Source organism: Ostrea edulis, chromosome 1 (assembly GCF_947568905.1).
Source record: "Ostrea edulis chromosome 1, xbOstEdul1.1, whole genome shotgun sequence".
Taxonomy (NCBI): domain Eukaryota; kingdom Metazoa; phylum Mollusca; class Bivalvia; order Ostreida; family Ostreidae; genus Ostrea; species Ostrea edulis.
Window position 1 is genome coordinate 26,054,317 of NC_079164.1, and position 72,089 is coordinate 26,126,405.

At 35.4% G+C, this 72,089-nt stretch overlaps 3 protein-coding genes and 1 pseudogene across 3 annotated transcripts in view; 3 read left to right on the forward strand and 1 right to left on the reverse strand.

The window, feature by feature from the left end:
• Positions 1–3,818: 3,818 nt before the first annotated feature.
• LOC125663813 (uncharacterized) lies at positions 3,819–6,418 on the forward strand (annotated as a pseudogene).
• A 2,179-nt stretch (positions 6,419–8,597) lies between these two features.
• Positions 8,598–45,121, reverse strand: LOC125663808 (enhancer of mRNA-decapping protein 4-like). The gene is made up of 29 exons (XM_048896185.2): positions 44,865–45,121; positions 42,600–42,660; positions 42,397–42,489; positions 37,728–37,845; positions 37,278–37,383; positions 36,068–36,254; positions 34,833–34,998; positions 34,193–34,297; positions 33,112–33,221; positions 32,049–32,132; positions 31,315–31,410; positions 30,692–30,800; positions 29,147–29,318; positions 27,880–27,979; positions 27,667–27,761; positions 24,015–24,138; positions 22,797–23,340; positions 22,131–22,261; positions 21,686–21,856; positions 19,892–19,933; positions 19,719–19,788; positions 18,093–18,330; positions 16,901–17,056; positions 16,240–16,355; positions 15,766–15,931; positions 15,170–15,356; positions 14,076–14,292; positions 12,208–12,371; positions 8,598–9,665 (listed from the first exon to the last, which is right to left on the reverse strand). Exons 1-29 carry the CDS (start codon positions 44,956–44,958, stop codon positions 9,485–9,487), a joined length of 4,203 nt encoding a protein of 1,400 aa, XP_048752142.2. The 5' UTR covers positions 44,959–45,121; the 3' UTR covers positions 8,598–9,484.
• On the forward strand, positions 44,869–55,998 carry LOC125663816 (craniofacial development protein 1-like). The gene is made up of 9 exons (XM_048896197.2): positions 44,869–44,997; positions 45,611–45,754; positions 47,976–48,108; positions 48,694–48,928; positions 50,504–50,583; positions 50,678–50,791; positions 53,826–53,898; positions 54,429–54,514; positions 55,692–55,998. The coding sequence occupies exons 2-9, from the start codon at positions 45,697–45,699 to the stop codon at positions 55,783–55,785; spliced, it is 873 nt and encodes a 290-aa protein (XP_048752154.1). The 5' UTR covers positions 44,869–44,997; positions 45,611–45,696; the 3' UTR covers positions 55,786–55,998.
• An 8,563-nt stretch (positions 55,999–64,561) lies between these two features.
• LOC125663810 (uncharacterized) overlaps positions 64,562–72,089 on the forward strand; it is a 9,829-nt gene continuing 2,301 nt past the window's right edge. The window contains exons 1-8 of the mRNA XM_048896187.2: positions 64,562–64,703; positions 64,920–65,065; positions 65,262–65,280; positions 65,695–65,837; positions 66,184–66,279; positions 67,764–68,472; positions 68,794–69,018; positions 71,543–71,696. Coding sequence (XP_048752144.2) covers positions 65,012–65,065; positions 65,262–65,280; positions 65,695–65,837; positions 66,184–66,279; positions 67,764–68,472; positions 68,794–69,018; positions 71,543–71,696 — 1,400 coding nt within the window. The 5' untranslated portion in view covers positions 64,562–64,703; positions 64,920–65,011. The remainder of the gene's footprint in view (positions 64,704–64,919; positions 65,066–65,261; positions 65,281–65,694; positions 65,838–66,183; positions 66,280–67,763; positions 68,473–68,793; positions 69,019–71,542; positions 71,697–72,089) is intronic.

Genomic DNA, 72,089 nt, shown 5'->3' on the forward strand with positions numbered 1-72,089 from the left:
TTCAGGATGTCTGGAATAAAAAGCTATCAGTAGCTGACTTCGTCCAACATTATATCTGAAAATTGATTGCATATCAAGACACTTCATATAAAGCCCTGTAATATCGGCAAAGATAAATTAGTCAGATATCTAACATATCTATTTAAAAGTTGATGGCATATCAATATACCCAGTACCACTCCACTTCACATGGATAGTTGTAAACTAGTCAGATATCTAATACAAACACAGAGTTCTTTAAGATATTTATGAAAAACTTGAAATTTCAGGTTACCTAAAATCAAAAGGTATAAGTAGCTGACTTCCTTAAGCGTGATATCTGGAAACTTATGGCATGTCAAGATACCTAATATCACTCTTCTTCACTTTGGTAATTGTAAATTAGTCAGATATATAATACAAACAAGGAGCTCCTTAAAATATTGGTAGAAAACTTGAAATTTCATGTTACTTGCAATCAAAAGGTATAAGTAGCTGACTTCCTTAAGGGTGATATCTGAAAATTGATGGCATATCAAGATACCTAATACCACTCCACTTCACATAGATAATTGTAAATTAGTCAGATATCTAATACAAACAAGGGGATCTTTAAGATGTTTATGAAAAATTTGAAATTTCAGGTTACCTGTAATCAAAAGGTATAAGTAGCTGACTTCCTTAAGCAAGATATCTGAAAATTGATGGCATATCAAGATACCTAATACCATTCCACTTCACATGGATAGTTGTAAATAAGTCAGATATCTAATACACACACAGAGTTCTTTAAGATATTTATGAAAAACTTGAAATTTCAGGTTACCTAAAATCAAAAGGTATAAGTAGCGGACTTCCTTAAGGGTGATAACTGAAAATTGATGGCATATCAAGATACCTAATACCATTCCACTTCACATGGATAGTTGTAAATTAGTCAGATATCTAATACAAACAAGGAGTTCTTTAAGATATTTATGAAAAACTTGAAATTTCAGGTTACCTGCAATCAAAATGTATAAGTAGCGGACTTCCTTAAGGGTGATATCTGAAAATTGATGGCATATCAAGATACCTAGTACCACTCCACTTCACATGGATAGTTGTAAACTAGTCAGATATCTAATACAAACACAGAGTTCTTTAAGATATTTATGAAAAACTTAAAATTTCAGGATACTAGAAATCAAAAGGTATAAGTAGCTGACTTCCTTAAGCGTGATATCTGGAAACTTATGGCATGTCAAGATACCTAGTATCAGTCTTCTTCACTTTGATAATTGTAAATTAGTCAGATATCTAATACAAACAAGGAGCTCATTAAAATATTGGTAGAAAACTTGAAATTTCAGGTTAGCTGCAATCAAAAGGTATAAGTAGCGGACTTCCTTAAGCGTGATATCTGGAAATTTATGGCATGTCAAAATACCTAATATCACTCTTCTTCACTTTGATAGTTGTAAATTAGTCAGATATCTAATACAAACTCAGAGTTCCTTAAGATATTTGCGAAAAACTTGAAATTTCAGTTTACCTGCCATCAAAAGGTATATGTAGGTGACTTCCTTAAGCGTGATATCTGAAAATTGATGACATGTCACAATACCCAATATCACTACTCGCCATACGTATCGTAGTAAGTTAGTTAGATATATGATATAAACACGGAGTTCCTTATGGTATTCACACGGATCTTGAAATTTCATTTAACCGATAATCAAAATGTATAAGTAACTGATTTCCTAAAGAGCGATATCTGAAAATTCGTGGCATACCAAAACACCATCTATCACTTCTTGCCATATGTATAGTCGTAAATTCGTCAGATATCGAATACAAACATAAAGTTTCTTACGGTATTCACACTTATGTTGAAATTTCAGGGTAACTCGAATCAAATTGTAAAAGTAGCAGATATCTCAAAATGGATGTATATCAAATGATTGAACGTCTGAATTCAATCCGTATCACTTTTAAAGTAAACACTCAGTTGAAAAAGGTTATTCGTATTTTGCATTGCAACGTTATGTAACTGGGGACAATTGAGCATGAAATATCATACGACTCCTCGTCCTCTTTAGAAATAAATCTGATAGATAATAATTTTCAAACGCATTAACCTTTATCTGGTAGCGAGCTATCAGTAATTATAACTTTTATATTTTGTAGTAGCTGGCTACGAGTAGCTAACTTTTCTTACTTTTAGTAGCTGGCTACTAGTAACTGGCTACTAGTAGCTAACTTTTCCTGGTTCAAGTAGCTGGCTACTAGTAGCCAACTTTTCTCTTTTTAAGTATCCAGTTACTAGTAGCTGGTTACTAGTAGCCAACTTTACCGATCTGCCAGAATATTTAAAACATAAATGGAAACAAAGTATTGAGGTATATGTGGTTAGAAAACAGATAGCTTCACGACATTAACAATCTAAATGCGCAATAAATGACAAAATTAGAGTAAGCATCATTAAGTTTTATATTGTTCAATAACATTGTATTTTAATGAAATAAAGTTGGCTACTAGTAACCATCTACTAGTAACTGGCTACTTAAAAAGAGAAAAGTTGGCTACTAGTAGCCAGCTACTTGAACCAGGAAAAGTTAGCTACTAGTAGCCAGCTACTAAAAGTAAGAAAAGTTAGCTACATGTACTAGTAGCTAAATACTACTACAAAATATAAAAGTTACAATTACTGATAGCCAGCTACCAGATAAAGGTACAGTTGTACAATGAAATGTGAATACCTTAAAACTCTGTGTTTACATTTAACTAACTTACAACGATACGATAGCTGTCTTCTTTAAGGGTGATATATGAAAATTGAGGGCATATCAAGATACCCAATATCACTTCACTTCACGTGGATAGTTGTAAATTAATCAGATATCTATTACAAACGCAGATTTCGTTAAGATTTTTTCGAAAAACTTGAAATTTCATGTTACTTAAGTGTGATATCTGAAAATCGATAACATATTAAATTATCTTATATCACTCCTTGTCATATGTGGAATGGTAAGTTAGTCAGATATCTAATACGAACACAGAGACGTTGCGTTGGTGTAAATTTTGGTAACTTCAAAATAACGTTAAAACGCAACGTCAGAACATAGATATAATATAATTTATAGTTTGACAGTTGAGACTAACGCAGCATAGAATTAATATATTAAGATATTTTCCCTGAGACATTAGAAACGAATAAGGTTCGTCGCCCTTAAATTTATATTTGTTTTCTTGCAGATAACTGTGTAGTTTGTGATTCGCTGGTACGTCCACGACAAGAGGCATTAGTATGCGATACATGCAGTAGATGGCAGCACAGGACCTGCAAATCTGGTAAAGATTTATCATCTTACAATCCTAAAACTCACATTAGTCTACGTGTTCCCACCAAGTAAAATCTTATCTCCATCACTGACTACAACTATTACAATTTCAATATATGTTTATAAATAATTTTATTTTCAGGTCTGACGAGACAAGAGTACAGAGATCTAATTAGAAGCCGGGTGGATTTTCCATTTCAATGCACCACATGCAGAGAGGATGGAGAGGAGGAAAACATCAGTGGGGTACTTATGATATATATATTGTAAAATAAGTTCAGCTCCGTAAAAAAATTACCATTTGTAAAAGAGGATTGAAAAAAGGATTAATATCAGAAAATTATTTTAGTCCATGGATGTGTCGAGGGAGGTGCTGCAGTCCACAGCAGTAGAGAAGATGCCACCCCGGCTCGTTATTCCAGTACCACCGATTCTGGATCATTCTGAGGTTTTTATGAATTATTGATTGATATTTGATTTTTTAGTATATCAAACAATTTTATATTTTTTATTTCCTTGTATGTTTTGTTAATATAATGTTCAGTACTTCAAGCTACTGTTCATTAAATTCTGGATGTGTCAAGACACAACATTTGTTAACACTGTCTATAATTTAACTTTTTATCACAGGACCCTACAGGAGGCGGCTGACGACACTGTCCTCGATGAACGTGTGGTCCAGTTTGAGGTCCTGGAGAAAGGAAGCAAGCGGGGTGGTAGACTACTGGTGGCATCAGATGGCTTCACCTACAGCGTTAAGGTAATAATGTTTGCTTTTTATAAACCACAGCATTGATAATATGCATGTATAACTTGATACACAAGTATGACTTTGTATAACTTGTACCACGTGTGCAACAAACTAGACCTGCCACATCCAAATATTTCAGCAAGGTAATAATGTGCTTTCATTTTTTTTTTTTTTACTTCAGAGAAACAACAAAGAGACGACGATGTGGAGATGTAGCATTAGATCTCAAAAGATGCTGTGTCCCGCCACTGTCCTTCAGCGAGGCAACGACTTCAATCGTGGACCAGTACAGCACTGCCACCCTGGGGACTTAAAGCTGCCATTCTTGAAGAAAGTCTCTGCCCTGGTATAGCTGCTGTATATTTAGTTCATTACAAGATTTCCTATACGATCATCTTTAATGCACATTATCCTATTGTGATAAAAATTACTTTAAATTTCAGGCGGCGGAGACCGCAGAAAGCCAGGTGTTTCGGCAGGTCAGAGAAATAGTTGAGTCAACAGTGGCAGATACCATTGATGAACCAGAGAGATTTCTAGCTCCACGTACAGCCAACATCAAGCGATATGTCAACCGACACCGGGCAGGCTTTCGTCCCCAGGAACCCGTTGACCTCAACTTTGAGGTAAGGTTTATTTTATATACTCTAAAATTGTATTTAGAATTACTCCAAAATATGAATACATGAATATAGATATATTATATATAAATGTGGATGGTTTTCATTTTTTTCTACAGATCAACATGGATTTTCTGCAGTGTCAGGACTTCCTTGTAGCAGATCTTCACCAAGATGGGGCTCGGCACTTTATTTTCGGAAGCGACCACCAGCTTGAGATCCTCCGCCATGCCAGACGATGGTTCATCGACGGAACCTTCAAGGTAATGCAATATCATATTGATACTTGCACACTTTGTATATTTTTGTTCGAAACAATATTTACATGTACCTCTGTTTCTGGTCGCATAAAAAACTATCAATTCTTTTTATCAGCATTTACATATTAATATTGATAAACCTATTTTTACAGATTGTTCCATCATTCTTGAAACCCACAGGACAACTCCTGTCCATCCATGCGTTTGTGAACAAGGACGGGAAGAGTATGCAGTTCCCCCTCCTCTTTGTCCTGATGTCAAGGCGGCGGAAGGAAGATTATATCCAAGTAAGATGTATTCTATCTAGTTAAAATATCTATATTCATGTTGAAAAAACTAAATTTTCATAATAACTGGTTTTTACATCATTTTATTTTTATGATGTTCATTTCAAGTTTTCGATATGATTTTATTATTTCAGGTGTTCATGGCTCTCCTGGAGAATGTGCGACAACCTGCGGTGGAGATGATCACTGCAGATTTTGAAGCAGGTATGAAATTTGTGTAGCAAAGAAAAAATTACGACTATATGACATTTGCATACATTAAAATAAATAACCTACCGATTTGATTATTTGTAATAAAATATTATTTCAGGAATCTGGCAGGCTGTCAGGGACGTCTTCCCGAACGTGACCTTAAAGGGTGTGTGTGTTTCATTGGACGAAGGCCATATGGACCCGCATCCAGAACCTCGGGCTCGTGACCACCTTCAGAGAGAGGGAAGCATCCCACACATTCATGAAACAGCTGATGGCTTTGCCTTTCTTGCCTTGGAATCATATTGTGGACGTGTTCCGGGTGCTGAGGGAGAAGTGCCCACCCCACCTTCAGGAACTGGTGCAGTACATCAACCGGCAATGGATGGAAAACGCCACCTTCCCTATCCGTTCGTGGAGCATATTTGAGTTCACGATAAGGACGAACAACGATGTTGAAGGTACGTGTGTATTAAATCAAATTGCTATGATAAATTACATACACGTATCATATTGATTGATTGTATCTTGCTCGAATGTGGGACGAAAGGCCGGGATTCTTGAATCCCGGCAACGACATACCTTAGTCGAAAATATGAATGAAGGTTTTTTAACCTCTCTTATATATTTTCTAATTCCTTTTTCAGGTTGGCATCGTCGCATGAATGGAAAGGCTAACGGGTTAGCCCTCCCGTTGTACCAGCTTGTGCCCCTGCTGATGCGCGAAGCCAACGTTGTGAAAACGAGGATCGCGGCAGGAGACCTGGAACGCAATGCAAGGCGATCTTCTGTGAAGATGCAGCAAAAAGTGCAACAGGCCACCACTCGCTACATGGATGAAGAGATCACCGCCTCCCACTTCTTGAAGGTCTGCGGATCCATCTACGGGGAGGGATTTGACATATAGTGTAAACGTGACTCATCCATCCATGCATGATCTCTCATGAACGTAAATGTGAAATGTTAATAAAATGCTGTAATGGTAATAAAATTATTTAGTTACGAAGTGGCTTGTATTATTATTATCATCATCATCAATATTATATATATATAAATAAGAAAGCAGGAAAATATGCAGTTCCAAATTATATTCATATACATGTATATACAAATCTGGATTTTGACATCCTTCCTCAAGTGAATACGAACAGCATAATTTCCTGCTTTTTTATTTTAAATTATTTTGACTCTTTCTATTTGGATTATATAATAATTTGAGGATCACGATGAGGGAAGTCACATCATAACATGTGTTTTGTAAATTAAAAAGACTAAAAGAGCATTTATATTCTTTAAGGTAATCCAATTTAGGTGATATGCATGTTTTTTCATCGTGGATTACAAAGGTTTTGAAACACATTTGATTCACCAACATAAAAATCTTCATAGTCAAATACGGCCCAGTTATCTTTTTATCTAATAAAAAAAAATAGACCCAGTAATTGGTAAAAAAGTCTTTAGGATAGAAACTTCACAATAATCAATTAAAACAAAAAATCGACTTTAGGGTCGAAATGTCTCAGTTATGGAAAAAAAATATCTTATTGGGTCGAAACGTCTAAGGTCGAAATGTCTTTGAAGTCGAAACGTCTTAGTTATATATAAAAAAAAAATAAGTGGGACGCTTCGACCCAAAATTGGGTCGAAACGTCCTAGGTGTAAACGTCTTCCGAGTCGAAACGTCCCGTTACCGTTAGCCCCCCCCCCCCCCCCCCCCCACCCCCCCCTTTCGATCCAGTTTGCCTCCCCAATGTCAAATACTTGCCGACGCCCGTGTGTTCCTATTGGATATTGTATTGAACATACATATGTAGATGTGACGAACAATGTTGTATGGATTGGACGGTAAAAATTGATAATACTTGTCAAAACAGTTCTTGTAATGATTAGTTCTAGAGAGTATTTAGATCATAAATGATTTGGCAATGTTTCATAATGCACGTACATTTCAAAGTTTAGGACAATATACTTTAACAGGGAAGTCAGACTAAAGAAAAAAAAAAATAAAATACTTGCAACAAATGGGAGGAAATATCTGTTCGGGATGGGCGATATTGAAGAGGAAGTTCTTAAATTAAGTACAAAAGAGTATACATATAGTATCTATTTATAAGACTTCCTGGAATATGTTTGATATGGTGGACAAAAATATCTTAATTGGTAACTTGTAGGCTGAACTCAAAACTCTTCCACTTGTTTTTTTTTTTTAAATACCAAACAAAGAGAGCATGTTGATGGATTAACACCATACTTGAACTTTTTTCAACCCCCTGGTGTCCCAAATAAACATGAACGGGTTTTACACGAAGATGCTTGCATTGCTTATGAAATTGACTAACTGAAGTTGAGAACAAAATTTCTATGCATTTACATGTACACATTCACTGTTATTAAATGAAAATATATAAAAAAAAAAAAAAAAAGTAATTTTCTCTCAGAAAACATCACCATAATATTAAGTTTAACATAATTATTGCATCATGATCACTTCAGACATAGTTACATACTGCCACTATTGTGGAAAAGTTTTGCAATAGATTTGTCATTCCTTGTCCAATTATTTGACAGAAATCATCTACTTTTGGCCAATCCCTTACATGAGGGTGCAAAATGGCATTCCGCTAAGAAGGAGAACACAAATACACCATTAAATGCAACTGTTACCGGGTTCCAGCGACTTCAGCATTAAAGAACAAGGTAAAACAGTACCTATACTGTATTTACCTGAAAAGGACCATGGGAGTCGAAATCATATTGTATGTTGGTTGTTTGTATAAAACGTCCCACTGAGAATTTCACTCCTATGGAGAGCACAGGTGCTTGGGTTCAACGTTTTAACTAGAATTCTAAGTAATAGGAAAAACATTCTTAGAAAATGCGGCATTATAACAAAAATGGCGATGAATTGAGTGGCGAAAATTCGAGAATTAATTGTAGTACACCTTTCTTAAAAGCTGGAAATTCCAACAGAAATGAAAAGAAAAATGTAAAAAGAAATCAATTTCATTTTCAAAAATATATGAGAGTATGAACTGCAATGCTTCATGCCAGCATACATGTACATTTCATGAAGCATGTTATCAAGCATTAACACACTTCATTAAGTATGCTGGCATGAAACACAGCAGTTCATGTCCTCATGAAATTGATTTCTTTAAAAAAAAAAACAATCATACAGATCAATCATTTTACAAATTTATTTCAATTTATCACAGTTAAAGACCAATACATGTAAACATTATTTGATGTTTACGAAACAACTGCTATCATTCGACTCGGCTTCCGTGTACTAACATTTATACTCCCACTAACAGCTACACTTCAGCTTTAACTGACATTCACATTTCTCAAAATCAAACTTACTTTTATCAAAAGCACAACATGAAAAAGCTTCCTTGGAAATTACAAAACATGGAGAAAAAAAATAAACAAAAGGATATGCTGTCAGTCACTTCCATTATAAACTGAGTGTATAGATAATAAGGCGCAAATGTTCTACCGATAACAAAACATCAAATCTGCATACTTCATGATGCAACATCCCCAAAGTTTTATCAAAACAATTTGATGAACAAATTGCAAAAGACATATGTGGTTGACTTGAATTTCTCTCTGCTATGAAACCTACAGAGCTATGAATCAAAGGAGAAAATGTACATTAACTATTACTGTTCCCAGGAAACTACAAAAACTAGATGATCTACATGTGCAACTTTTTCCTTAGGAAAAAAAGTATTTAACTACACTAACTTCAAATTAATTTGATAATTTTTAATTACATGTACTTCGATCTGCTTGGTGGATAGATTAATTTGATAATTTTTAATTACATGTACTTCAATCTGCTTGGTGAATGACAGAACACCAAAAAGTAAATATATTTAGCTATCTAACTTCGAAACATCATAATGGTGGAGAAAAAATATGATGTTTAACACGCATATTGAACCCCCAAGGGTAATACAGAGACCTCAATTAAAATGGCTTCATGATCAGATGAATCTTCCTTGTACAAAACATGCTTTGTGTGATGCAACAGTTATGGCAGTTAAATCTTCAGAATTCCTGTTCACTTCAGTAACGATTCTGATGCCATTTGTAACATGCGTAACGAACGAGTAGTTTTGTCATTTGGGTTGGCAGTAATGTAGGTCTTGAGTTTATGAATAAGTCCTATTAAAACTCCCCTCATGTGACCTTGAGTCACTGGGTTTGATGTGTCCAAATTCATCACGGCCTCTTCTAAATATCTGTTAAAATAAGGAACTCAATGATAAATCTCCAAGAAAAAATAGCACTCGGTGTTTGCTGTGTGCAGCACTCAAAAAGTTACAGCAAAACGCAATAGCAAAAATTTCAAGATTGTCACGAACATTTTATGTAATGTTGAAGAATTGTTATTGTGCAACACAGATGGTCCTATCAAATTTCAATACTATATGTATCTGTTAAAAGTTTTAGCATAGATAGGATAGTTTTAGATTGTAGAACAAGACAAATAGCCATGGTTTCAGGTGTCCCAGTCTATGAATTGTTATAGAATTATAGAGCAACACTGAGACATGCAGTCTTAATTCAGACATTGTCAAGCAAATTTACTAAAAATCAATTCACAACAACAAGAGGCCCATGGGCCACATCGCTCACCTTAGTCATCTTGGCCCATGTTTAAAGATTTTCCCTACATAGTCGCATGTAAAATTTTGATCCCCTATTGAGGCCCCAACCTACCCCCAGGGGCCAAGATTTTGACAAACTTGAATCTGCACTATGTCAGGAAGCTGCCATGTGAATTCGAACTTGTCTGGTACTGTGATTCTTAGAAGATTTTTTAAAAAGATTTTCCCTATATATTTGCATGTAAAATTTTGATCCCCTATTGTGGCCCCACCCTACTACCCCTGGGGACCATGATATTTACAAACCTGAATCTGCACTATGTAAGGCAGCTTCTACATCAATTTGAAATTTTCCGGCCCAGTGGTTTTTAAGACAATTTTTTAAAGATTTTCCCTATATATTCACATGTAAAATTTTGATCCCCTATTTGGCCCCCACCTTACCCATGGGAGTCGTGATTTTAACTTGAATCTGCACTATGTCAAAAAGATTTCATGTGAATATGAACTTGTCTGGCCCTGTGGTTCTTGAGAAGAAGATTTTTAAAGATTTTTTTCTGATATTTGCATGTAAAACTTTGATTCCCTAATGTGGACCCAATCTAGCCCCAAGGGCCATGATTTTTACAAACTTATATCTGCACTATGTCAGGAAGCTGCAATGTGAATTTGAACTTGTTAGGCACAGTGGTTCTTGAGATTTTCATATGGCCCAACCCTGTTTTTGCATTTTTGTGATTATCTCCCATTCAAAGGGAGTATAGCCATTCATTAGAACAAACTTGAATCCCCTTTATCCAACAATCATTTGTACCAAGTTTGATTGAAATTGGTCTGCTGGTTTTGGAGAAGATTTTAAAAATTTTGTCAGTGTATTTTCGCTATTATCCCCCATAGACAAGGGTGTTGCACCTCATTTGAACATACTGGAATTCCCTACATCCAAGGAAGATTTGTGCCAGGGTTGTTTGAAACTGGACAAGTGGTTCTGGAGAAGAAGATGAAAATGTGAAAAGTTTACGACACCAACAACGAAAGACAAAGCAAAGTTTTGATCAGAAAAGCTCATCTGAGCCTTGAGCTAAAAAACCTTCCGGGTTCATAGTGTATCACGATTTAACCTCACATTTATCTTTGGGTTTCTATGAGTTTTCCATTAATTATATAACTTAAATAAAAGGGCAGAAAACGTCTATTTTTTTATATACATGTACAGTGTACATTGATGTGTAGTTCTAACTGATAATTATAAATGTAAACTATCTGCCAATTATCAAGTAACAAATTAAGTTCCGAGACTGTACTTTTCTTAGTATGCACTACCACTCACAGCTGTTGTATCAGTGTTAACTACCGGTACTTACTTGTGTTTAAGTTCTGTGTTGTTTCCTATATCGGCTGACAGCTGTTGTATCAGTGTTAACTACCAGTATTTACTTGTGTTTAAGTTCTGTGTTGTTTCCTATATCAGCTGACAGCTGTTGTATCAGTGTTAACTACTAGTATTTACTTGTGTTTAAGTTCTGTGTTGTTTCCTATATCAGCTGACAGCTGTTGTATCACAGTGTTATCTACCAGTACTTACTTGTGTTTAAGTTCTGTGTTGTTTCCTATATCGGCTGACAGCTGTTGTATCAGTGTTAACTACCAGTACTTACTTGTGTTTAAGTTCTGTGTTGTTTCCTATATCGGCTGACAGCTGTTGTATCAGTGTTAACTACCAGTACTTACTTGTGTTTAAGTTCTGTGTTGTTTCCTATATCAGCTGACAGCTGTTGTATCAGTGTTAACTACCAGTACTTACTTGTGTTTAAGTTCTGTGTTGTTTCCTATATCAGCTGACAGCTGTTGTATCAGTGTTATCTACCGGTACTTACTTGTGTTTAAGTTCTGTGTTGTTTCCTATATCAGCTGACAGCTGTTGTATCAGTGTTATCTACCGGTACTTACTTGTGTTTAAGTTCTGTGTTGTTTCCTATATCAGCTGACAGCTGTTGTATCACAGTGTTGCCTACCAGTACTAACTTGTGTTTAAGTTCTGTGTTGTTTCCTATATCGGCTGACAGCTGTTGTATCACAGTGTTGCCTACCAGTACTTACTTGTGTTTAAGTTCTGTGTTGTTTCCTATATCAGCTGACAGCTGTTGTATCAGTGTTAACTACCAGTACTTACTTGTGTTTAAGTTCTGTGTTGTTTCCTATATCAGCTGACAGCTGTTGTATCAGGGACAGAAGGACGGGTTGTTGGAGAGGGCATGGACTCTGGTTAAACACTTGAGAAGGATTCACCGTCTCACACACAAATACAACAAGGTCAAGATTTGATGCTGATAATGCCTACAAAGTAGTAATGGACAACCAAATTAAACAAGAGGTACTGTGAGCAATGCTCACTAAGAATACCCCCCACTTACCCCAATTTCCCAAAGGGTGTTGGTAATAGGTAAAACTTCAGTATTATGATTCAAAAGGTATCTAGGAACACAGCATCTCCATGCGATGAAAAAAGCCATTAAAGAATTTAAATGGCTACTTCGATGTCCAGTGCACGTGACCTTTGACCTTTTGACCCCAAAATCAATAGGGAACATCTTGATCCCATGGGTAGTCCATATGTATGATATGGTGACTGTAGGTGGAAAGGATAACGCTTTAGAGCCCGGAAACCATATTGCTACTTCGATGTCCAGTGCGCTTAACCTTTGACCTTTTGACCCCAAAATCAATAGGGAACATCTTGATCCCATGGGTAGTCCATATGTATGATATGGTGACTGTAGGTGGAAAGGATAACGCTTTAGAGCCCGGAAACCATATTGCTACTTCGATGTCCAGTGCGCTTGACCTTTGACCTTTTGACCCCAAAATTGATAGGGAACATCTTGATCCCATGGGTAGTCCATATGTATGATATGGTGACTGTAGGTGGAAAGGATAACGCTTTAGAGCCCGGAAACCATATTGCTACTTTGATGTCCAGTGCGCTTGACCTTTGACCTTTTGACCCCAAAATCAATAGGGAACATCTTCATCTCATGGGTAGTCCATATGTATGATATGGTGACTGTAGGTGGAAAGGATAACGCTTTAGAGCCCGGAAACCATATTGCTACTTCGATGTCCAGTGCACTTGACCTTTGACCTTTTGACTCCAAAATCAATAGGGAACATCTTCATCCCATGGGTAGTCCATATATATGATATGGTGACGGTAGGTGGAAAGGATAAAGCTTTTGAGCCCGGAAACCATTGCGTTTACAGACGGACGGACGGACAGACAGACGGACAACCCAATTCCAGTATACCCCCCCACAACTTGTTGCGGGGAGGTATAATAATTTATCATCAAAATTATAATTAAATGGTAAATTCAATATATGTTTACAAGACAATTGAGAATTTGCACAGGTATTTTTTTTACCATTGTTCTGCCAATCACAACTCTGGGTCTATGTATGATTAATTTATAAAAAGAGTGTGGTTATTTCAGCTCCTTTTTTCCATTTTAATTATAAAGGTAAGATAAAACAATATAACAAAACATTCAATTCTTATGAATAAATCTTAAACTGTATTGTATAACAATCTCATCCTGTTTTAAATTCACCCCAAAAACATTTCCTCTCGCTTCAGAGTAATGAGTAAATTCAACATTAGCCTAGTTTTAAACTTGACAGATCAGGACTAGGACAAAAATAAACCGAGGGCAAAAATTTCCTGGTATACAATATGTCCTGGTTACATAGAAGATGCTCCTAGTAGATGCAATGGAACCCTGTTTCTACGTTTACAGTTCATCAAATTGGAATTTCAAAGCACAAAACCATTAAACCTAAATAGAAAAGAGATAGTTTTCATGCAGTCCTAAGATGCAGCACTTCAATATTATGTTGTAAAAACTCTAGCAAAACCATGTAATAAACCCCTGTATATTCACTACTGATCAAGATAATCCTTAACCTACAATGTACAATTAGGAGCTGACACCTGAAAATCAAACCATCAGTTGTGACCATCTGCAAAGTAAGAAAATTATATTACCTGCTGGAATGCTGTATTGAGTTGCCCTTGTCTCAAAAGACTCAGTATTTGAGTTTGTAGCTGATGGGGATCAGGTGTGACTTGTACAGGAGTTACGGCCCCTGATCTCATGGCGAGCAGCACGCTGTCACTGATGCTAGCTCCCTGTTCCCTCACTGCTATACTAACTTCCTCTTTCACTGCCTGCCTGACATATCTCACTATAGATTCCTCTAGGCTACTCAGGTAAATAGAACAAAATTCTAAAATATTAGGTTCAAAATTGAAATACAAGCTTTTAAAATCAATCATTTTGTAGCAAATTAAAACAATTCATATTTTTAAAGGATACTTGATACAAACAAAAAATTTATGCATGAGTTGTTATGTATCTTTTGGTTTTGTTTGACTGTAATAAGTACAGTGTCTCTCGATATATTGCCCCCCCCCCCCCCCCCCCCCCTCTGCTTATTGCCTGAAAATCCTAAAGAACAGAATTCTCCCTATGTCAACACCCCCATTATAATGACAACCCTACCTAATGCCATATGCCACTGATTTTCACAAACAAATGGTCAAATTTTACAGGATTTAAGGTATCAGGTTAATTACAAAAACTTGCTGAATTAAACTCAAAATGATCTAAACGTTTATACAGAATGGAACCCAAATCAATTTATGGAATTGCATTTTATTTTACTACACAGTGATCTATTACTAATGGTGACTTCATTACATTTCCACCCCCACTTTATTGCCCAAATTAGTCTTGAAAAAAAGTTGGCAATATATCGAGGAAGTACTGCATATATAAATTCCTAAAAAAATAAGGGACTTGAAAATTTTCTATAATGTTCAAAAGTTGAAATATATTATCCCTCCCTGTCTACATGTACATGTAACTCTAGATAAATTGGACTTCTTGAGATATCATAAAAATAAATTACATTTCATGAGGCAAATTGAATTCATTTTACTTTTAAATACATATAGTTTTCATCATTTTTGAAAAGTTTGTTTGTAGCAAGTGTTGTTAAATAAGATGACCCAAATTTTCATTATCAATTTTATATTTCTCAAAAATAATTGAAGCAAACAGATGAAGGCACATTTACTTGGACAGTGCAGACTGGATCTCAGCATTGACTCTACTCTGTATCGTGGAGAGCACCTGCTGCTGTATCGAGTCAGCTGATGACTGGAAACTCTCTGTCAGTTTACGAAGCTGTGCAATAATAGGATCACGAGCCTCCGTGTGTTTCTCGCGCAACTCATTCAAATGAGCATCCAAATGCTTCGTAGCTGGGCAACATAAAAAAAATTAATTCCGTTATTTTTACTAGTATAATTACAAGTGTCTACAGTTTAACAATTTTTTTCAGCTTTGTTGACAACGGGCATTCAAAATTTTAAATTGTAACATATCCACCGATGAACTACTGTAAAATCCTTAATTCTTAAGGTCAAATTTTGTTATTGTTTACGAAGTATGGACATACCTAAAATTTTATATTCTCCATAAACAAGAAAATCAAAATAAAGAATGACAATTTCCCAACCAAAAAATCAAATCCGTTGCAACATGCGATTATTTCTCAATCCACTAAAATTGAACCCCATTAAATGAAATTATGCTATTGTCAACTTCTCCTAATTCCTTAGTTTTTCTTCTTTTTTTGTTTTTGTTTCCCCATGGCATTTCTGGACTTACTTTCCCTAGTTCCCTTGACGAAGACTTCATTGACTTGCTGAAAGATGTTTTGCATGGCTCTGTCAAAACTAGGCACCACTATGTTCTGGAAGGCTTCCCTGTATGCCAGCTGTATGGGAGTCTGCAACACACTCCCCGCAGCCACACCCAATGCTTCTATTGTTTGCTTAAAATAAAAATATATATTTTCAATAATTAAGAAATATTGCAATACACTCCTGCTTTTTTCACCAAGTACTTTAGCTATCTCAAACATTCTCATGATTCTTTGATATCATATGGTTCTTGTCACTCAATATTGAAGTAAAACTAAATCCTCAATAATAATAGTTTAACATCAGTTACATTGAACTTTGGATATAATGAACAATTCAGGTGGGTCCCTTGAATATCAAAGTATCTGGAGTAGATTGTATACTTGATAACTATATGACGTGAATTTCATCAGAATGTAATCACAAGTACTGTACGTACTCGTGACCGGACCATCTTCCCTATACTGTCCTTCATTATGGAGTCAGCAGCGGTCAGCTTTTGGGCAATTTCTTGGTGCATCTGTTCCTTCAGAGGCTCAAGAATTCTTGTCACATCTACAAAATACGGCATATTAATCGTCCGAAGAAAAATTAAAGAAGCATGTTGTACCACATTTTCTGCACATCCAAAAGTCAAGGTCCTATATTTTCTATTGATTGTTGATTTATTGTATACAAGAGAAATTTTCAAAAGCAATTAATTTTGCAAAACACAAAACTTTTGCAATCTAAAATATTATGCAAGTTTGTAATATCAAGAAATTCTAAGTCCCATAACTCCACAACAACAAAGCTGATAAATGATAAAATTGAAAGGGGTCTACCTCCACCTAATTTAAGTACTATGTATAGAATTGATAAAATCTTTCGTAAGAAACTTAAGTTATGTGCCAAAGGAAGCGCTGATGGATGAACACAAAGACAGACTGATTACTAATGAGTATCCGTCACGAGAAAGGAAAGGGGGGAGGGGCTAATTATGACTTTCCAAAGTTAAAATTTAAATGCAAAACCACTAAACAATGAGGTATGTTTTAATGGCACTTATAAAGCACCATGTGTGGCTATTTCTCGGTTTCATGAAGCGTCTAGGTACCTACTGGGAAGAACGGTGTTGCACATTTCCTGTCGGACTTGTTTCTCCATGTTGCTGGTCACTGCATTGTTCATGGTTTGAATCAGTATTTGCTGTAGTCTGTCCTGTCGCTGCTTGTCTCTCTGCTCTGTCTGCTGCAATAGTTCTCTCATTCTCTGGTCTCAGTCTCATTAAGGAAACTAGTTCCATTCTGATCAAACACATTTTAAATCTGAAACCATCACTTTTCTTCTCCTACTACTTTACATGTATTTAGTGGGATCCATATTTTGGAGCTTTCCTCAGTCATTAAGTACCATAACATTTTAAAAACCAAAATATAAAAATACTACTATAGAGTAACATTGTACATATTGACATTGTGTAAAATAGCCTGCAACATCCATTTGCAATAAATTTCAAATATACTAGAATATTAAGTATACATGTACATTAAACCTATTCAGCAAAATGCCACAGGTGATCATACTTATAATTCCATCACAGCACATCATCTTCATTTCAATCTCTTTTTGAGGAGAAATAACACACAAGGGGAATTTGATATGAATGAAAAGTGGAGCATGTGTACAATGATATTTAGAAATTGAAAACTTTCAAATTTACTTTATTTAGTAAAAAAAAAAAAAATGCAGCTTTGTAGAAAGTAATCCGAAAAAAAAATTCAAAATCCCTGCTGGACTACAGATCAGCAGTCGATAAATTAAACCACTGAACTACCCAGCTAGGCAATCAAGTTTAAAATGAATATACAAATATTGCTGATATTCATATTTTCATTCATGTTTTAAGGAGGTACTCTACATTGTCATAATGGCTGACTTCCTTTTAAAACATGGAGGAAAATATAGATATCAGCAATATTGGTCTATTCATTTAAAAAATCATCGCCTAGCTGAGTAGCTCAGTAAGTTAACACGTCGACTGCTGAACTGTAGATCCCAGGTTCGAGTCCAGCAGGGGTTTTAAATTTTTTTCAGATTGCTTTCTACTAAAACTGCATTTTTTGATTAAATGAAGTGAATTTGAAAGTTTTCAATTTCATATCCTCAATGTACTTATCTTCCACTTTTCATCCATATCAAATTTCTCTGGTATAGCATACCTCCTTAAAAGGAAGTCAGCCATAATGACAATGTAATACACCTTCTTAATCACTGATCATTATCAAGTTCATTAAACAACATTAAGGATACTCTCTCTCTGGGCATGCTGGGTAAACATCCTCTCCACTCGTGATGTCACAATACCCTCAAGCTTGCCGAGGTGTTCCTCAATGTTTTGTGATGGCTGTGCCACGAGCTCGTTCTCCACCTGCTGCCGGTGGATCTCTGTCTGACGAGCCTGCTGTTCTGCTAATTGGTACTGTAGGGACTCTATCTTAGAGTTCTGGGCCTCTAGTACTGCCAGTATACTGTGAATGTTCTCACTCAGCTGTTAGGACACCAGAACGTTTATACTCAGTGCCATTACACCATCATCATCAAGATTTACATGTATAATGTATGTGTACGTGAACTTACATGTATTTCAAAGGGATTCAAATTTTAGCAGGGAATCAAGAGTGCTAATTTATATGCACTAAAATATGAAATTCTTTATTTATCCAATCTCTTGCATACAACAAGTACTAAATCAGGATTACGCCCAATAGTGCATCAGCTCCGACACGCCAAATTTTAAATACTCTGAAATAAGTACACACTGGTACCTCATATTCTATTCACATGAGTGGTAGAGTTAAGCCTGCCTTATAGGAGTTCCTGGACACATCTACTGTACATTTAGTTCCGTATAAAGAAGTTCTTTACATTCATTTTCTAGCACATTAGCGTTACTCTGTTCATCAATGATCAATGCCTGACTACAGGTACATGTACTGTGGAATCATTTTAATTCGGGGGGGGGGGGGGGGGGGGGGGGGGGGGGGCAATGTTTGTGGGTAAGAAAAATTTTGCTGATTTGTGGAGATGTAATTTCGTGGGTAAGCGATAGAATGTCACTCTGAGAGATAACTCTATTTGTTTAAAATAATATTTGAGGAAGTTTCGAGGGTAAGAGTGACCCCTGAAATCCACAAACATCAATCCCCAAAGAACAATGATAATTCCACAGTATTTAGTAGTAGAACACCGACATTTTTCCATATTCAATAATTATACATATTTACCACATATTAGTACACTGAAAACTCAAATTATATGTATTTAGCAGGTATTAGTAAACTGACAGCGCTTTATTATTACAGGTATTTAGCAGGTACACTGTATTAGTAAACTGACAGTGCTTTATTATTACAGGTATTTAGAAGGTATTAGTAAACTGACAGCACTTTATTATTACAGGTATTTAGCAGGTATTAGTAATTTATTATTACAGGTATTTAGCAGGTATTAGTAAACTGACAGCGCTTCATTATTACAGGTATTTAGCAGGTATTAGTAAACTGACAGCGCTTCATTATTACAGGTATTTAGCAGGTATTAGTAAACTGACAGCGCTTCATTATTACAGGTATTTAGCAGGTATTAGTAAACTGACAGCGCTTCATTATTACAGGTATTTAGCAGGTATTAGTAAACTGACAGCGCTTCATTATTACAGGTATTTAGCAGGTATTAGTAAACTGACAGCGCTTTATCATGTTCAATATCACATTACAGGTATTTTACAGTGCCATAACAACACTAATTTATAACAGCACCAAATACACATTGTAAATGGCTTCAGCTAAATTAAATTTAGAGTGAGTGAAGTACACATAAAGTATATTCAAACAAGAGTGTCTCGAGTTTGACTGTCAGCACATGTATACCACTTACAGCAGTAATGGATTCTTTGTCCACATTTTCCCGGATTATTTCCTTGGTGTGAATTTCTTTAATGATTTCCCTGCAATGAAATTTTTTTCATTTAAAAAACTATAGCAAAACAAATCATGTATCATACTGTTGTGCCTGATCAAAATGAAAACGAAACACTGTAACCAAACTACCTTTGTTTCGCCACAGGAGCGGCCATCGGTGCCTCTTTGGGACTACAAGACAAAAGATGACAATGAGAGTCATTCTAGCAATAAACATACATGGGGGAGGAATGACATTCAATCACTTTGTATTGTGAAGTTTTGACCTGTTTTCCATTGGAAATTTAACTGGTGGGTTGTCAATCTTTTTATTACTAATGCAACCTTTTGTGTGGAGCAAGTAACAAACTCAACATGAAAAGTACATCACACAACTTCATTGGCCTTGTCTGTATGCAATATTGTTTAAATGTATTTTCCAAAAAAACCGGGAAATTCCCATCAGTGTAAGTTACATATATTTGATGTGTTTTATATTAATAAAAGAGGCCCAGGGGCCTTATAGGTCACCAGAGTATCATGTAACAACCTTCCAATGTTTGAATTAGGTTTGTGTTTAAATATAAGAATTTTACTTTTGGATGGAAGAAACATTGAATAGCTATGTGGTCATGAAGTACATGTGTCATTTTTATGTTCAATCAATAATCCTTTTTAAAAAAACCTAGGTCTGAGACATCATAAAGAAAAGGGTTATTTACTCCTTAGATAAAACCAATATAAGAAGATTTTCAAAGAATTTCTACATTTTCACTATATGACCAATAGAGCCCCACCCTAACACAAGAACCCCTGCCCCAGGGGCCATGAATTTCACAATTTTGGTAGAGGGCTTAACGCTCATTATAATTATGCCCACAGTTTGGCTTCTTGATGTCCAGGAGTAAAGAAGAAGATTTTTTAAAATTACACTCATTTTGATGGTTTTTGACCCACCCCTCAGGCCCCAGGGGGGCAGGGACCACGAATTTCACAATTTTTGTTCCCCTCCACCCACAGATGCTATATGCCAAAATTGGTTGAAATTGGTTCAGGGGTTTCAGAGAAGAAGCTGAAAATGTTCAAATGTTAACGCACGACGAACGACGACGGACAAAAACAGATAGCAATAGGTCACCTGAATGATTCAGGTGACCTAAAAATACATATCATAAACATTAAACAGTAAAAACTACATACATACAGTCAAAGTTTACACAGTTTATAACAAAGACAAGCTTAATTTCATTGATCTGCAACTGTCAAAGAAATACTTTATAAAAAGGATTCATGAATTGCCTTTGTAAATGGTTTTTGTGAAAACAATAGTAATGCTTTATACTTGATGATTTTCATGTGAATATTTTACAAGTATGTGTACTTCATGTTCATTCTTATATTTATGCATGTAGACTAAGTGCTGGGATAACACACATACACACACCATATAGCTCTTGTTTTCCATGGAGTGATAATTCTGGCTTATTTTCACAGCGGATTAGTATCATAATAAGTTTGTACCCAAACGTGTACTTATTTTCACAAGAAAGATAACTCTATGCAGCAGTTGTTTGGTAAACATGTACATGTAGCACTCTTCAGCTTGGGAGGTAAATAAACTACCGGGGTTTTTTTTGTTAATTGTTTCTAACGACAGTAAAACATTTTACAGATAAGTTATTGACATTAAACAGCTTATCAATTTTATATGTTTTGAAAATCCATGTCCTCCAAAATATATTACATTAAAATTATTTGTATATCTACAACTAAACTGTATGAACTAGAAAATTGCAAAATTTTATACCCATGGAAAAAATACACTATACGGTATATGTTTCAGTTGAAATAGCCTCTTTCTATCATAAACTACTGAATCTTCTTTTTCCTTTCATTTTAATGCTAAAAATGTGAATTACATGTGCATGCAATTTCCAAATTCACCTTTGTAAATCTTCACTATGTTCCTCTATTTGTTCCTCAATTTCCTCACTACTGCCATCCTGTAAGTGGTGTAAACCATTCCTATTATCTTCAGTCTTTCCATAGTTCTCTCCCTTAGAAACTTCTTCCTCTTCTTCCACTTGTACATCATCATCTTCAGTGTAGTCATCTCTACAATATCAATAATGAATTGGTGCCTCTTTAAATCACAAAAGCGGGTTGTCATTAATCTCCATATATTCCTATTTTCTTCAGTAAAGTCTGTTCAAGGAAACATTACTTATTTTCCAAATCCTCAAATGAAATAGAATTAATGAAGTTATCAAAAAGAGGAAGGAAAGATTTGGGTGTTACCCTATATGTGTAAACTCTGCTCAAGAAAACACACAAATGCAGGCGATATCATTGCCTATTACCATTGATAAAAAGCAGAGCCAAGTCTTACTCATTCTGTACATCCTCCAGCCCTCGCGCCTCTGTGCTGACATCTGGAGGTTTGGGCCAAGAGGTTGGCATGGTATCAGAACCCATATCCCCACTGTGTTCTTCAAATGGCTGTGTGCTCTGTGGGCCACCCTAAAATGAAGAATCAAGGATACATGTAGTTACACTGTGTAAATATACCTACCCTTAATGTGAATTTTCAAACTTTTGTTGGTTTACTGGGGGGGGGGGGGGGGGGGGGTTTCAAAATATATTTGTTTTCCATTACTTTTAATATAAAGATCAATTTGAACAAAAAAAATTCAAGTTGTTTCACATTGCTTTTTAAATAATTAACAAACACATCTATTAAGACACAACTCTTTGTTTTGTATGTTGCGCCACTTCTAAACATTTCATTCCTTACAGTTATCTTGAAACCATACTTTACAAGGGCATTAACAGTTATCTTAAAACCATACTTTATAAGGGCATTTACCCTTCATCCTCCCATCATCAAGAGGTTCCATCGATACTAGAGAATAAATCTACTTTTTGACAGGAATCTATTAATCACCCTGCATGCAAATGTATAAGGCATTTAAGAGTTTAATTTCTTAAATCAAAATCTCCCCTTTTTTAATACATTTTGTTAACGTATCATATTTTGTCTGCATCTCTTACATACCTCTAGGCTCTCCTCGACTTCTTCCTCTACCGCCTCCTCCTCTTCCTCTTTATAAGACTCCCCTAACACCTCAGCTACCTCCTCATCATTCTCATCGTAAGATTCCTTCATTGTTGACAGTTTCTGTGCCCCCAGCTGACCTACTTCAAACCCTGTGGTGCTGCTGGTATTTTCTGGAGACTGTCTGGTGGAGTCAGTGCTGTTTAATGTCTGTTCCAGGCTTTGCCTGGTGCTATCAAACAAATCATCTACACACACTTTCTGCAGAGCAGACGGTTTGTCTTCTGCGGTGCTTTCCTCAATGCTGGTCAGACTCTCTCCTGTCTGGGGTAGTTTGGTGGGGGTCACTTCTTGTTGATATCTGCCAGGAGAGACCACGTCTTTCTCTGTGGGGGTCTGAGTGATTGTGCTACCATCAGATAAAACTGACTGGTCCCCAGAACTGTGGGGGGAGAACATTTCCTCATTTAGACCTGTGACTTGTGTAAAGCTGCTTGTACTTGATCCACTGGCTCGGATTGGGTCAGTTATAGACAGGTCTTTTCTATAAACAATAAATCATTCATGTCATTATCTTGGAGCAATTGTACAAATCCAATGTGTGGGAAAGAATACAAGTTCTACCTTTCTACTAAGTACGAATTATTCAGTGATAGAATCTGACAGAGAAATTAAATTACATATTGAAACTCAGCCTTTCATTTTACTTCAGATCGATTTACTATGCGCAATGCATGAGACATTGAAATCTACAGTGAAATCTTCATGTATTGTCCATCCATGAAGATGATGATATAAATGTTTGGAAAGAGCATGAGTAAAAAATTGTCAATGACATTCAAATACAATACTGTTTATCACTTTTCTTACTTTATAACAGGACTTTGTTTCCATCATTTTTCTTATTTTATGACAGGACTTTATTTCCATAAATTTTCTTTTTATTTTATAACAGGATTTTATTTCCATAAATTTTCTTTTTATTTTATAACAGGATTTTATTTCCATAATTTTGCCTTGTCACATCTATCAGCCAGAAATAAATTTCCTGCAAGTCTGATTTGTTCATTGCTACATGTTCATACATTTACATGCAACATTTATTTTAGCATCAAGGAAATAATTTCTCACAAATGAAGTACTTTAGTGGGATATCCATGTAAATAAAACATTGTTTAAGGTAATAAAAGATTGAGAGGATTGCCTGGCATGCTGTACCTTGGACTAGCTGTAGTGAAAGCATCAGGTGTGAGCAGGACAGGTGGGTCTTGTTGGAGGGAGGTGTTGTCCACTCGGCTACTGTCCAGACTGAAACTCATGTCAGACAAAGCATCCTGGAGACCTGTTAACACAGGGTTACATACAGTCACAGGTTTTTACACATGTATGTACATATTCACAGGATTCGGTTTAAGATGATGAATGGCAGAGAGTTTGAAATGAATAAAAACGAATAAGATGGAATAAAGATGGCAATGCTCAATACACATAACACAATCAAATCACTGTCCATATATGTACAATGTAACATAGGTTTATATGACTGATGGGAGGGAAAAGTATTAAAAGAACTGAAAATTAAGTTGAGACTCACTCTGTGATGAATATGAAACAAAAACACATGTACCGTACTACTCCATGCAATTGCAATGTATAGAAGCAGATTGATGTGGGTATCATACGAGTGAAAGGGACAACATACATGTAACGTCACTCCTTATAAAATCTGTCACCAACAGAAACGTGTGTAAAAATGTGGCAAAGTGTCAAAAAAATTCTTTAAAAAACTTCTAGAATTTTTCATCTTGAAATTTTGTATCAAATGATATATTTTTTCCTTCGTGAAATTTGGAATTTTACCAAAGATGACCTTCCACCTGAGCCACAAAGAACCAATTTCACAAGAAGTGTAACATTACACAGACAATCGACAACACAAGCACGCGTTACCCTTCTTCTTCCGGCCTTTGTAGGAAATGAAAAGGATTTTTTGGGAATAAAATACATGAAAAAATAATATACACAGAATTATCCATGCATTACTTACGGTAAAACAAAACAAAGCAAAATACTTAATTTGAAAATCATTTGAAAAAGAAGACACAAATTTACGTATACAAGTGTCACAATCACTTGCTGGGAGGTTACTATGGAGTCTGACTGGACCATTGTAAGGCTAACTACATATAAACTGTACATGTACTGTAAGACACAATGTACACTTCTGTTTGTATCATATTGAAAACAGAAAGGAAGTATGAATCACACTCCACTAGGAGAGAGGATTGGACAAACTAAGGACACTTGATAGAAACAAAAAATGGATGCATAGGGTTGATGTTTACTTCTTGGCTTAATCTGGTTGGAATAATAAGGGAAATAAGGGACTTGTCACTTTTCTATGATCCTGAAGAAATAAAACAGATCACCAACACATCATGAGAATGCAGTGTGAATTTTATTTGGTTGACCAGTTTCTACCTTGGGATGGTCATCATTAAAACTTTTCTATGATATTCAAAACTTGGATTATATTTCCCTCCCGATATACAACTCTATAGCATTACACATTTTCTCCACTGTTTTGAACTTCATTGAGAAATCATAGGAATTACAATTCATACAGCAAATTGTATTCATTTTACTTACGCACATTTCATACAGAAAATTGTATTCATTTTACTTACGAACATTTCATACAGTAAATTGTATTTATTTTACTTACGAGCATTTCATACAGTAAATTGTATTTATTTTACTTACGGACATTTCATACAGTAAATTGTATTTATTTTACTTACAAACATTTCATACAGTAAATTGTACTTATTTTACTTACGAACATTCCATACCGTAAAATGTATTCATTTTACATACGAAAAACATAATTTTTTCTTTTGGTAGCAAGCGTCGTTAAATGACAACTAATGAGAATGTGTCATTTATAATGTCATTATCATAGACTTGCTACTCTTAAAAAGAGTTAATTCCCCATACATCAAATGCCAAACTTTAGACCCCATTCTGTTTCTACAAGCCCTGGTTTGATATTCAAATTTACATTTCTAAATGAAAAAGCATGTACAGGGATGTCAATTTCACAAGTTGTAGCTTTGTAACTCTGGTTTCTTCAGACATAGGGCCAGTATCTAAATTTGAATCAAATTGATCGATTATAAGTAACCCGTTGCTAGCAAGATTTTCCGATCAAGCACTTGGCCATTCAATCATTATCAAATAATTGCAAGTAAATGAATAGAAAATCTCATAACAAAGTGATATTATCATATTACCTAATTATTAGGTCTTAATGAATATTAAGAGGTAACATAATTATGATACATGAGATTTCATTCTAAGACCCAGCGTTCTTATTCAATGAGATAATGAAATAATTGGCGATGAAGGCCATCTACTTGTGAGTATTTCCATTCTTTGGAGATGTCAGCAGCACATTTATTCCAACCAGTACAAAAACCTGCATTGAATTTTGTGGAAAACTGTAATTATAGAATAAAGTTGAACAGTGTTTAATTGAATTGGCATTTCTTTATGTAACAATATTCATGCATGGGATGTCCCTGACTACCTGGCAAGCCATTCACTGTCCTGTTGCAGAACTAGGTATTAATATATTGATTGTTGTCAAAACAAGACAAGGTTTTAAATTCAAACTAACAGGTAATTTGGCAAACGGTAAGGTGATTTATAAAAATTAAAACTCAGGGCTCGAAATTAACATATGTCCGTCAGTCTGTGACTGGCTAAAAGTCTGGCGGACTGACTGACATTTGTTTTAGTCAGTCTGATGGGACTGGTTAAATTTCTAAAGCATCATTTTGGAAAATATACTTAATATGAAATTTCATACACATTTGGCATGCTTCGATCTGTTTAATCAATCGGACGAATCTGATTCGTAAATATCAATCCCACATTTAAGTGTTACAATATTGTCTAAGGCATAATGAGTTAAATTTCATTTTAATGATATCAACAAAATATATTTGATTATTTCTGGAAAACTCTGTTGGACTGGTAATTTTTTCTGCGGACTGGTTAAAATTATACCCCATCAGTCCGGCTGGACTGGTGACATAAAAAGTTAGCTTCAAGCCCTGAAACTGCTAAAGTATTAACAGCATTAAATAACATGATTTTTTTTAATTTCCGGGTATTGACATCAAGTTTAGTATCAAATATTTGGACCTTCTGACAACTACTCAGTAACTCGTCAACAACCCTAAAACAAAAAAATCCCATTTATTTCTGTTCTCAAACCACGATACAAAGTACCTGTATGTGTACAATACAAGCCATGAACACTGGACAATACAAAGGGGTATCATGAAGCACAAAGCTATTCAGTGCATCCTCATCCTTGGAGGCACTGACAATGCATGGTGATCTACATCCTAAACATCACATGGTGCTGAACACAATATGGACAAAAAAGCCCTAACAAACTGACAGACAGACACATTATACCATTATAAGATCCTCTGAGAGGGATGTATACACAATCAGAGAACATGAAGCTCTATTCTAATGTAAAACAACCAGAAAACTGACAAGTCAGACAGGGCCCTGCAAGAAATCTGGAAAAGGGTCTTCTGCCTAATCCAAGTATTATGCTTAAAATTTAGGAAAATACTCCCAAGGAAACTTAAATTAGAAAGTACTGATGGACAGACAGGCAGACAGATGGACACACACAGTGATTACTATAGGGCACCTGCCATATGGCAGCACCCCCATTGACATTAATGAGCAACCTAGACAGTACCAATTCATAGAACTTACACAATGGCAGAGAAAAAATATCATGGCGATAAAGATGTAACGTTTTTAAGTCACTGCAAGTAGTTACCTGTATCATCATGAGAGATCGTACTAACAGAAGGTGTCGGGGCAGGGGGTGCAGACGACTCGGGTCGAAATCGAATCAGCAACTCCTGCAGGGCTCTAGAGGAGAAATATGAAAGCATATAAAGTTGTTTCCCTTTTCCTGGATTAAATAAAATAAATTCATTACAGTATAATGTCTGAATATTTAAAAAAAAGGTTTTGCTTTGCATCCTACTTGGGATGGACAGTGTAGAGCTTGATCTGTACTCCTGAGGCATTTACCACCTCCTGTCTCTGTTCTGGATCCTCCCCTCCATCATCTCGATCCAATTCACCTGCAATAGTACAAGGAAATCATCAAGCAAATACAAGATTAGATTCTTCTGTTTTTTAAACTTTGTCCTGTATACCAATTACAACATGCTGAATCACATTTCTAATATCTACATACACAGGATCATATTTGAGCAAAGCATGTATGAAACATATGCAAGAACATGGATGTAAATAAGCATCAGAGCACAAAACATATTTTAAAATTTGACACCTACTGAAACCACAAGAACCTCTCTCTTTCTCATACACAGAAGAATCATGGACACATAAATATAATTGACAATAATGATAACATTAACAGAAAACCTATTAGAAACAATATGCGTTTATGAAACACTACCCCCCCCCCCCCCCCCCCCCCCCCCCAGGCAACAAAAACTTAAAAGAAAGGTCTTGTCATAAGGAATCTATATGAAAGCCCCACCTTAAATAGCTCAAAAGATATTGCCGAGGTTAACTTTTCTTAAAAGTAAGCAAACTCCAAAGTCCAGATCACAAGGTCAAAACATTGGTCTTGTCACAAGGAATGTGCATGTACACTCAACACATTGCACACTATTCAAAGTTTACGAGCAAGGTAAGAGTTTCTGACAGAGAGACAGGGCAAAAACAATATACCCTCCAATCTTCAATAAAGGGATAATAGATTTTTGTTCTCCGTATTTCCCGTCAATACATATTGCATTCTGGGATTCCTTTAAGTATAGAAGATGTGGTGGCAGGAGACATGTAGCAGGTGTAGACTAGTAGTATTTACTCATTACTTAGAGGTGGGTTGGGTTTTTTTTATTTAAACATTTTACATTTTTTACATCTTTATCGACAAATGAACAATTTTCTGCACTTTTCTTGGATTAAGCAAGCTTTCAAATAAACATTTCTTTTCATCTTGGTGTACAAGTGAAAGTCTGTGATGTACCTGGTGTGAAGTAAAGGGGGATAACACAAAATAGCGTAAACAAGTCAACTTGTTTGAGCTGTTAATGAAGGAAAGAGTAATATTGATGAAGGACAGGAGCTATTAATAAGCAAAGAAAGGTAACTCATTTTTAAAAAATAATTCCTATGAGTTATTTGTTTGCATTATACCCCTGACTGATAGTTATGGAGCTACAGAATCCATGTTCATTATCATGTATACTAAACCACATTAAGGCTTTATTTACCAGTGGTTATTTCATCCAGATGAGATTCTTCTGTGACTTTCTTAAACTTCTTCTTGCTGGCATCCAGGATGGCAAAGCTGAGGCAGGATTGTGCCAAGAGGAACTCGGAAACAGAACTGACATGAGCCGTGTTGGCAGCCGAGTCTTGGTGTATTTGTAAAACATACAGCACCTGAAGTGAGAATTAGACACTTAATAAACACATCTGTGTATTTCCATCTACATCTACATACTGAGCAGGACAAGACAATATAATATCTACGTATAAGTCACATCACCTCAATATTTCTTCAGACTGTTTTTGATTGTGGCACTGATCAGATGACATGGAATACAGAAGCCAGACTTCCCCTACACTCTCTATTCATGATATCAATTCTTGTCAAATCTGGCCCCTACTGATTGTAACACTATATGATGTTACTATAGGGATATCATGTTGATATAAAAACAACATAATCATGTGATATTTATCAAATTGTGGTCTATTCATTCCATTATTTTCTAGATCGTACATGTAGTGCAAATTGCTTATTTTAACCAAATAAAATCCTTAAAGTGGCAACTTTGGAGGAGAGGTGAAGCTGTGTCTATCCTTACACGTAACAAACAAACTTTCACTGTGACTTTCAAGGCAAGTACAATGTTTAACGAAGTACACATGCCTGATACATTTCAAATATACACAAAGTCTGATAACCTTTTCAGTGTTTAAAAGCCTTTAAGAATTGTAATTCTATTTCTATTGCTCACATATTTGACTAAATACCACACTCCTCCCCTCACTTTGATCTGCACACTGATTCTTATATACACTGTACCACCATTATACAAGAGCATGAATGTATGAAATTATTCACTAATGCACAATGGAATAGTCTTACCAAAAAAAAAGAAGTAGAAGTAAGAAGGTTCACCATATTTGTCATCAAATTTCTATGAACATTGGGGATGGTGATAAAGTTCACAGTATTTGTCTGAACATTGGGGATGGTGATAAAGTTCACAGTATTTGTCTGAACATTGGGGACGGTGATAAAGTCACAGTATTTGTCTGAACATTGAGGATGGTGATAAAGTTCACAGTATTTGTCTGAACATTGGGGATGGTGATAAAGTTCACAGTATTTGTCTGAACATTGAGGATGGTGATAAAGTTCACAGTATTTGTCTGAACATTGGGGACGGTGATAAAGTTCACAGTATTTGTCTGAACATTGGGGATGGTGATAAAGTTCACAGTATTTGTCTGAACATTGGGGATGGTGATAAAGTTCACAGTATTTGTCTGAACATTGAGGATGGTGATAAAGTTCACAGTATTTGTCTGAACATTGAGGAGGGTTTGACCAGTATTGGGAGGTACTCTAGTTACATGTATATCTAGCTGTAGGTAGTCCTTCCAAAAATATCTATAAAGGAATGAGGACTTAAACTTGAGGATGGCTTGACTCAATGTTTGGGGGCACTTTGGCTTAGCTGCATGTATCTAGGCAAATATAAAGGCACAGCCCTGGCATGAAAGGGCTGACATTCAGATCATACCTGTCTCTTTATATCAGAGAGCACCAAGTACTTAGCACTCAGATCTAATCCTGCTTTCATACAGGGTTCAGCACTAAAGTTTGTGGGCAGATCTGGTGGACACATAAATCTGAAAACAGATAACATTTACAAGTACGAGTGTCAAGTTTCAACTTCAATATGCAAATACACATCTTCATCGTACAATTCAGTCATCATCTAGTGGGACCTTATTTGTCTAAAGGATGTACATGTAATTAAATTAATAGTAACGGGCAAGGATTCCTATCTATTTAACTCTCTCATACTGTGAGAGAACAATCAATTTGATTTTACTTTTTTCCTCTTTTACAAAAATTTAAACCAAATTAAATTGCTGATGTACAGTAAGAATTTTTATCTCGCTATCTGCACTGTTTCAAGACAGAACAGAATGCTCTCTCTTCCATTTTAATGAAGCAGTCAAACTTTCAATATTACAAGTATTGAAATACTTTTCTTATTTTAACACATTAATTTCAAATTATGAAATTTTTCATATGTTTATGACACAAAATGCAAAATAATACCTGTTGTAAAAATGATATCACTGCACACAATAAAATTCTACTTCAAATTCCACTTCACTCCTATAATCAGCCTACCTCAATGTCTGGAGACAGACCCAAGATTCACAGCTCCAGATTTTAATTTCCTGGTTATTACAGGCTCCAGTGACAGCAAACCTCCAAAACTGAGTACTGTGAAATAAAACACCATCATGAAGACACATTTAATGCCCGGCAGTCTGCTGGACAAACACACACACACACACACACGTACAGGCAGAATACAGTTTTCTCTTTAGAAACATAAAACTTTGATACATTGTAAACATCTACAGTGTATATCTTCTTTATCCCCATCTTACAATGTAGTACAATGTATTTTGCAAGCATAAACTTAAACTTTCTTTAAACTGTCTTCAGCATTTTTCCCCTACCTTATGGGAATGGTTCAGATCCCATTCAATTGGGAAAAATAGTGGCAAAATAGAACAAATTAGGAATTTTCTTTCAAGCCAACAAATGGCATTTGTTTTAAAATGAACAATGAATAAACCATATTTTAAAGAATAAACAAGTATTCATCGTTTACAAATTTACAAATAAGCACCATTTTATTGACCTCTACTTTCTATTTAGGAATTAAAAAAATTAGTAAACTTGTATATTTACATTGTTTCATACAAAGCAAGACTCGAAGTTTGCTACTGGGCATTTTTTTAGCCTGAAAATTGGAAAAAAAATTATAGTATTTCGCATTGGGAATGGTACCATTAATCGGTACCAGTTAATAAAGGGGGGGGGGTGCCATATCTTCAGTAACATATCCTTACTCTGCACTGGAGTTTCTGTGATCATCCAGAAAGAACAAGGAAGACAACTGTTTCCCATCGTGTGGCTTCCATTGATGTAAACATCTACAAACGTTAATACAATACAAATGTAATATTATACAGATATTGTGTGTATTATATACTAGAGATTGCATTCCCCTAGTATTTTCTGTGTTATCATGTTTTCTTTTTTCTGAGGGATAAGAAACTTTGAGTCAATTTTTAATATCTATTTGTACCATGGACTTCTAATAATACAATACTGTGGAATCATTAGATTTAGCAGGGGCTCAATTTTTTTTTTATTTCGGAGAAAGAGTACCTATATTCCATGAATTTCAAACCACAATAAAATACACAAAATACATGTAGTTCATTTTCCACGTTCAGAAACCATCTCCACAAATTAAATCTCAACGAAACTGTCAAATCTCAACAATTCACGAAAACTGAGCTCAACGAATTTAAGTGATTCCACAGTTTCATGATTTTCACAATCATTCAACAAATTCATAGAAAGGTCCTTAATACCTGTATATAATGAGCTGAAACAAATTCATAGAAAGGTCCTTAATACCTGTATATAATGAGCTGAAACAAATTCATAGAAAGGTCCTTAATACCTGTATATAATGAGCTGAAACAAATTCATAGAAAGGTCCTTAATACCTGTATATAATGAGCTGAAACAAATTCATAGAAAGGTCCTTAATACCTGTATATAATGAGCTGAAACAAATTCATAGAAAGGTCCTTAATACCTGTATATAATGAGCTGAAACAAATTCATAGAAAGGTCCTTAATACCTGTATATAATGAGCTGAAACAAATTCATAAAAAGGTCCTTAATACTTGTATATAATGAGCTGAAACAAATTCATAGAAAGGTCCTTAATACCTGTATATAATGAGCTGAAACAAATTCATAGAAAGGTCCTTAATACCTGTATATAATGAGCTGAAACAAATTCATAGAAAGGTCCTTAATACCTGTATATAATGAGCTGAAACAAATTCATAGAAAGGTTCTTAATACCTGTATATAATGAGACGAGACTTTACCTTGGAGAAGTACTTTCACTCATGTTGACTTGGAAGAATTTGACCTCTCCATCTAGACTAGCTGTAGCGAGGGCTGTGCCATCAGGAGAAAAGGCAGCATCCATCACAGCCTACAACCGAAACAGAAACATTTAAGGAGGTACTCTACATCACATTAATGGTTAACTTCCCTTTAAAACGTGAATGAAAATATAAATATCAGCAATATTTGTCAATTCATTTCAAAGATCATCACCTGGCTGTCAGAGAAGCTCAATAAGTCAGCATGTCATCTACTAAACTGTAGATCACGGGTTCTAGTCCAGCACGGGTTTTAAATGTTTTTCAGATAGCTTTCTACTAAAAACTGCATTTTTTGACTAAATGAAGCAAATTTGAAAGTTTTCAATTTCAAAATATTGTCGTACGTATCCTCCACTTTTCATCCATATCAAATTTCTCTGGTGTAGCATAACTACTTAATATGACAACTTCAAAATACACACTAGGGATGACAGAAATGCGATACAATTCATATTCCCACATAACAATACAGATCAAGCTGTGTCTGTATGCATACTTATGCTGAGTACAATGGTTAAGTAACCATGCAAACAAATCTTTGACAGTGTCTTATATGATACAGTCTAAACTTGTTATCTCGAACTCGATGAAACAAAGAAAAAAACTTAGAGATATCCAAAAGTTTCGAGATATTGAGGTTAAAATACATACAGAAGATGTAGTTGGGACTTTCAACTCACTTCTGACATATCCGTAATATTCGTGATATCGATATTCCAGATAACGAAGATCAACTGTAGGTAATATACAGTAAAACACAGTTATAGCGAACACACATATAATTAATTCACACTTACAGCGAGGTTATTTTGATCCCAGTAGTTTTAAAACGTGAGATGAACTTATTGGATATAACAAATTACGTTTATAAAAAATCAACATTGTTCATCCCTCACACTTCACTATAAGTTACTGTAGTACAGTAATTGCAGGACCACAATGGAAACTAGCTATATGCTAATTTGTGTTATCTTGGATAAATAAAGGCTATTATTATAGTAGTAACATGCAAACAGACCTGTGTGTGACTGTCGATTCGGATGAGCCCGTACTCCACATCCTCTACTGATATAGGTCCGCTGCCATGCTCCCTTGTCACTATGTCTACATTCAAAATCTCAGACTACAAATATAAAACATTTATCAATGCAGTTTTACTTTGTCAGATAAATACACTGTGTATTAGGTATCTAAGATTTTTTGAGTGCTGGAAACGTTAGCTTTGGAGGATGAAGAGAAGTAAGTCAAACTTAAAGAATTTTCAGTCATTCTTTTTATTCTTTAGGAAATTACATTTACAATGTATAATGCTTCAAATCAAATCCACCACCCCCCCAAAAAAAGCTACAACATTTTCACCCACTATACTTGATAGACAGTATTGCATAATAAAATCATATACTGACTTGTAACTTGGAAATCTTCTCAGCATATTGTAAACAAAAATTTTTTAATCTTGATTTTGGTTAAAAATATTTTCCATAAATTTCAATTCAGCCCCATAAAGCTGAGGACTAATAACTTACAATAAATAAAACATGAACCTACCCTTTCTCCATGCATCATAAATAAAACATAAACCTACACTTTCTCTGTGCATCATAGATAAAACATAAGCTACCCTCTCTCCGTGCATCATAGATAAAACATAAACCTACCCTTTCTCCGTGCGTCAGCACCAGAACTCTGGACGCATCCTGAGTAGAAGACTCTGTAGCGGAACTGTCGTCACAGTCGTCAGGAATAAAGGGACACCAGATAACCCGATGGTACTCCGTGGAGGGGGTTCCCCGAGGACGAGATATCTTCAGCAGCAGTGGTACTCTTAGATAGGTGAAGGAAACACACAACATTCTACGGCTTTATCACAACAATGATTTTTAAATAAATGCACCTACAGATACACTGCTATATTTTCTATTAACCAAACAATTTACGGATGATGAAAGTACATACATATAAACACCCTGCTATGCGTTTGTGAAACACTGATGCCCCCGTATGGCAGCAAAGTAATTTGGTATCCAAAGAAAGGTTCATGCCACAAGGAATACACATGTTGAATATGAAAGCCCTCTCACTAACCACTCAAAAGTTATGACAAAGGTAAAGTTTTTCAAAAGTAGCTTAAACTCCTAAGATGAAAGTCACAAGGTCAAAACTTTTGGTACTAAAAGAAAGGTCTTGTCATAAGGAATACACTTGTGAAATATGAAAGCCATATCACCATCCATTCAAAAGTTATGGGCAAGGAGTTTCTGCACAGAGACAGACAGACCAAAACTGTATGCCCCATATCTCTGATTATGTGGGCATAAAATTTTAGGACAATGAAAACCAACATTTAAAAGCACACTAATATTCTTTCTATTTATCAAAATATCAACAATTTTAAGGCAATGTTCCTTGTTTGAAATTTTGAGCTCTGCACTTGTACTCAAAATGTGACTGTTGTTACAACTTATCAACATATTGAAAGATACAGTTTTGCACAGCAAATAAGTGCTGCTAATTTCATACACATGCACCCAGTACTGTCAAATAAAAAACCATCAGCAATACAAAAAAACCCAGAAATCCAATACAACAGAAATTGTTATGGTAATATATGAGTGGTTAATTGTTATCAGCCTTAGGTAGTCCTCATCCATAATTTCTGGTGATGGCCATCTAAGGTCGAAATACGTCAACTACTCAATGAATATTACAGCATTTCCTGTGGTTTTGAATTAGTTCATTACTGTACTGGTTTAATTATGATACAGAGCCAAATTAAAAACCTAAGGTATCCACACCTGGAAATCTACCATAATTTACAATTACCAATATTGGTTTCAGTCTTTTGACCTAATAACACATCAAACAAAAGTTATTCTACACAGATTTAGGATACTGAAGCTTTTTATCCTCTCCCTCTTTGACGCTGTGGACAAGAAGATTTCCTATTTCATCAACAGCTGCCAGGATGACATCATCGGTGTAAGCGAATGCTATGTCTACCACACGTCCTGTTAGATCCTTCAGTAACGCCCGCTCCGCTGTCTTCCTGTTAATGATCCGCACAACACCACCAGACTTCCCTACACAAAAACAAACACTCCTTAAAGACACAGTCATTTATAAATGTAATTGTATACCATTCTAAAACGGATAATACATGTATTTATGTGCGAAATGAGTAATACATATACATGTAGATACTACAAAGAGTCTCACTTTAGAAAATTCCTAAAGAACAAGCCTAATAGATCTCATAGCAAGTTAGCAAAATGTACCCAAGTGAGTTAAAATACACCATACAGATTTACACTGTATGTTCCCCTGAGCAGTTATTAAAATGTATAACAGTGAGTTATCGTTACGTACATGTATCTCTGAGTGAGTTATCAAAATGGACCACAGAACAAGTTATCAAACGTTACCTCAAAGTAAGTTTAATATCCAGTCTTCACAATAATGTTTCAAATTTGCTGACCAGTAGGACTAGTGGACTGTCTGAATTTATTGGCCCACAGTGAAAATTTACTGGCCCCAAAAAATCTCATAATACATGTTTATCATTTAAATTTTTGTAGCTTTACCTGGCATCACATTCTCCGTACATTAGGTATCACAATGCTAATTATTTTCACTATTGTGTATATACATGTACATGTAACTATGCAAAAAAAAAAAACCCCTTATTAAAAATCAGCTTGTTGAATTGATGAGAAATAACTCAAACAAATTTGTCCCATGTTATTACCTACATGTACATGTCTTTTCAGCATACAACAAAAACACCTTACACAGCATTTCCTCATTTTTTCACCCACAAACAAGACTACCCTCAAACAGCCCAAGAGCACCTTAAGAAGTCTAAGCTGCCAACACTGAATAGTTCCTTTATAAGCAATTGATTATATTTCTACAAATTACACAAAATTTCGTAATAAAGGGTATCAAAAACATATCTCAGATTGAGTTATCTCAGTGCGCCTTGAAGTGAGTTATCAAAACGTACCTCTGAATAAATCGAAATGAATCTATAGTGAGTTATTATAATGTATCCAAGACTAAGTGAATTATCGAAATAGACCCCCAAGTTAGTTATCAAAATGTACCTCGGAGCGAGTACGCAGCATAAATATTAAGTCGGTGTAGCGTAACCAAATTTCCAACATAATACACTGGCTCCCATTCAAACTTCACAACTGGCGTAGTCTTCACCTACAAAATTGTCAAATGAAATACAACTAAGCGTTAATTCATCTTTAATAATTAAGTACATGTATAAGAATAACGGATTTTGCAAAAAGTTAATTACATGTAGCTGTTGTGAACTTCAGCACTATTACAATCAAACACCCAAACTGTGCTTGAATTTATTAAAGATTTTTTTTTGTGTGCAATTATTTCATAATACTAAATCTGGCAAAAATCTACTATAGAAATGTGTGCCAGTACAAGTACAAGCACTTATAGAATCATCCTTTCAAGTACAATGCCAACTTTGCTTTTCTCATCTTCTCCTTACAAGTATTGTAACAGCTTTTCAGTCCTTCTCCTCTCACCTTATTGCTGCCCGTTTTGGCTTGAGAGCTAATTGCATCATTAGGTTTGCTGGTAATTATCTCCACCTCTCTACCATACACACTAAAACTGTTGGCAGTGTCACTTCCTTGTAGAGTGCTATAAAAAAAACACTACCCCCATTACTGGCATATAAAATCTACTGAACACATAGAGTTGTACATGTACATTGAATGTATACTAATACATGTACTGTATATTGTAAATCTGTTGCACGAAGGTTAGTTAACTTTATCTAACAGTTAAACTTGTAATTAACTCTTACATTATATAATGATAACTAGACGTTAATTGTCAGTTAAACTTAACTCACTTTTGTGCAACTGGGTTTTTGATTTTGCCATGTCATATTTATCAGAGAAACAAAATTTAAATAACATTCACTTTGTTCATCATGATTTGTATGCATGAACATGTTCATATTATTAGAACCTTATATTTACAGTAACAAAGCAACCTCGCAACAGGGTTTGACATTTACTTTTTTGAGCACTAGACCAGTCGGGCTACTTCAAATGATTTTTACTAGACCTGACCTTACATCAACTAGCCCTGGCCAACTTACCAGAGAAAAAAACCCTGGTGGTTTCTCCATATTTAAGTACATAATTCAAATGACAAACGTTAAGTTTAAACTAAAACGTACTTAATTGTCTCAAAAACATCTTTTAGTCTCGTCATTCAATTTAATGCTTTTATTTTCAAACGCATTTTCTGTTTCTTTAAATTCTACTCGGCACAGAAATTCTTTAGTCCATTTGTTAGAATAAAATGGCCTCAAAATTTCTATTTCACAAGCCCTGTTTTGTTTCTTCCCAACCTATTCCTTTTTTTCTCTCGGAACATCCTTCCTTGAGGACGAGAAGTCGGGACATTCCCGCACATGTGTCAACATCGAAAAATGGCTATTTACGATGTAATTTATTAATTTGATATTCAATTAAAATAATCTGTTTTGGTTTTTTTAAACGAAAATAAATTCAGTTTATATCTATTTATCCGAAACATAACTTTACACACATTAACAAAGAGTAAATGTCGTAAAACATCACTTCCGACAGCGACTTATATATTAGAACTAAAAATAGAGATTTTGTCATCATGCGGTTCAAAATTGCTCGCAAACTCTTTACAGTTATTTTTGTTAGTTAAAAATAAGATATCTTATGGTTTAAACTAAAGTTTCTTGCTTATTTTTTCAACACGACCAGTCGGACTAGTAAATCGATATTTTACCCGACCTGACCTATCATTTAGTAGACTCGGTCGGTCGGACGTGCCTTAGTGTCAAACCCTGCGCAAATTTACATAAAAATAAAGTTCCCGTTGAGTGAAAAATATTAATTACAGAAATTCTGTTAGCCTTTGGTTTGTTATATAAGTTACCTATTTCTAATGTTCACAAGACTTATAACTCATCAACATTATCTCACGTAGCATTATCTCAGGTAATAGGCCTTTCCGAAAACGTGAGTTATCTCTCTTTGTATTCTTACATTTAGTGTGAATATGACAACTTCCGGGTAGTAACACAGTCAGACTGCGCATATATTATATATATAGTTATATTAGTATGGGCGCTGTTCAAAATCGAGAACAGTTGAAATCATTTGTACGAGTGAGTTAGAAAATGTTAATGGAAAAAAAGAAGAAGAATTTCTTGATCGAGTCGGGAGTGATTTTCGGGGGGAGGGGGGATTTTAAAAATTAAATTGGAAATCACCCAGACATTCATTTGTTTACATATGTATCCAATAACGACTGACATAATTATTTTGTAGGCAATTTTTTTTATTATAGATATTTAAAACGTCGAGTGCCTGTGGTGAGAAGATCTTGCATACATGTAAAATGCCCCCCCCCCCCCCCCTCTTTTCAAAATAAAAGAAATCAATTAAAATAGGAAATCAACGCTTTCATTGTTTTATCAGGGCTAAATTTATTCCACCACCACCAATCGACTCTTTCAAAAATAAACCAGATTGCAATCATTGGGTAACTTTCTTCAAAGTACCTGGACGTGGACGTGCAAATCATTTTGTACACTGCAGCATGAAGCTAGGATTTTTAATATCAACTGATATGTTTAAAATGCAGTAAAATAGGTAACTAAATAATATTTTTTATTAATTTTGTTGAATATTGCTAGACTGATATAAATTATTTTTCATAGACCTGTGTGATCCCGGAAAGGGGGGGGGGGCATATTCTCAAATGTACTCTCTGGGGGATAGGTAAGTTTACCCCCCCCCCCCCCTAATACAATGCTTTTGACGTCTCTGTATCTTCCCTCTTTTATTCGTTTTAGCCCCCTTGAAATCTATTTGATTATGTATAGGCACGTATCTTGTCATAAAAGAAATTGCAATGACAGATTTAGACACCCCCTTTCGCCACAAATTTACAAAATAATTTGAGTAAAACTCCGAATATTTTACTCAAAATGGCTGTATTTACAGGTACATACTCTTGCCGACTATAAATTCAGGGTGTTCAATTATACGTTATTTTATTTTCAAAGCATTGCATGTCAGTTTAAAGATGGTTTGTGACGACGAAATTCTTTATGGTTATACTTGTATTTGAAACTGTATAAAATTTGTGGGCAGACAGCTGGAAATCTGTCAGTGGCCTCTGCTTCATTTACAAATTTTACTCACCAATCGAAGGAGATGAACATTTTCAGAATCCAGATGTGTCAGTCCGACATACCTAGACGTACATCGTGGCAGAACTTTCATCACTGAATGTACTACATTGATATTGAACAAGTAACTTCTGATATTTTATTATAAATCTGACTGTATTAAAACACGGGCTATAGATCCTGAGGAAATGTATGCAATATATGATATATACTAATTTCAGTTATAAAACACGTGAAATCCTGGAAAATGGGGGGGGGGGGTAGTTAGAATAATCTTACTACGTCTCGGGACAGGCCCGTCGTAGGAAATTACATCAGTTTAACGATAGAACATCCTATCGGAGAGGGGGGGGGGTGTCCTCCTCTACTTACAACATTAATTTTCTATTATTTTTACAGGCAAAGTTTGTTATTTGCACGTGTATGAAGTAAACCTATGCATTGAGATCTTTTATTAACGTTAACATATTTGTTGGCGTGATTACTGTAAAATTATACAGCATTATCTTTGCGGCCTTCTGCACTGTTGATAATGACGCTTCTCGAATATACTACCCGGAAGTCTTAACCTACTGTTACGCAAGCGTACTACGTTCCGGATCAAGGAAAGATAACTCATGTTTTCGGATTGGCCTATACATGTAATTCCTTGTACTTATAATCTCCTAAAATTGAACTTGAAATTCATCCCGATCAACAAATAACCAAAAATTATATAATAAATGGACAAGATAATATATAACAAGAGGCCCATGGGCCACATCACTTGCATGAGTCACCTAGGCCCTGCTGTTGTTCAGCTATTGTGACTTTTTGCCAAGAAAATTTTTTTATTCCCATATTGTGGCCACAACCTAGCCCATATGGTCTGATAAAATCATGATACAATGTCACAAGATAAAAAAGTCTTGGTATGAAATGTAAGGTCTTGCCATAAGAGATTATATACACAAAATATGAAAGCCCTGTTTCTAACAGTTCAGAGGATATTGCCTTGATTAACTTTTCTTAAAAGTAAGTCAAAATCCAAGGTCAAGCTTATTTAAGGTAGGGCTTTCATATTTAGGATATGGATTCCTTATGGCAAAAAAATTCATTTTATGCCATGATATTTCATGTGATCTTGGCCTTGAAGTTTGACCAAAATTTTAAAACTTTAACCTTGCTCATAACTTTTGAATACAGAGTGATACATATTTCATGTATGCATTCCTTGTGACAAAACATTTCGTACGATGATTTACTTTTGATTTCAGTCTGACTGTACAACAGGTTTTATTTTATCTTTCACTGATTTGGATTTTTTAAGTCACTTGCCCGCGGACAAGTGGTCATTCGATATTCAGTTGCCTGACCAGAAAATCTACATGTTCCAGGCATCGGGCAATGGGATTTGTCAGCCCCTGCTACCCCTGAGCGCTGTGATTTGAACAAATTTTAATCTACACTATGTCAGGAAGCTTTCACTTAAGTTTCAACTTTTCTGGCCCAGTGGTTCTCGAAAAGATTTTTAAATGACCCCATCCTATTTTTGCATTCTCTTGATTATCTCCCCTTTCGGCAGAGTTTGGCCCTTCTATTTTTGCATTCTCTTGATTATCTTCCCTTTCGCCAGAGTTTGGCCCTTCTATAGAACAAATTGAATCCCCTTTACCCAAGGATAATTTGTGCCAAATTTGTATGAAATTGGCTCAGTGGTTCTTGATAAGATTTTTAAATGATACTAAAATTATTTTTTTTTACTATTTTTTTTTTTTAATTTTCTCCACTTCAAGAAGTGTGCGACACTTCTTTTGAACACACCTGAATCCTCTTTACCCAAGCATGCTTTGTGGCAAGTTTGGCTGAAATTAGGTCTGTGGTTCTTGAGAAGAAGTAAAAAATGTTAAAAGTTTATATACGCACGGATATACGGACGCCCCAGACAAAATATCAGAAATGCTCACTTGAGCTTTTAGCTCACATGAGCTAAAAACAGTTTTGGGTCCAGTTTAATCTCTTACATCAGTTGTCTTGGTACTGGTGCATCATACATCGTCATCATTAGTTCTGCCAGCGTTGGATTGGTTGCACCACCTGACCCGGGAACTTCGCCACTAAAAAGACACAATTGAACATCATGTATTTGTGAGACACGATGCCCTTTGAACTACACATGGTACACGTCGTTTTTAACAATTCGCAGTATTATCAAACTTCTAATTACCTTTCTGTTACTTGATTCAGTGTTGTACCAGGTGGAACAATCAAACTTCCTGTGGAAAGAGCTGCAATGAAAAACATTAACTTTCATTATTCACCTATATAACTGATTCTCTGTCAAAAGTATTCAACATAGAAAAGAACATGGGCTACAATTCACGTACCACAAATCATTGTAATAACAAATCATTGTAATAAACAAGCACAAGTATGACAGGCATTATATAAACATCACATTTTGCAATACAGGGATGAACATAAGATACACACTGTGACACACGTATCACGGTATCTTAGAAAAAAACAATTATTAGTTTTTCTGAGGAACATTTCTCAATTTATATTCATATCTTTCCTTTTTTTTAAGTACATAGTCTTTTGCTAAGAAATTAGATTTAGTCCTGATATCTGTCAATTTTCTTACAACAGTGAACTGAGTCAAATGTATTGCGATTAGATGTTCAAGATTACACAAAACAAACTAATTGATATATTTATGTATATGAACAGATGAAAGACAAAAAAGTTATAAAAAAGAATTAAACACTGCTACTTTCAGAATATATCATTATTTCCCCATGTGTATTGATTCACATCTTTCACAAGCTCATGATATATGAGCTGATCTTTGGACGAATAGGACATCTGGGGCCCGTTTTACAAAACAACTTACGACGAAGTCGCAAGTCTTAAATTGCATTACACTGTTATTACTTTGAGTGAATGAAGTAACACTTTTCTGAGGCTTAGTTTTCAATATTAAAAAAAAATATTTTGCATTTGGCGTGAATGATCTTACAATAAACTAGAAAATTCCAGTTTGTAAACTTGGTCGTAAGTCGTAAGTTCTTTTGTAAAACGCGCCCCAGGGCTCTACATTAACTTTTTTTTCTTACTTGTCTTAAGGACAAGGGACAAAGATATTTACTTGTCCGAACTTGAACTTCACTTGTCCGAAAAATTTTCAAAAAAGATCTAATATTTTCAACTTGAAAACTGTATCATTAAAATATAGTCCATTTTTATACCTGCTTGATTGATTTTTGATCTTATTCACTTGATAAAAACAACTAACACATAAAACAAAATTTTATCTAGACTTCCCGTCTTGAATCAATGACAGAGAAAACAACAACTGAACACAAATGTTTACACCTGAAATTGTCAACATCAAACATTTAATCAGTGTCACCTTTCCCTCTAAAATCAAATGGGGTGAATCCTGGTCTTTTTGACTTTGCAAGATCCATGGATGCTTCTTTACAAAATTGAAAGTAGTACGCAATAAGTGAACACCGATCCCAATCAAATGTGACTGCTAGTTTACATAGTGATTGATATCGGGATCGAAGTTCATTTTTCATTTATTATTTGAAGACTTCTTTACATAAAAAAGCACTTGTCCAATCGGACAAGTATCCACCAATATTCACTTGTCCGAATTTTTTTGCACTGACAAGCGTTAATGTTCAGCCCTGGACATGTCCTAATTCGCTCCGCTTTTAACATTGATTGGCAAGTCTAAAATCCAAAAACGTAGTCTGCAGTGTATGTTTGTAGATTAGTATAGTTATAGTGCTAAGTGTATTTAAATGTACTTTCACTGGTTGTTTTGTTATTCTTTGTTAATATTGGCCACATTATGTAATTCTTTTCGTTTGTCCTGAAGAAGGGACCTGTCGTCCCGAAAATTTTACATGCTGGTTGTTAGTGCTTTTAGTCATTTTAGTGCTTTGTATAATTTTTTGTATTTGACCTTGTACCCACGTTGTGGATCCGACACTTCTAAGTATCGGGTGTTGTTGGAACTTAGTGCTTTTATATGTATATACCAAACCGCATTTGGCGGCACTTATTTTAGCATCTTATTTTGGGAACTGGTATACTAGAAGTGTTACCTCATGCATGTATGTGGTTGCGCTCAATTTGACGGTAGCTCCGTCAAACATATATTGTACAATACCTTTGACAATGTACAATTGATGATGAACTAGAAACTTAAATCTGCTGTGTTCACCTCAAAAGTAGCACTGTCAACATTTTTGTGAATGCATGCACGTATATATTCAAATAGTTAAAGCATCACATAGAACTTTCGGGCCTGGACGCTTGCCAATCAAAATATGAGGAAATTCGGGACGATATTCAGACATTCCGACAACCAGTAAGTTGTAGTTTGGTGACACCGATAAGAACTTATGCAATTTGCAGTTTTAATGACCTGATATAAGGTAATATAATTGCGTGACCTCTATTTATTCCAGCATACCGTTTGATTTCTGAAGATTTAACAACTCTTGCAAGAGCTGGCCTGTGTCGCCGGTGGACTGAAGGGACGAAGATGGGCTATCCCCTTGATCCATGACTGTCAGTTACTTCCAAAAGGATAAATAAAGCATCGGGTATATATCTATTCGTTTGAATAACAAGAATTAATCGTATTCATTGATTATTTTCGATAAAGATTGTCTTCATTAGGTGATCACTGACAAGCCACCATCCAAATATGGCGGCTCTCGATAATTCTCGTCTCGTATTTTCGTTATTTTGTTTGTTTGTTTGGTTGGGTTTTTTTTTAAATCATTATAATTTTGAAAAGATTGTATCAATCAAATTTATTCAATCATAAAAAGGGTTTTAATGAGATATAAAAGTATTAAGTCCAAATTGATAATACTAATACCCCGACTATATGTTTATGCCCCGACGAATGAAAGCATATTCTATTCTATTCTATTGAAGACCCTGATATCATGTATTTCTTATATGTTCATTTGTTTAAATCAATGATTATCAATTATATAATTTAAATCATGAATTTTTACATAAGTTCTTTTTTCAAAAAAATCAATTTTTGCATCACTTGAAAAAATGAAAATATGTTGTTATTGTTGTTGTTGTTTTCCTACATCATATCATGCATATTCTCATGTTTCAAAATTCAATATTCTTTTTTAAAAATTCTCATCAAATTAATTTTAAAGACTCTGTATTACATGTTGACTATTTTTGCAGTTATGTTTAAGTCTCTATTGGCTATTAGTCAAACCTCCTAAATATTGAGTTCCGGTATACAAATTGAAAGAAGAAAAAAAAAAAACATGTCTGATGAAGAAGTTTACAGCTCTGGCAGTGATGATGAGGATTATGTACCGTCAGGTGAGAAGCTTTACTTACCCTTTGTTGCTTTAATCACGCAAGTACAGTTATCTCTTATTTTTCCGCTGACATATGTCACGTGTTGTCATAGGCAGAATGCAACAAGGAAAAGACAAAGAAGAAAATTGAATTCCCTTCAATCCTTTGTTACTTTAAATATAATGTGTCCAATTTCATTCATGTAGAGATATTGTTTAAATTCATGTGTAGAAGGTGTTACTGTTAGAGCAAGAACCTATCCAGGTTACATAACACCTTTCAGGCTTTGTACATTACACTTTGGGTGCAATATTCTTACCACAGGGTTTTGACGCAATATGAGGAAATTGGTATATATAGTATAATAGTGAGAAGGGAGCTAACAAAGCAGCCATTAATTCTTGGTTGCTCGCTTCAAACTCTCAAAACTTAGGTATTAATCGTGATAATGCACAAAAAGTTTTCCCTGTTGAAAGCCAGAATATTGTTCAGAATCTGTTTTATAATACAAAAATCGTTTACCTGACTTCACAGGAACTTTGAAAAAATAAGTCCAACTTCCGAGAATTAGGTCGCCATCGTTAAAACTACACCATTTCCTCCATGCAATTTTCCTTCATTGTGTTGGATTTTATGCATCCGTTGCAGTCCAACTTGGAATTACCGTTTAAAATATAGCTACTTGTGGTCACCCTCACAATATTCGAATGAATGTTGATCATCTGTTTCGGCAGATCAGATTTGTTTTCACTAGCTATTAGCCTCAGAGTTCAAACGAGTCAACCATATTGAAACTTTAAATTTCTGGTGAAGATCTGCAGCAAAAGTAGTAATATTGTCCAATCCTTTTTGCACCTTTTTAACTTGAGTCATTCAGTGCTGAACAACCACAATATGGTTGACTCGTTTGAACTCGGAGGCTAATAGCTGGTGAAAACGAATCTGATCTGCCAAAACAGACGATCAACATTCATTCGAATATTGTGAGGGTGATCACAAGTAGCAATATTTTAAACGGTAATTCCAAGTTGGATTACAATGGATGACGGATGCATAAAATCCAACGTAATGAAGGAAAATTGCATGGAGAAAATGATTGCAATTGATGCAATTTTTTCCCGGATGCACGTATGTGGATGAGGTCAAAAGGCTAGAACTGAATCCCTGCAATCTGATTAAAATCAGCTCCTTTATTTCTTTTGATTTGTCGCTACGACAATACGTTGGCCACGGCCATCTTTATTTGTTTACTTTCGATATTCTCGGACTTTTTCAACAGCACCTAAATTTTTCAGCGTTCCGAAATTCGCTGCAGCTGGTATACAGGTGAGATTTGATTGGATGAAACAAAGGTCACCGGGACGTGACCTCTAAGCGAGTTGATTCAGATCCTCGAGTAGCGACAAATCAAAAGAAATAAAGGAGCGGATCGAGGAGCTGATTTTAATCAGATTGTGAATCCCTGTATAATGTAATATTTCTAAGATTAATTTTCACAACAGATTTAGTTTTGTCTGTTACATCATAGTTACATTTGTGTACACATAGCAACAGATTCTGATAGTGTCAATCTACAGACAAGGTTTATTTGCTGTTATGGAAATAGCAGGGTATGATTGACTTCCTGATACCAAGAATCCTGTAGTTAGAGATGGCCACAATGGGGGGGGGGGGTTGGGGGGGGGGGTTATAAAGTTGCACATATAATATATAAGAAAAAAGCTTTAAAACTCTTCATAGAAACAACAATATAGCTACAATTTGTCAAATTAATATATATGAAGTGTCCTTTGTGCAGGTTAGATTCAAGTTTATCAAACCAAGACATTATTATTTTGGTTTTACTTTAGGAATATGCAGGAAAAATTTCAAAACCTCCTCAAAAACGACAAGGCATAAGTCTACAATTTGTTAAAATTTTTAAGGTTTCTTCAAACCATCACTTCTGAAGTTCAACTGTGACGGATGAGTATTGAAATTTTATTATGAGATGATAAACAATAATTTAACCCCACAAAAACAAACAATATTACAGTGTATCAGATTCTATTGATATTTGATATACTCTGCAAAATGTTTTAGTGTTTATAATCAGAATACTGCAAACCAAGGAATAATTCATTAAACTGAATAGAATTCTTGTTTAATTCATTTGCTGACAAGAATAAAGTGCCCATCAAGTGTACAAGTTCTTATTTTATTATAATGAATCATTTGAAGTCAGTGTTTGTGCTTCTAACAGATGGGGAAGCTGTGAGTGAAGAAGAAAATTCAGGTGAAGAAGAGGATCTTGATGCACTTCATAAAGAGGCTGAGATTGGGGAGTCCAAGGCAGGGAAGAGGAAACGAAAAACCGAAAAAGGGCTGACTGCCCGGTAAAGTCTGTTTAAGGATTTTCTCTGCATTATAATAATGGCTGACTTCCTTTTAAAACATGGATGAAAATATAAATATCAGCAGTATCTGTCTATTCATTTAAAAATTTATTGTCTACCAGTAGTTGAGTAGCTCAGAAGTTTAGCACATCGACTGATGAATTGTAGATCGTGGGTTAGGGCGCAGCAGGGGTTTTTAATTTTTTTTTCAGATTGTTTTTTACTAAAACTGCATTTGTTGACTAAATAAAGTAAATTTTAAAAAGTTTTCAATTTCAAAATATTGTTGTACATATCTTGCACTTTTCATCCATATCAAATTTCTCTGGTGTAGTATTCCTCTTTAATATGTTTTGATTGATTTTTAATTTAATTCTAATTTAAACATATTTTATTGAGAAACTCAATGGGATCGGGCAACAGGCATAGCCTATGTAGGCCCTCTCCCAATGTTTTGATTGATGATGATTTATCAATATTATTTCATGTACTGGTATTTATGGGTATTTTACACACACATGACGTCATACACATACATACATGTATATAAGTCATTGATATATATATATATAAACTTTTTTATAGAAAGCGTAAAGGTGGGATCAAACTTGAAGAAGAAACAGAGGACTCCAAAGAGCCTGAAGATGACTATAACAAAGTTCTTTCAGAGGAAGTCAAAAAAGAACAAGAGGTCAAGAAGGAACAAAATGATAAAAAGCGAGCTGATGACCTGTGGTCAAGTTTTCTCTCAGATGTAGGAAGCCGACCCAAAGCTAAACCAGCCACTCCCAGTGGGAGTCCCTTAGCCAGTGTGTGTAAGGTACGTTCGCATAATTGCTACATATTTATGCATGGCTGAACTTGAAAATTCATGCATATCAAATAAATGATTTTCTCACTATTGCTTATAAGCACAAGTATACAGGCATGCAAGGAAATGCAACACCGATTAAATGTCAATAATTTTTTATAGTAGTAATTTAGTGTTAGCAATTTTGAATTGCATGATATCATACACATTCCCTAGCAATTCATGGTTGATTGAACTTAGTCGTACTATGTGTTCTCGTGTCCACGAAAGATCAATACATACCCCAATTAGCAAGTGCAACGATACAAGTGACAGCATTTCATGCATCTCAGACCTGTTTGTTTCTTTCCGATATCTGGTGAGAATAGTCTGATATTGAAATTTGTTTCTTATATTGTGTAAGGGATGCCTAATAAGATACCCATTGATGGACTGGAAACACCCAAAATTCTGTGGAAAGAGCTCTGAATGTCCATAAAAGCACAATAACTTGTCTTTACAAATGCCTTAGACCGACCTGTACAACTGCCAACCACTCTTTTCTTGAATTGGCCCATTGAAGGTTATTATGCCCCGTATGGATCATTTTATGAGGTAGCAGCACTTATGTAATCAGTTTAGAACTGCACAAAAAACTGCAAAGGAGACACCAGGGACAGATTATGCTAGAGAAAGTCAAGATCCTGTGCCGAGTTGTCTTCTCTTCTTTGGGATCAAGCTGCATCGTGTGTCCCTTCACCATCATTGATATGATGTCAGATTCCAATGGTTGCATCGGCACCATGTAACTCATCATTGAGGAGTCGAAATTCACGCTTTACTGCTAATAGAGGCATCACATCAGCATGTTTTTCGATGTTGCAGTGAATGTTACACCATTAACTGCATGGTAGAATGTGACAGGTTTGGTGGTGGTAGTGTTATGGTGTGAGGTGGGATCGGTAGTGGCTGCAAAAAATGTTTAATCGTCATTGAAGGCAATGCGACAGCTCAAAAGTACATTGACACTGTTCTGCAAGCACAGCTTAATTTTTTTTACAAGACAATGCATAGTTGGTGTTATATGGTACGACATGCAATGGACTATCAGTATCTTCACCAAAACAATGCTGACACGTTACCTTGGCCCCTACACAGTCCCACAATGCTGACACGTTACCTTGGCCCCTACACAGACACATTGGTTTGATTTATTCGAACACGCCCTAATCCATCAGAGACTACGCTTTACGTCAAGCATTTCACAGAATTTGAGCAGCAACAAATGCTAACAGGGCATATTCGTTACTGAAGTAGAAAAGTTTCAATGGCTACCACCTCATCAGCTTAGGCATTTTTGGCAAAATGATGATGTCTAACTTTAATTTCACTGTGTTATCCAGTAGAATAGATGTGTATCACCTATTAGTTGTAAAAATTTAAATCATACATATATCATAAAAATATTACCAAAAATTGTGGATTTCAATTCTTCTGCAGGTCTGTATGATGTGTATAACCACATTTTATATCAATATACATTCTTTATGATGGATTGCTAGTGGTTTTATAGTTCTTTCAGGATAAAATAATTTTCCTTTGCAGCCAATCAAAAACCCTGTTGTACCCACTTCAAACAAAGTTACAATTACGAAAGAGTATGACTTTGCTGGAGAGACTGTGAAGTAAGTCATCAAGTTGATTTTCTATTATCATAGCTCTGTGAAAAATTTAGTGCATAAAAGTTGAAGTTGTGCATGTGCTTGGAATTTTTTTTAGAGTAACCAAAGATGTGGACATGAACTCCGAGGAAGGAAAGAAAGAGATGAAAAAGCTAGCAGAGGAGAAGAGAGAGCCTCAACAAAAAGTGGACACAGCAGGCCCAGCCATACTGTAATTATTTATGTAAACCTATACAACCAGATACATCATATTAATCCATGCTGTAAGAGTTTATGTCGAAATATAAATCTACATGTAGAAACACCAGTTGCGTTCTAATTTAGAAATAATGATCGCATTTTGGTGTATGTTGCAAGATAATCTCTGAGGTTGAAAAATGTTATTTTTATATATATATATATATATATATATATATATATAAAGCCAATTGAAGACTTTTATATATCAAAACAACATTTATCAACCTCGGAGGTTATCCTGCAACATACACAAAAACAAGAACTTTATTTCTATTCTATTATGGCTCAGAAATATGCAGCCAATCGGTTTTCTATATAACTATGAATTAAGTCACTGTGACATCATGACAGTTTATGAAACGGCCTACATTGTTTTTTGCTGACGAAAAAGGTGAGATGGAAGGGGTATTCTAAATCTATTTTGAAAAAATATTTCAAGTTTTTAGTTTCATGTTAACGGATTATATCAGTTGCTTTGAATACAGTTCAAGAAAAACTTGTCTGTGTATTGCCATGTTTATTTGTGTATTGCTCTCAGAATTCAGAGGATTGGCTTATACTGATTGACAAATGTTTTTCAGTCATTTATGAATTTGTTTTACAACATATATTAATTGATTTTTAGGTCACCTGAATCATTCAGGTGACTTATTGCTATCTGTTTTTGTCCGTCGTTGTGCGTTAACATTTGAACATTTTCAGCTTCTTCTCTGAAACCCCTGAACCAATTTCAACCAATTTTGGCATATAGCATCTGTGGGTGGAGGGGAACAAAAATTGTGAAATTCGTGGTCCCTGCCCCCCTGGGGCCTGAGGGGTGGGGCAAAAACCATCAAAATGAGTGTAATTTTAAAAAAAACTTCTTCTTTACTCCTGGACATCAAGAAGCCAAACTGTGGGCATAATTATAATGAACGTTGAGCCCTCTACCAAAATTGTGAAATTCATGGCCCCTGGGGCAGGGGTTCTTGTGTTAGGGTGGGGCTCTATTGGTCATATAGTGAAAATGTAGAAATTCTTTGAAAATCTTCTTATATTGGTTTTATCTAAGGAGTAAATAACCCTTTTCTTTATGATGTCTCAGACCTAGGTTTTTTAAAAAGGATTATTGATTGAACATAAAAATGACACATGTACTTCATGACCACATAGCTATTCAATGTTTCTTCCATCCAAAAGTAAAATTCTTATATTTAAACACAAACCTAATTCAAACGTTGGAAGGTTGTTACATGATACTCAGGTGACCTATAAGGCCCCTGGGCCTCTTGTTAAAATCAAATTATCAGTCATCAACTTTATGACATTAGCAAAACTCAAAGTACAAACGAGATGTGTATCACTTTTATCATAATTGGTTATTACATATGAAGATATACATGTATCGCAGAATAATGGCCGCGACTTTCCTTGGGTCTTTGCAATTATCTGTGGTAGAATTAAAATTAGACTCTATCTTTACATTTATTTTATAGATTTACAAATTAATGTAAAGGTAGGAGGTAATTTTAATGAGACTGCATGATGTATAGCTATACTATAAAGTGTTTCTATCAAATTATAAACCATAAACATCCGATAAAGTAATGCCATATGCGAATTATGTTGAATTATAAATCCAGACACTCAAGATACAATCTGCTGTAAGTCTTTCGTGGGAATTCGCGTAACCATCAAAGTCAGTAATAATGGTTGATCTGGCTGATATAAGCGTCAGTATTTCACTATTATACATATTCAGGTAATAGGATTCATGATTCCAGTACAATAGCCTGAGAGTTAGGGCATTCACTTCACAACCAAGAGGTCTGCAGGAGTTCAGTCCTGGTGCTGCGTCGAGCCTAAGTTGTTTAACAGAGGTAGTGACTGTTCCATTGCCAAGTGGCTGATATTGGAAGTGAAAGTCACGGGTCTTTCAGATATGACCTTAAAAACAGAGGTCCTACATGTATGTCACCGTAGGCATTTGCACGATAAAGCACCCTCACTGTTACGGGCTTGGGTGTCATGCATTGGTCAAATTTTGTGGTACTCCATCTAAAGATGGTGATGTCTCTACACGAGTAAAATATTCTCAAATGGAACATAAACAACATACAATAGACAAAAGATCCCAATACATTACTGTTTGAACAACATTGCCTTTGTGATTTATTGAAATGGAGTTGTCTCTCTTTCTGTACGTAACTTTTAATAAACTACAACAAATCCCTATCTAACTACAATGACCAGTCTGATGTTTCATACCTTGTTTCCATGGCTACCCAGTCCTAGATTCCTTCAGATTGGACATCAGTTCCTTTCAGTAAACCCCAGCCATTTTCATCCAAATGAGTAATTGAGATAAAAATGCCTTGTTCAAGAATGCCACACAAGTGTTCACTATTGGGATTTGAAGTGATGAAAGGACCTCCCCACTTTAGCTGTAGCTTGTGGTCCCTTTTTACCATCCCTCTTTTCAAAGAAAAATGGGTTTATCTAATTATACTTTTTGGTAAATATTAAACACTGATGTATCTCCAGTAAGCGTACAGTCTTTTCCCCCAGGGATATTGGAAGTTAAGGGTAGAAAACGAGGTTTTAAATGGTCACTGTTAGCTTGAAAACTACAGAATTACTATCCGAAGTCAATACAGGTAAATGAGGTAGAAAGAAAATGTATAGTTTTTGCGGATTTTTACTGTTTTTTATGAATTTCATCACCAGCACAGGATTCTCTAGTCTTGACTTTTGGATATAATTTTCTTTATGACAAAAAAGACTTATAATAGAAAAGAGAAATCTGGACAGCCTTGTGCTCGATATAAACAAAGGCTTTAAAATCGGTCATTCATTGAATATCAATAGAGAGGGGCATTGTAAATTGCATAATTCAAACTTTGATGTTTTACTAAATCTTCAGGGGTCGTATGACACAGCTAAAGTGGGGAAGTACTTTATAAGACTAATGAATATTGCTATTAACTGTATGTACATATCATACATGAATTTTACATGTTTTACAGAGGTAGAAAACCTGGCGGGGGACTCAGCAGTGTATTAAGTAAACTCGGGAAAAAGGACAAGATCAGTACCCTGGTATGTTACTCATGTCACCAAAGAGTTGTATATTACATGTAGAATGAGATCATGTCACCAAAGAGTTGTATATTACATGTAGAATGAGATCATGTCACCAAAGAGTTGTATATTATATGTAGAACGAGATCATGTCACCAAAGAGTTGTATATTACATGTAGAACGAGATCATGTCACCAAAGAGTTGTATATTACATGTAGAACGAGATCATGTCACCAAAGAGTTTTATATTACATGTAGAACGAGATCATGTCACCAAAGAGTTGTATATTACATGTAGAACGAGATCATGTCACCAAAGAGTTGTATATTACATGTAGAACGAGATCATGTCACCAAAGAGTTGTATATTACATGTAGTATTGTCAGGAAAGATTTGTATTTTATACAAAAGGAATACATGTAATAATGTCAGCAGTTGTTTTAAAATTTCTCTGGGAAAAGTCACATTACAACAAGTTGTGAAATGTGTTAGCATAAGTCTTTAAAAATTCAAAGCTTACTCAGTGAACTTTTTCTGTTGACCAGGACAAATCCAAACTTGACTGGGAGACGTTTAAAGAAGAGAAGGGAATATCTGAGGAACTTCAAATTCACAACAGAGGGAAAGAAGGGTAAGTTCAGGCCAGAAACGGGAAATATGAGGCTAAGTACCATATCTAATAAAGACTGTAGGAAAATTCACACTTTGCCAGTATTGTGTCTCTTAAGGATCTTGGCCTGACAATGCTAAGTTTTACCTACAATCAAAAGGCTAAAGTGGAAACAAAATCTGTCAAATTAAAGTTGTCATTACAGAATCAGATGTACATTTGCCAGATTTAAGGTATGATGTAAATCGAATTTTACATTATAAATACATATATACATACACTGTAGATTTATTATAAGTATTTTTCAAATTACCAATGTTTTGTCAATGCTAAGTTTTACCTACAATCAAAAGGCTAAAGTGGAAACAAAATCTGTCAAATTAAAGTTGTCAATACAGAATCAGATGTACATTTGCCAGATTTAAGGCATGATGTAAATCGAATTTTACATTATAAATACATATATACATACACTGTATATTTATTATAAGTATTTTTCAAATTACCAATGTTTTGTCAATGCTAAGTTTTACCTACAATCAAAAGGCTAAAGTGGAAACAAAATCTGTCAAATTAAAGTTGTCAATACAGAATCAGATGTACATTTGCCAGATTTAAGGCATGATGTAAATCGAATTTTACATTATAAATACATATATACATACACTGTATATTTATTATAAGTATTTTTCAAATTACCAATGTTTTGTCAGTAATGGTAATCTGTTTCATTGTTTATAATGTGCAGTGTAAACTATGACATGAACGTGACCTTTCAACTCAATATAATTACCTTTATTTTAGAAAAAAAGTAGTTGAATACTGTTTACCGTGTTTGCATTATAGGAGATGTTGTAAAGATAATGGAAACATGGTGTAATTTCAGCTTCTCTGATTTTGCAATTTACCCATGCTCATATTCCTTACAAACACACTAAACATTTATTTCTTAGTATAAATACAGTAAAACATGTTTATAGCAAACATTTATAACGAATTCACTCTTATTGCAAAGTGATGTTTATTCTCCAATGAGAGGAAAATAATGAAAATGTTATTGAATATAACAAAGTTTAGTAATAACGAACGTTTTTTCTTTGGCCCTGGAGGTTCATCATAACTGTGATTTACTGTTTCGATTTTACCTCCTGTAAATATTGCAGTCATCAGTAATACAACTCATAACTTCTGTCTTTAGGTACATAGAGAAGATGAAGTTTCTTAACAGAGCAGATGAAAGACAATTTGAAATTGAGAAAAGTATACGACTCGGAGTGAATAGCAAACGGTGACACAAAGAGTAAAAATTGACAAGTGTCTGTAGGATTAATGCTGCGAGAGGACAGAATCCTTACTGTGACGATTTAGTTTCTTTATGGTTTATGTACAGGTAAAACCAGAAATTAAACTACAGTGATTTGCTTCCTTACTGGTTGTTACAAATCTTGAATTCCTGTATTGGAAATAAACGACAATAAATGCACCCTGGCTGTGCGTAAGAATGCTGTGATGTCATTGTTTGAATGTGTGTTCCATAGAAGTAGACATTGTCCTTGATTTAATACAGTTGAACATCAGAATCTCAAACTTCGATATCTTGAAAACCATGGATTTGTCAAAGTGAGTTGGAAGTCCCAACTAGATTTTATCTATGTATTTTAACCTCACTCAAACTCTTTGATATCTTGGAAGTTTTTTTTCATGGCCCCACTGAGTTTGAGATAATGAAGTTTGACTGTATTATTCTGAATATGTATAGAAGATGAGCATGTATGTGCAGTATTTGAAAATTTAGAAAATTAGTAAATATGTTTATATATTTGGATTTTGACCTGTCCATAGTGATTTTGTTTGCTGTGATGGCCAGTACAGTTTTTATTGCGTACGAAGTCTAGAGTGATCAACATGATTGAAACTATATTTAGTAGCAGTGTACTGGTATTTTATGCCATGGTCGGATGAATACAGGTGAAGATAATGTGTTTTAGCTCACCTGAGCTGAAAGGTCAAGTGAGCTTTTCTGATCGCCTGCTGTCCATCATCTGTCCATCTGTCTGTAAACTTTTTACATTTTCAACTTCTTCTCCAGAACCACTGGGCCAATTATAACCAAACTTGACCAAACGCATCCTTGGGTGAAGGGCTTTTGAGTATGTTGAAATGAAGGGTCATGCCCCCTTCAAAGGGGAGATAATCACAAAAATGCAAAAATAGGGTGGGGTCATTTCAAAATTTTCTTCTCAAAAATCACTGGACCAGAAGAGCTGAAATTTACATGAAAGGTTCCTGACATAGTGCATATTTAAGTTTGTAAAAATCATGGCTCCTTGGGGGGGTAGTAAGGGGCCACAATATGGGATCAAAGTTTTACATAAAAATATATATGGAAAATCTTCTCAAGAACCACTGAGCCAGAAAAGCTTATATTTACATGGAAGGGTCCTGACATAGTGCAGATTCAAGTTTGTTAAAAATCGTGGCTGCTGGGAGTAGGATGGAGTCACAATAGGGGGTCAAAATTTTACTTATAATTAAAAAAGGAAAATCTTTTAAAATCTTCTTCTCAAGAACCACTGAGCCATAATAGCTGATATTTACACGAAAGCTTCCTGACATAGTGCAGATTCAAGTTTGTTACACTCATGACCCCTGGGGCTAGGATGGGGCCACAATAGAGGATCAAAGTATACATAACCAATAAATAGAAAAATCTTTAAAAAATTTCTCCTTAAGAACCAATGGGCAGTTTACAATTAGCACGAAAGTTTCCTGACATAGTGCAGATTCAAGTTTGTAAAAATCATGGTCCCCAGGGTTAAGATGGGACCATAGTACGGGATCAAAATTTTACCTACAAATATACCGAGAAAATCATTAAAAATCTCCTTTTGAAAAATGATGGGGTCAGAAAAGTTCACATTTACATGAAAGCTTGCTGACATAGTGCAGATTCAAGTTTGTAAAAATCATGGTCCCCGGGGTTAAGATGGGACCATAGTACGGGATCAAAATTTTACCTACAAATATACAGAGAAAATCATTAAAAATCTCCTTCTGAAAAATGATGGGGTCAGAAAAGTTTACATTTACATGAAAGCTTGCTGACATACCTGGTAGTGTAGATTCAAGTTTGTAAAAATCATGGCCCCCGAAGTAGGTTGGGGCCACAATAGGGATCAAAATTTTACATGCAAACATAATTATAGGAAAATCTTTACTGCAAATATGATCCAAGGTAACTCGGGTGAGCGATGTGGCCCATGGACCTCTTGTTTTGCTCACCTGAGTCAATCAGTTATCTATAGTTTTGTATATTTTAAGTTTTTGAAAAATTTTAATGCAATACTAAATGTAATGGGTCAATATTTACTAGATTGTGTATGAAGCGTTTATTAAGATTATGAATTCTCATAGTCCATGTCTCCTGGGGTGCTGTAGAGTAAGTCAGACACCCGTGAGTCTTTCTTACCTTGGACACGTATCACCTAAATTGGGTTCACACCTGCATGTAATTATGAAATTTTAGGCCTCTACCAAAATTGTGAAATTCCTTGTCTGAGGGTTAAGGGTTTAGGTTCCAAACCTGGACTATGTAGATCATAGCACTAATGCAGTAAATATCTAGAAATTAATGGATGCATGGTTATTAAGAGCTTTGAGAACTCAACTAAAATTGTTAGATTATGACCCTAGATTCAGGAGTTTAGGCCCCTTGATGGTCCATGTGCTAGAGCATTGATAGATTTGCTGGTCGCCTGGGTGACCTGCATTGTCTGTCATGCATGAACAATTGAACATTTTTAACATCTTGATAACTACTCTTCCAGTTCTTTCCAAATTTGATATGATGTATTTAGTGATGAGACGATTGTCGCCGATGATCGATTGTCCGTCGTTCAGAGACCTATGATGCTACTAATCGATTACAAAATTAAAGTAGCCGACATCACGTTGACCAATCAAAATCCGGAAATCCCTTCAACTTTGTACAAATTTTATTTTCTGTATGTCAAACCCGACCAAAATCAAGCAAACAAAATGGTGGGGCATATGAAGGACAGTAACATCAACAACATTCAACAGTCAAATAAAGGAGTATATCTCTGATATGTTTGATATATTGAAATTTTGATTTATTTACATGTGAACAAATAAAACAAAGGAGATTACAAATGTTGTTTCCATATCTTTAATGATTCTGTTATTGATTTTGAGGGAGAAAACACTTAATGACAATTCCGATTATTATCGATTATATGTGTCCGTTATTTATTACCGATAATCGACTATGGTTTTTGGTCCGATTGCCCATCACCAGATGTATGTTTTGGACATAAATTTAAAGTTTCAGAACAAAGATGGGGCAACAATGAGATAAAAAGTTTTATATGAGGATACATAGCAAAATGTTTTTTAAAATGTTCTTTTCAAGAACAGCAAGACCTTGATTAGACGTATTTAAAATATGCTCTTATCTTTGCATTCAGAAGGTCAAAATTTTGGCTGTCAACATTAAATGAGTTATATTTGTAGAATATTTACTACAGCATATCAATATGCAAATGTTCTGAATTCAGATTATCTTATGGTTTCTTAGGATAAGAGTGGGGCTAAATTCAAGGATAAAAATTTTAATAATACATGAATATTGGGGGGGGGTGTCATATTAAAAAATCTTATGCAAAACTGTAAGGACATGTTAGTCAGTTTGATTTTTAGGCATCCCCATGTTATATAAATTTTGCCACAATCCCATGTAGCTAGAATGTCGTCCGAATTTCCCATGGAATTAAAGAGGGAATTAATGTTTTAAATATCTTCTGAACAACAGAAGGGTCAAGGTGACTCAGGTGAGGATTGTGGCCCATGGACCTCTTGTTATAGTCTTCTACTTTTCTCTTGAACATCTAATAGACAACATAAGTGCTTATACATTATTTACATTGTATATAAGTTTAATATGTGCAGTACATGTTTATACATTATTTACACTGTATCTGTACATGAGCATTTAATCCAGTGAACTGGTGTAACTTGTACAAAATGGCCTTGGGAACTGAGAACTTCAAAAGTCAGAGTCCACTCATATAGAGGATATACTCATTAGTTTTGTTTTACACATAAAATTAAGGTGGGGGGTGTTACTGGTAGTGTGGGTCTCAATTCCAGGTGTTTGTCATGAAGATGTTAATATGCAGGTGAAGAAATTAACAACTTGAATCCAGTTGAGTGGGTTGAATTGACTAATGTCAGTTATTCTAAAATATAGGGTGCTTGGTGGAAGGAGAATGCAAATTAAACGCACCACGGAAAGTCTATGAATTCTGAATTTCATATCAGTCATGGACTCATTGTATATTTTATAGTTAACTTTTTCTTATGCCACTACATATTTTAAATAAGAAATTGGTGGGAAGAAAAATATTCGAATCACATCTTTTTAGTTTTGCAACTTTTATTTTGCTGTCCAATTTAGCCCCTGCAATGAACATGGAAATACACTTCTTCATGTTGCTTTATCTGAAATGATTTTGTAATTTGATTTGAGTTTTGTGAGTTTGATTTACTGCTATTAGAGCTCTGTTTGTCACAATGATATGCTAATTGGCAATTGAACATTTTTTACATCTTTATCTCTACCTTTCCAATTTTTTTTCAAATTTAGTATGAATTTAAGTATCTTTGGGACAAGGGAGACATAAATTATAAATTTCAGGACTCCTGCACTCCCAGGGCCTTAGGGGGGGGGGGGGGGGGGGCAAGACTAAAAATATCGAAATTTGACCAATTTTCAAAAATCTTAATCTCTACAACCACACATCTGTAAGATGTCATGTAGTGCAGAAAGGCCTAGATCTACCAGAATTGTAAATTCTATGATCCACCAAGTAGCTGTGACTCCAGAATTGAGGCCAGATTTGGTATATAGTGTTTATGTGTAAAACATTAAAATAACATCTTTAATGCTATTGATACTGAATTGAAACCACATGTAAATTACATATTTAGAAGGAGCATGTAGCGTCTTTACCAATATTGTAAATTTCATAATACCAGAGCATGGTGTTTTAAAAAATAGTACCAGGATAGGGCCAAAATGGTCAGTGTTAACAATTGAACATTCTAACTACATATTGACAACTATTCCTCTAACTTGTTTTTGGTATGAAGTATCTTTGAAACAAAGGGGGGGGGGGTGCAAAAACTGTAATTTCAAGACTTCTGCTCTCCTTGGACATTAGGGGTGGGACAAAAACTGCCAAAAATGGATTAGTTTTCAAAACTCTTTCTTCTCTACAACCTCACATCTGTAAAAAAAAAAAAAAAAAAATAAATAAATAAAGGGGAGGGATAGAAATAGCAGGTACGTTTGGATCCTTTACCAAGGTTGTAAATTCCCTGATCCTATGCAGTTGCAGAGGTTTTGGTTATAGGGTGGGGTCAAATTATCATAGTGATTATTATGCTTATCAGTTTAAAGAATTCTTTAGTTTTGCTGATATTAAAGAATTCTTTAGTTTTGCCGATACTGTATTTTGGAAAAACAGAAAGGGGCGTAACCAAAATAGTGAATTTAGCAACCCCTGGGCTCTGACTCTAGGGTGGGTCCAAAAGAGTTGTGTATATCTTTATAGGCACTTTAGGGGCATTCAAGTTTTGAGAAAACATCTTGGTTTTTTACTGTTGCTGAATATTAAGAATTTAGTTTAAAATTATTCAGAACAGGAAATCTTTTTTAGATATCACAGCCCTTGGTGCTAGTGATACTTTTAACAACTACTCGGGGTGTCCACTTGTGACTGTGGGATCACACTTCAGAAGGAGACACCGGACCCCTGACGTTGTGATTACACAAATACTGATGCAAATTACATTTAAAATTTTTCTTCAAATCATCATTAGACAAAAGGGGCAATTAAGTCCAGGCCATACCTGGCCCTTTGCTTGTGATTTGTCGTACGAAGCATGACGTATTACTTTACCCCAACGTATTGTTGGTTTTATAAATACTAATTCTTGTATGGAATGATGATTTTTGAAAAATTATCACTTTCTTCAGTTTTTCCCGTAAAAACAACCCCCAAGGCAAGATATCTGGGGGCTATTACAACACAATCTTTTTAGATGTGCTCTACGAAAATAAAAGTGCGTCAGCGTGTCCGTATCAAATAAACGTATGATATTTTAGAGCCAGTCGTTGACCACTGTTGTAAAAATGGTTGAGAATATTGAAGAAATTAGAGCTTATATAAAAGTTCGCACAAAACTCGGTCATTTGGTAATGCAGATTTTCACTGAATTGGGGGAAGTTTATGGGTCTGATAAGGTATCTTATGAGACAGTTCATAGATGGAAAGAAAAAAAAATCTGACAGGCACAGAGTCCGTCAAAGATGTAGCAAAATCTGACCGACCTGTGACTGTAACAGGCAAGGGAAATAATGGCAGATACACGATTCATGATATTGCCAAAACTGTTGGCATATCGCTATCACAGGTGTATTTCATTTTGAAAGTACGAAAGATTTCTGCCAGATGGATACCGCATATATTGACAGATGACCAAAAACGGGTACGGGTACTAACCGCTAAGCAATTGCTCAAAATGTTTCCCAAATTCAATCAGACAATTTGCAAACATTTTTACTGGTGACGAAACATGGGTTCACTATTTCGAACCAGTAAGAAAAATTTGAAACAAAATATGGCTAACTAAACACGGCAGAAAGCCTGTAGTTACCAAAAGAACCATAAGCACAAAGAAGGTTCTTAATTGCATATTCTTATGTGATGGTATAGCCGTACAAATTCCGGTGTCGAAGGGCAACAGTGTTACAGGTTGGTAATACCGAGATATTATACTAAAAAAAGCTCAAGAAATATTATCATAAACGACACCCTGTCTCAAGATTTAGGCATGTTCGTCGACCTGCTGATAATGCTCCATCACATACATCTGAGTTTGTGAAGCAATTTTTGAAGTCGGAGAAGGTTACTGTCTTGCCACACCCACCATACTCTCCAGATCTAGCAGCAGGTGCTTGGGTTCAGGACACCCCCGCCCCTCCGAATAAGCTACATGAGTCGATTTAATTATTTTGTTGTTGTTGAAAATATTTCTAATACATTTCAACAACGTCTTGCATACCCCTAAAGTCCAAAATAAGCTCTTTAAAAAAAATACCCTCACTGGTTATTGTATCAGAACGTTCTCATAATAACCAACTAATCAGTGAGGGTATTTTTTAAAGGGCTTATTTTGATTGGACTTACAGTTTTGCTATAATTTTTTTTTTTTAAAGGGGTAATACCTTTCATTACATCATCGCTAAATTTTGACACGAAATCCTGTCATTGCATCATCACCGTATTTTCACATAAGCATACAAAGGGCGAGTCTTTCTTTTTAGCTCACCTGTGCTGAAAGCTCAAGTGAGCTTTTCTGACCACCCGTTGTCTGTCTGTCTGTAAATTTTTCACATTTTCGACTTCATCTCCTGTACCACTGGACCAATTTCAACCAAACTTGGCAAAAAGCATCCTTTGGTAAAGCGTATTCGAGTTAGTTCAAATGAAGGACAACGCCCTTCTCCAAGTGGGGATAATAGCGAAAATACAGTGACAAATTAAAAATCTTCTCCAGAACCAGCGGGCCAATTTCAACCAAACTTTGCACAAGGCATTCCTAAGTAAAGGGATCCAAGTTTCTTCAAATAAAGGGCCTTTATCTTTTCAATGGGAAGATAATCACGAAAATGCAAAAAAAAAAAAAAAAAAAAAACCAAACTGGAACTACTGGGCCAGAAAAGTTGTTTACGTGAAAGCTTCGTAACATAGTGCAGATTCAAGTTTGTTAAAACCATGCCCCCACAGATTGTTGTGGAGCCACAATAGGGGATCAACGTTTTGTATGCGAGTATATAAAGAAAATCTTCTCAAGAACCACGGTCATAAAATATGACTTTTTTAGGAATGCTTCCTGACATAGTACAGTATCAAGGTTGTTTAACCAATTCTAAATTTGCATATTATCTTTCTTTGTTCATAATTTTTCAAAAAAGAAATACTTTTCAATATTTAAAGGGTTTTTACCACGATTTTTAATGTAATTAAAATCAGAAGGCGTAACCTTAATAAAGTACGTTTCTGCTGTTATATTGTTTCATTACTCCCAATAATTGATACAAACATGCATTTTATCTGCATATATTCAAAGCTTCCGCTTCTCAAATCGTCACCAATGAGCTACTAGTCACGTGTCCGGGGGAGGGGGGTCCAAATCCCCTGTCTGTTTGAGGAATCCACATCAAAACTCCATAGCTACTCCCGTGAAAGATGCAAGTGCATATCTATGTTCTTATTTATTTATTTATTTGTTATAATTAATTACTAGTTAAACTGTATAGGGCCCTTAATATTGGTTTATAAACATATTTCCATAGAGTCTATATATGTATACAATTCAAGTAAATTCTAAAATATAGACCTCTATTCAAAGTGGTGCCATATCTGATTTAAACAAGTCTAAAATCGGTGGTGCTGTTTTAAAAGTTGTTTTAAAAAAAGATTGTAGTGGCCTATACAGAGTATTTTGCAATATGTGTTAAACATATGTTGCAATTTTATCTGTGTAACAGGTAAACTAGAATGGCTTCGTATGCATATAACGGAGTACAATACAAGAAACGTGGAGAAGAGATGTGGAAGAGGGAGCGAAGGGGAGAGAGGAAAAGGAGCCCCTGCCCCCTCCCCCTTATTCAGTGTAATGATTCACTTATCTCTTTATTTTGGTCAAGATTTCCTTAAAATAAACGAACTCTCCCAAATCAATACGATCACTGTTCTAATGAGTATCACGTGAACACCCCCCCCCAAAAAAATAGAAAAGAAAGAAAGGAAAGAAAAGATCCCTTGTTCTCTTATTTGATGATCAGAGCCTCTGTTTGGTCAAATTTGTTTTAATTTAAAGTAGACATTACATAATTTGCTTTCGCCTTTACGTTTGCATTGATGAGCATAATGCTAAATTTACTGTAAAAATCTTAGATCCCCCTCCGTTCTTTCACATCGGCGCATGCCTCATTTCCCACGATGTCAACAAGTGTAATGTAATGTACATTCGTCATGAGAAGTTTTTACGTGGGAAAATAAGAATATATTTACGTTGTTTTACATTAGATTTACACAGATCCTGACTGTACAGTTCAGTGGTAAGTATACCGTAATTTATCTTGCAAAGTTCGTGACAGTCTTTAATTTTTTTTCATTTCACCATTTTGGAGGTCAAATGTAATTCCGAAAATGTTTAGGCCCATCTCAAAATCAACTTAACAAAACTGAATTTGGGCAAAGTGCACCGAGGGACACGAATTATGCATATAATTGGTCATATATCTATTGATTATATATCAATATTTATTTCTAAGAATACACAAAAACAACCCCACGTTGCTGAAGGTCAGAGGGAACACCATAATATAAGGTAGATCCTGCACGACTGGCGGTATTAAAGAAAATCATGTCGATTGCATCGAACATCGATGACGTCAACAGTTCTTGTATTCAGAATCTGGTATGTTTAATAATTAATTCTCCATTTTATTTTATTTTATGATCTACTTCAGAAAAGTTCATTACATGTAGATATATACATTTTTTAATTTATTATAGATGATCTAATAGGCCTAATTAATGATAATGATATTAAAATAGTTGAAGCATTTATGATGTAAAGTAAACATATTGAATTTTTTTTATCCATCACTTAGTGTATTGATTCTAATTCTGGTATGTATATATTTTTATATAATAATTTACAAATTCCGTTGTTTCCTTCAGAATTAAATTTTTACTTTTTCTATTCATATTCCTTTTTATTATTGTTTAGTTTCATTTTTATTTACTTTACTATGTGAATATTGTATTGAAAACAAAATCATCGGGTGTCATTTTAAAAGTGATTCAATAAAACTTGATTACTAGTAAGTGGAGTTGTAACATTCACATATCTGAAGTACTAGTATTCTACTTGTATGATTTATGCTCGATCTGAGTATTTTTCTTAAAGTCCGCTGATCATTTTAAAAATTTAATTTTTCAAAGTTTAGTATAATAAAAATTGACCTTTTCGCAACAATAAAAAGCCCTGAAGTTGTAGTTATTATAGGTATAAATAAATGAAAATATGCGTGTCATTATCAGGTCATGATCCAGCTTTTGGAAGTTATAGCGATGTCATTTGCGATTCCGTGGGTGATATGTATGCAGGATCGGGGCAGTGGGCGTGTCTTGGTACCGACAACTTTCTGGACGAATCAGTTTCGTCTACGACAAGCTTCCCAATGGTCAGGATATTTTTAAAAAACATATTAGCTGTGCAATCCCTTAGTTCTTGTTTAGTGTTAAAGACAGAAACAGATTTATCATATATATGTTTTACTGTGTACTGATAACAATGATTAAAAAAAAAAAGGTTGCATCTGAATTTGCAATTTGAGTTAACTATTACATGTCAAATATTTCTGTCAAATAAATTCTTCTAAACCAATCTAATTAAAATTAGATCAAATGATCCGTTCATCTACACTAAGGTGTAGCGATAGTAGATGAGCGGATCATAGGATCTACATGTGTAATTTTAATTAGGTTGATTCTAAACAAACCATAATATTACCATATGGTCACTTACAGATAGATCACAGCTGCTATGATGATCAGTATCATGAATTGATACAACAGCTGACGTTTATGATACCGCAGAGGTTCTTGGAAACGCCCATTGATGAGGTACAAAAAATATGCTCTGGTCCGTGATTTTGTTGATTTACCCCCCCCCTTCTCTCTCTCTCTCTCTCTCTCTCTCTCTCTCTCTCTCTCTCTCTCTCTTTATCTATTTATATCTAATCTGTCTGTGTCTATCTCTATCAATCTAGCTATCTATCTGTCTGTCTGGCCGGGTCGTAACTTTTTTGTCTTTTGACATAGGCCTTCCGTATTTAGTATGTGGGTGCTCCATGATACGACAGTGTGTCCCGTACCATTTTTGATGTCCTTTGACCTAGACCTTATATGTAAAGGTCAATCAATAGAATTTTTGGGGCATTTATACTGTCCGCACCATAACTTTTAGCTCACTTAAGGTGAAAGGTCAAGTGAGCTTTTCTGATCGCCTGTTGTCCGTCATCTGTCCATCCGTCCGTCTGTAAACTTTTTACATTTTCGACTTTTCTAGAACCACTTGGCCAATTTCAACAAATCGTAATAAAAAGCATCCTTGGGTGAAGGACTTTTTAAGTATATTCAAATGAAGGGTCATGCCCCCTTCAAAGGGGAGATAATCACAAAAGTGCAAAAATAGGGTGGGGTCATTTAAAAATCTTCTCGAGAACCACTTGGCCAAAAGAGCTGAAATTCACATGAAAGCTTCTTGACATAATGCAAATTCAAGTTTGATAAAACATGACCCCGGGGTTGGAATGGAGCCACAATAGGCGATTAAAGTTTTACATACAAAAATATACTAAAGAAAAATCTTTAAAAATTCTTCTCAAGAACCACTCGGCTAAGAGAGTACAAATTTACATGAAAACTTCCTGACATAGTACAGATTTAAGTTTGTTAAAATCATGACCCCCGGGAATAGGATTGGGCCACAATAGGGGATCAAAGTTTTACATACAAATATATATGGAAAATCTTTTTCTCAAGAACCACTGGGCTAAGATCATACAAATTTACATTAGAATTTCTGACATAGTGTAGAGTTAAGTTTGTTAATTAAAACAAATCATGAACCACGGGGTAGGATCGGGGCATAATAGGGGATCAAAGTTTTACATACAAATACTTATGGAAAATCCTTAAAAATCTTTTCAAGAACCACTGGTCTAGGAAAGTACAAATTTACATACAATGTAAAAACCTCCTGACATAGTGCAGATTTAAGTTTTTTAAAATCATGAACCACGAGGGTAGGATGGAGCCATAATATCCTAGGGGATCAAAGTTTACATACAAATATATAAAGAAAATCTTAAAAAATCTTCTCAAGAACGACTTGGCCAAAAAATTTACATTTACATGAAGCTTCCTGACATACATCTTCACGAGTTATTGTGACGATGTGGTATTCTTCCTAAAATTCTTTTCTGTACAGATGTAGGCATGTACGGATTTTCACTAATAACATCTGAGAACTTTCAAATTGCATGCTACTTTTTTCACAAATTGCAACATTTCATGATGAATCATTTTGAATTCAAATATTGCAGTGGTCCGTCGTCAAGGGTGCAACCGATTACATCGCCTGTCTCCGACAAACTTTAGAAACTACAGATACTCCTTACACAAATTCGGATAAAACTTCAAATTCAGAACCGGAAGTTGGAATAGGGTTTATGCCCCAGTCATATACAGACTATATGCATTGTGTTCAGCCAGACAGCACAGTCTGTAGTGGTGGCCAAAATGACGAATGGGAGTTCGTGTCTGGTGACGATTACGGGTGGCACAAATCAGCTTTCAAAGGACCCTGTTCTGTCTTTGAAAATCAGCCGACTATGATGCCCATTGCTTCTTCTGCTCATCCAGTGGCTTTATGGCAGAACAAACATCTTGATACCTCTTTCGAGCAGCCTCATCTGTTTCAGCGACAAATGTTCGACAGACAAACTTACAAGACTTGCGAAGCTCTCGATGGTGTTTCTGGAAGCATGGAAAATAAAGACCCCAACTCATTTCAGAAACGCAGAAAGAACTCGTACACGGTAATGAACGACAACTCTTTTTCGGATATAGTTCCATTTCCGGATGAGAACGACGGTATATTTATCCGTAAAGACGTTTCCTGCATTTCGGATAACAGTAACCGAGATGAGAGTGATCGATTTACCAAAATCAAAGAACCTGGGCTCAGGGATAGTCATGACATGAGCTCCATTGAAAAATATCCTTTCCTTTCATCTCTCCTGGATGAAACAGGTTCGCTTCTCAGTTAAAATTGGTTTACGATCTGCTAAACACAAAATTAGATGATTTTTAGTTCTTTTACAATGTTCATTGCTCTAGGATGCATTCACGTACAGTAAAACACGCTAATACGAATACGCTTACAACGAATTAACGCTTATTGCGAAGTAATATTCCACAATGAAAGGAAAATAAGAAAATAGTTATTCGATATAACGAGGTTTGGTAATAACGAACTGTTTTTTGCTGGTCAGGTTCATCATAACCCGTATTTTACTGAATTTCAACATTTTCTTCCACTCTTCCTTAAATTACTATTGGCTCTATACACAGGGTTCACCGAGACGGACAATGTCATCACCACCACCAAAAACAGTCTTGCAACATGGCCACGTGATCAAGCCATAGTCTCTCCTTTAAAACAATTTGACAGATGGATCTTTCCAGCGAATAGTAAAAACGGAGATGATGACGTATTTTTGCCGTCAATACAAACTGAACCCGACTCGACCACCAACAAAAACTGTGACATATATAAGGTCAAAAGCCAAAGCACAGGTATTTTTAGTGTATTTCATTTGCCAGAATAAGCACAGTATGTGTGTCTGCTTGTCTGTCTTGTTGATATCTTATACACGGAGAATTTGGATAAAAAATGCGTCAAGGTTGCATGGACCGCCATGGCGTGCATAACGCTATGTGACGTTCATTCATTATCAACTGCAATTCTAACGGTCTGGTTCACTCCAAATACTGCTGTTTGAAAAGGACAGAATGTAAATTTTTGTCAGAACTTGGAACTATTGGAAATCCTTATTAAAAAAGAAATACATGTATCAGTTTGAAATATTAAAATGCATGTTCGTTTACACTTGCGATCACCTTTTCATATTAAAAAGAAAATGTCAGGCGGAGAGTGTTCCTACATGTACTGATATATTTCACACGTTTTACAAGAACATTTTCCTCTTACGTAACAGAACAGGGACATCTTTGGCACGTCTGGATTTAAATTTGGTTAAATATAGATATAAATGAACATATTCTTTATGTAAGTGAAGAGGAAGTGGTAAACATGGAAAAACGTAAATGATATACATCGCTGTGTATTTGATACAAGTCCCTCTACATTTTATACGCCCGTAAAAGAGCATTATGGTATGGCGTCGTCTGTCCGGACCTTGTAGCCAAATTGCAAAATGAACCATAAGTTCTTGGTACATTAATTTTGAGAATCATGATGAGAGGAAGGTGCGTATTGTTTTTAAAGGTCAAGTTCATAGTATCAGTTAATAGGAAAACCTTGTAAGCAGAATACAGACCAAACGATTGGGGCTAGGACAGTCAAACTTGGTACACATACTCCTCATACCAAGTGAAGGTCGTTGTATCACTTGGTAGGAAAAACTTATAGGCAGGATACAGTCCGAAACATTGGGGCTAGGACTGTCAAACCTAGAACACATACTCCTCATGTCAATTGGAGGGCACCTTTTATTCTTCAAGGTCAATGTCAACCTTGTAGGCAGGATACAGACTGAACCGTTGAGTCTAGGACCGTCAAACTCAGTACACATACCCCTTATGCCAAACAGAGGATGCCTATTGTTTCCAAAGGTCAAGGTCGTAGTATCATTTAGTAGAAAAACCTTGTTCTCGATACGGATACAGATATTGCCCTGAAATTTAATCACAAGCTTCCTTTCGGAGGAATATAAGTTCAGTTTGCATTTCAGCTGGATTGATGCACCATGACCTACATGTACTTTAGGGGTAAAAGTAGGTCAAACTGTTTTCCAGATTTTTTTCCGTTATGAATATAGGAATTGCCCTGAAATTTTGTCACAACCTCCCTCTCAGAGAAATGCATAATCAGTTCACATTCAACTTGATTAGTGCACCGTGACCTACTTTTGGGATAAAAGTAGGTCAAATAGTTTTCTGGACTTTTTTTCTTGGATGCAGATATTGTATTGAAAGTCTAACGGGTGTATATTGTACCGTTTGCGGTATTCTTGTTTTTCAAAAGACGGGTAGTAAAATATTAAGCTCAATTAAATATAAAATGTTGTTAGCTCACCTTAGCTAAAAGCTCAAGTGAGCTTCTCTGATAACCTGTTGTCTGTCATCTGCCCGTTTAGTCCCGTGGGGATCCGGGTTAGAATAGGTCCTCAGTACCCCTTGCTTGTAGAAGGCGACTAAATGGGGCGGTCCTTCGGATGAGACCACAAAAACCGAGGTCCCATGTCACAGCAGGTGTGGCACGATAAAGATTCCTCCCTGCTCAAAGGCCATAAGCGCCGAGCATAGGCCTTAATTTTGCAGCCCTTCACCGGCAGTGGTGACGTCTCCATATGAGTGAAATATTCTCGAGAGGAACGTTAAACAATATTTAATCAATCAATCTTCAGTCTGTCTGTCTTTAAACTCTTTCACATTTTCTCCAAAAAGCAAACCGGTCGCGGTAGCTCAGTGGTAGAGCATTCGCTTCGTAACCGGGAAGTCGTGGGTGAATTCGAGATCCGCTCGTGCCATGACCGCGTCAAACCTAAGACGTTAATAGCACAGGTAGTTATTGCTCCTTCGCCAAACGCTCCGCATTTAGAAGTGAGAATCACGGGTCGTTCGGATATGGCCTTAAAACGGAGGTCCTGTGTTGCAGCAGGCGTTGGCACGTTAAAGAACCTTCACTGCTACGGCCCTGAGCGCAAAGCATAGGTCTAAATTTGTGGTACTTCACCTACAGCTGGTGACGTTTCAGTATGAGTGAAAAATTCTCGACGGGACGTAAAACAAACAATCCAAATTCAATAATCCAAAGTGATCCAAACTTGACAAAAAAGCATCCTTGAGTAAAGGGGTTTTAAGTTTGTTCATTTCAGGATCCATGCTTCCTTACAATGATTCAATGGGAGACATTTATCAATGGGTTAAGTCATGACTATGTGGGGTCATATTATGGGTTCAGATATTTTCGTAGGAATGAAGAGGGTAATGTTTTTAAAGTCTCCAGAAAAACACAGGACCAGTTTGACTCTGGTGAGCGTTGTGGCTCATGGGCTTCTTGTTGACAATTCTTCAGATCTACGAAGACCCAAGAATGGATTCATACGATTTTCTGTGGAATTTCGAAAACATTTGGCAAAACTACACCCGAAGTTGGATAATCGTGAAGTGTCCAAAATGTTAGGAGCAAAGTGGCGTCGGATGAGTCATGAAGAAAAAATACCATACGAGTAAGTGTTTGAGAGGGAATAACGCACCAGAGAAATCTGATATGGATGGAAAGTGGAAGGTATATTCAAACAATAAAATGCTTTTTTTAATTGTTTTATCGGGTGACGAGGTAGCTAGCATTGCAGAAAAATTCATAACCCGCGTACGATTGTTATGATTTTATTTTTTTTGCAATGATTGTTACCTTCATCACCCGATAAAACAATAAAGATTTGTTGCTAATATTTTTATGCGTTTTGTAAAAATATCAACTAGATTTAAGTACTGAAATATACCGTTTACCATTCCGTGGACAATGCATCCTTTGACCTTGACGAGCTCCATATATGGTACTAAAAACCGGATCGAACCAGTTTGCAACAAACCTGTTCATTGTCTATGATGAAAGCCAT

Bases quoted from the DNA above. Each gene is read 5' to 3' on its own strand.
- LOC125663808 (XM_048896185.2), bottom strand. From the start codon at position 44,958: ATGGATCAAGGGGATAGCCCATCTTCGTCCCTTCAGTCCACCGGCGAC. The intron at 29,319-30,691 runs GTATGATCTGAA...TTCTCACTTCAG, and splicing joins TCTCTGATATAAAGAGACAG to GTGCTGTATGTTTTACAAAT. The intron at 19,789-19,891 runs GTAGTTTGGTTA...ATTTCATTGCAG, and splicing joins GCTCCTGTGGCGAAACAAAG to GGAAATCATTAAAGAAATTC.
- LOC125663816 (XM_048896197.2), top strand. From the start codon at position 45,697: ATGTCTGATGAAGAAGTTTACAGCTCTGGCAGTGATGATGAGGATTAT. The intron at 48,109-48,693 runs GTAAAGTCTGTT...ACTTTTTTATAG, and splicing joins GAAAAAGGGCTGACTGCCCG to AAAGCGTAAAGGTGGGATCA. The intron at 50,792-53,825 runs GTAATTATTTAT...CATGTTTTACAG, and splicing joins ACAGCAGGCCCAGCCATACT to AGGTAGAAAACCTGGCGGGG.